The sequence below is a fragment of the Gorilla gorilla genome, chromosome 4, assembly GCF_029281585.2.
Source record: "Gorilla gorilla gorilla isolate KB3781 chromosome 4, NHGRI_mGorGor1-v2.1_pri, whole genome shotgun sequence".
NCBI classification, from domain to species: Eukaryota; Metazoa; Chordata; class Mammalia; order Primates; family Hominidae; genus Gorilla; species Gorilla gorilla.
The window spans coordinates 109,243,468-109,315,556 of record NC_073228.2 but is presented as its reverse complement, the minus strand read 5'-3'; positions in this window follow the sequence as shown (position 1 = coordinate 109,315,556).

Below are 72,089 nucleotides of genomic sequence, written 5' to 3'. Positions count from 1 at the left end.
TGTGAATATACTATTATTAGATATGGTAAATTTCAGTGCAGGAAGTAAAGTATATTACACAATAAATAGGCAATCGATTAGAGGTGTTCAGCACACACACATATGTACAATAGCTTACCTTCATAATGTAGAGAAACAGAATTTCATAAAACTAAAAAGAAAATGGACAAATGCATAATCATGAAAGGGAACATTAGTACATACGTCTTTACTCTCTTGCACTCAGGGGATCTAGATTTGATAATCTAGGGGAAGTGTAGCTATCAATATTTTCAAAGCTCAACAGATAATTTTATATGTGTTCCTTGTCTTTTGTAATAATTTCCATAGAATTATCACCATGGATAATCACCTTCCATGGTGATTATCATGAATTACTGGATTAAAAAGGCTTATTAGATATTAAATAACAAAATGCCCATTTTTTTAACATCACAGAGTTGAAATCTTAGGTTTCACTCCTTTCTCATCATATTCCTAATCTTTTCTGTCTATATCTTTTCATAGATAGCAGCAGATTGTAGCATTGAAAACAATCAGAGGTTAACTTCTGACTGCCTGGACAACGTGGAAACCAAAGTGGGCTTTAATAAAGAAATGTAGTTCTGCTATTGGATGTTTATTTCGTGTCTAAAGATTTACTGAGATAAGTGAGCCGAGGTTATATATTGAATTATTACATGGGGAATCACAGGCTATCTTTGTAAAAAAGTACGAGCAGCAACATAGAAAAAATTGTTTTCTAATACTATAAAGTTTACGTAAGTTTTTTTAATTATTTTTTATTATACTTTAAGTGTGTGTTTTTGTCTTTTTGGAACAAAGAACCAGAGAGAATCACATCAGGGTATGCCATGCTTTGTTTTTACTCTGATGATGACTGAACTGAAATCCAGACTCACTATTAGAATTTTCACAATCCCATTATTGTTACACCATGTAATATATTTACTTCACAGCCATAGAGATTATGTAGCTTAATTTATTTGAGTCATCAAAGTTAGAGTTTCAAACTAATTTTATGTCATAAGTTAATGAAAACACATTATGTAACTATCTCTGGCTCTGTCCAAATAAGGAAAGTGATGATATCTCCCCACTCCACCACCAAATATATATTTATATACATTTTAAAATGGTACTTTCTACAAACAAAATTTTTATCTACATGCTTGTAGCTAAATTGTCTTGAATTTAAACAAATTAGCTTGCATTTATGCTTTTAAATTTAAAATCAATTATTCAATTCAAAAGAAAGACAAAATGTTGGGTACCAGAATTGCACAAATGGAAGCTGTATAGGAAAAATATGGCAACATGGCACTAAAAATTCTTAGTAAATATGCTTTTTTTCTAAACTGTAAGAACTTATAATTCATTTACGGTTCTCTAGTTTGCAAATATATGCCCATAATATATTCTATAGGTGATTAATAATTGGTTAATTTGACAATCTCACATTTCTGATAAATTTCTCCAAAACTGAAGGCAAATAGAAAGTCTATACATTTTTTTCATAATAAATAATAAGAGCCAAATATATGACACAAAAGTTGTATGGAATTTCACTATATGAGTATCCTGAAGAAGTCATAATCTTCAATGGTAGAGAGGAAAGAAATTACCACAAATGATTTTACTCAGATCCTTAACAAAACCAATTATATTTGTGGATGTAAATGATTAACAGTGATTTATCTTGTAAATGCCTTTACCCACACACCCTGTCACAATTTAGCATCCTGGTGTGGGTAAAGCATGGGCTATGAAGAACAGAGACTTTATCCAAGCATAACATGCAGTATAAATGTGGATTTAGCTTTTCAATTGAATCACTTTAAGCAATGTTAGAAAAAGATATTCACTAACAAAGGAGTAATTTGCATTAGCAATATGTTTGGTTTTTTGGTATTTCTATGATTTTTACAGGTTTATTTCATTTAACAGAGATTCATGCAATTATGAAAATGTTATTTTTCAAATACTTATCAGTACCAGACAGTATGGCTAGTTTCAGGCTAGGGCAATTATCAGTTAATTTGGCATCTATCTAGCAGATTGGTTCCCAAATCACAAGGCTTTTCAAACTAAATAACATTTATTTTGTGAGTTGCTCACAAGTGCTCATCTGCATGTATGAAATTTCTCCTCTGATTCTGGTTTCTGAATGTGCATGTTAAGAAAAATTATAAGGTTGAAACTGTTTAATATATTTCAGGTTCTGACTAACTTATTGTCTTCTGAGGCCATTGTTATAGTTTTTAACTCATCCAATTAGGAACTAACTATTCTAGTAAGGATTTGTATCATTGACTTACTACACTGCCCTCAATTTGAAAGCCTGAACTATGAATGGAAATGTGGAAAGATTCTACTAAAAATCTGTTTCACTTGCACACAAACCCATGTGTAAAAAAATGAAAAACAAAAGGTGACAAAAACACAACAAAGCATACAGTTGATTTTTGCAAATTAGGAAAACTTATGTATAGTTTAGCTGTCGTAATTAATGTAATATACTAAAACTCACCGAGCAATCTAAAAACAGATATAACATCTATGAATATATATATATATATATATATATTTTTTTTTTTTTTTTTTTTTTTTTTGAGACGGAGTCTCCCTCTGACGCCCAGGCTGGAGTGCAGTGGCAAGATCTCGGCTCACTGCAAGCTCCGCCTCTCAGGTTCACGCCACTCTCCTGCCTCAGCCTCCAGAGTAGCTGGGACTATAGGCGCCCGTCACCACGCCCAGCTAATTTTTTTGTATTTTTAGTGGAGACAGGGTTTCACCGTGTTAGCCAGGATGGTCTCGATCTCCTGACCTCGTGATCCGTCTGCCTCGGATCCCAAAATGCTGGGATTACAGGCATGACCCACCGCGCCGGGCCTATGCATTTATATTTTTTGGTGTACTCTATTTCCTAAATTGTGTGTACAATAACAATTCACTCTAAGATTATATATAATATTTTGTCCTTCAGCATGCCTTGGAAAAGCACATTTATAATTTATGATATTAAAAATAATGTCGCTTTTAATTGTAACAAAGCAATTGGGTATGTTCGCATTTATATATTTCTTCTAGTTGCCCATTTTGTTTTTCTTTTCTTTTTTTTTTTTTTTTTTTGAGACGGAGTCTTCCTCTGCTGCCCAGGCTGGATTGCAGTGGTCCAATGTCAGCTCAATGAAACCTCTGCTTCCCTGGTTCAAGCGAATCTCCCGCCTCAGTTTCCCAAGTAGCTGGAATTACAGGCACACACCACCATGCCCTGCTAATTTTTGTATTTTTAGTAGAGATAGAGTTTCATCATGTCGGCCAGGCTGGTCTCAAACTCCTGACCTTAAATGATCCTCCTGCCTCTGTCTCCCAATAGTTCCCAAAGTTTAAAGAAAAATAATCAATTTTGATGTGTTTATATTGGTTTATTAGTTTTTGTTTGTTTAACATGAGATATACAATCTGTGCCATTGCATTCTTTTTTGTTGTTCTTGGTTTTTTTGTTTTGTGTTGTGTTGTTTTGTTTTTTTTCAAGAGACATAATGTCAGTCTGTTGCCCAGGTCGGAGTACAGTGATCTCTTAGGCTCAAGCCATTATTCTTCCTCAGCCTCCTGAGTAGCTGGAACTATAGGTGCATGCTACCACACCAAACAATTTTTTCAATTTTTTGTAGAGACAGGCACTCAGTATGTTGCCTAGAATGGTCTCAAACTCCTATCTTCAAGTGATGCTCTCATCTTGGCCTCCCAAAGTGTTGAGATTACAGGCATGAGCCACAGAGGCTGGCCTGCATTCTTTATATCAGTTTTACCTAAAGTAGGGAAAAATTTAGTTCAACAATATTTCATATGTTATTCTTCACCTTCATATGTTATTCTTCATTTATGTGTATATAATTTACACTTGGCATTTTCTGAAATGTTATAGTAATTTTATAATATCTTTTTAATCACAACACAATAAAGGAACTCAGCAATTCTTCCATTTTACCAATAATAACAGAAAAATTACTTTGAGTAATTTTATTTCATTTTTTGAGACAGTCTCACTGTCACCCAGGCTGGAGTACAATAGTGTGATCATGGCTCACTGCAGTCTTGACCTCCCCCAGCTCAGGTGATCCTCTCACCTCAGCCTCTTGAGTAGCTGGAACTACAGGTGTATGCCACCACACCCAGCTAATTGTTTGTTTGTTTGTTTGTTTGTTTTTTTTGTAGTGATGGAGTTTCACCATGTTGCTCAAGCTGGTCTTGAAATCCTCGGCACAAGTGATCTGCCCACCCCAAAGTGTTAGGATTACAGGTATGAGCTACTACACATGGCCTTATTCTTTTTATTCACATTTATAAAAGATTTAAGATGATTAATTCATTTAATTCTGTTTATTGACCACACAAATCAAAAGTGAATTTGGTATTTTGTAGAGTATTGAACAAGGGGGTAGAAGTATTTAGTCTGTTGTAGTGAAGCTAAAGACAAGTAATTTAACTATCTCGAATTCTTAACATTTGTTTGGCATTATTAGCCCAAGGCTCAAACTGTGCTAAGCCATGTAACTAACCATTATCTGAAAAGTTTATTTTGACTTTTGGCACACAATAAAGCTACAAAAATTTCTTTGTTGGGTCCAACTGTGCCGATAATCTGCTGATACACATGAGTGCAGTCATTCTGGTTGATTAGTTGTTTATGGTTAGTATCATAAACATATTGCTGTGTTATAATGACTGTAAAGTAACATAATTCTTGGTCTGATGTACTGTTCACACAGTTTAATATTCTTATGAAAAAGTTTTTCATACTGAAGTGTTTCAATTGACATTTTTTCAAGGTTTTGTGTTATCTTTAAGAATATGGCATTTACCACACAACTTCCCACTGTTTGATTCATTCATGTATTTATTGATTTATCAAACATTTAGTGAGTAACTATACTGGACACTGGGCTCTCACACACTAGTGGAAAAGAGAGAATGTGAGCAAATATTTTAAGTGCAAAGATATGTGATAATAAGACATGCATTATGCATATATAATTTTTTGCACTCAGGTAAGTACAAACATTTGGTGAACTATTTGATTTTTAGCTTACATAATTACTTTGCTGGAAATGATCACCATAAGTTTACTGACTATTTTGTGAAGTATCTCTTCATTTTATTTCTATTATATTCACTAATCACTGTTTGAACAGGTTCACACAAAGTTGAAGGTTTAAGCCATTTGTTGTATTCACTCAGTAACAATTCTTTTCTAGGTTAACTGCATTGTCATTAACCTCTTGTTTGAAGATTTGTTTCATTTGCTAATATACAAATAGGTTTTCTGAAGATCTTTTTATAGGTTATTACTATTCATGTGCTATTGCACTGACCCAAAAACCTGAGGGTTATCAGCAACTGAAAATTTTATTTGTTCACTTTATTTTTAATATTATGGCTATAGCTTGTGCGTATGTGTTTGTGCAGGCAATTTTATAATGTTTTCTAGAAAAATCTAATTAACTTCTATTAAGTTGTTTTAATGTATAAAAGACTATTCTTTTTTTTTTTTTAATGTCCAAATCAGTCTTGTTTTTATAAGAAGTACCTTTCCATTCCCCTACTTTGCCCAGTGTCCTGGTGATTTTCTTCTACTAAGCCAATTAACCTTGTTGTAGAGTTATTTTTCCCATATATCTAGCCCTCCTGAGTCTAGCAGATTACCGAGCCACATTTTCCATTACAGAAACCAAATTCCTTTCCATAGATGTGCAGATTACAAAATAATCTCTCTTCATTTAAATATACACATGGACAGCTAATACTCAAATATCTAATACATACAAGGAATTATGAAATCTTGTGCTGTCTCATAAAAAAAGGTACCAATAAACTTAGATTTTGAAGGAATTCTTGAGAAATCATCGTTTGTCCCACGTAGAGACAGATAGGAAAAATTAAATTATGGAGGAACTATTTACAATGGATTCTGAAGGTTGGCTATTTGACATTCAGAGATCATCAAAGACTAGATAAAGGACAATGTCATAAACAAAGACACTGAGGAAGGTATCCAGAGGAGGATTCTTGGGTACGGGGAAAATTTATTTTGGCATGAGTATAGAATAACACCAAAATTTCCAGTGGAGAGTAGCTTAATTAGGGGCATACTATAGAAAACCTTTTATGTAAAACTGGCAAAATCTTATTTTTTTAAAATCTGGTCAATTGGAAGACAATTAAAGTTTTGGATCATATTAATAAAACATTGTACAATTATCTGTATTTTCTAAGTTTATATGAAAAGAAAGTGCTATTTATTAAAAGGAGATACAATATCAATTATTAAATAATTTACATTTATGAAGTCAAATATAAATAAATATGAAGCAGTATTCTGAGACAAAACAAATGTTAGAGATAAAGGGTATGTATGTACATGGCTAAGAATTTAATAACAGAAGGAAAATGCATTGTCATAAAATATTATGCACAAAACCAAGAAAACAACAGCTTTTGGACTATTTCATACAGTGTGATAGAAAACCACAGAACACAAGGGAGAAGGAGATAATTGTAAATGAGAGAGGGATAAGGAAAGACAGATTGCAGGGATTTCATGAAAATAGATTTTGATGTGTTAAGCAATAGTGAATCTAGTTAGGTTTTTGAAGGCATAACAGAAGACCGAACTTCATTTCATATGTTGACTTGCTCAAATACATGTGTGAATTCAAATAGTTCTGACTTAGCATGGAAACTGCAAGTTGAAAACATTCCAAGCTGTCTGTAGTTTCATGGCTCCAGATTCACTCAGAAATAATAGTGGGGGTTATCTCATTGTAATAGAAAATGAAAGAAGATAGGTGGTACCGAGGTAACAAGAGATTCTTCATTATTCACTGAAGTTTGTAATTATGCTTGAAAAGAGATGCTTTTATTCTACAGACTCTCCTTTCTTGGCACAGCCATGCCCTTTTCTTGGATCTAAGGTACTTGAGATTAACAAAGATGAATGTGGTCTCATTTTGAAACTTCACTGATGTGCATTCTGCTCACAAATTTTTATGTAGTCTGATAAATCTCACTTCTGAAAATCTGAGTTATTTTAACATATATCATTTTATTTTATCTCCATTTGACAGATTTTTTTAAATGTTCATTCTTTTATTGGCATGTAGCCCAAATAAGTTGTATGAAAAAATAATAGAGAAGATTTTCAGAGTTTTTAATTAGGTCAAGTCAATTTTCTCTTCTTTTTCTTAAGCCAAGGGCATCATTATTAGAAAGTGCCTAATGTGATACAGGATTTCAAAAGCAGCACAATCAATGACTTTTCCATTGTCATGAAATAATAGGACTGAAGCTTAATTATATTTCAAAAATGAGAAGCAGAAAAATTTTAAGCCTTTTATGACAGGTTTTCTGAGGTTAAAATTTATAAAAGTAGAGATAACAATCAGTAGATTTTCTGTTTTGTGTACATTGTAGACTCATCAGCCCTTTGCTGTAAATGGTCTTAATGTTGTGATAGCTTGATACTGTGAAGTCATTATGACTTCAAATATGTAGATGTTATTTTATTTCAAATATTTTTTCTGTCTCTTTATACACACAGAAAGCTTAATTTACCTGAAATATTTTTCACTATACTGCTTTCAACATTGCATTTTGTTATATTTCCTTTACTGTAGAAAGTTGCAAACGATAGATACTGTAAAAGTTATATTTGTCTAAATTTCAGTTCATTAAAAATAATGTTCTGAATTTAGGTAATTTAAAGCTCTAGTGACAGGCTGTTGTCTTTCAACACTGGTAGAATCACTATAATAAAATCATGTATAGAGACTTGTTGTTTAAATGTACTCTTACCTACAGTATCTCATGTGTTCTCCTCACTATATATTACAGATTTTGGAGCCAATGTTACTTATTCCTGTTATATACATATATAGATATAGAAATTGGGACTGACAATATTAAATGCTATGCCATGACTATACAACATGATTAGTAAGTCCGTGTCTGTATGTATGCGTGTGTTTAACAGAAGTGGTGAAAAACACCGAATACCTTAAGACTTGAAACCAGTCCATATGATATTTGCCTGTGAACTTTTCAATCCAGATAGAGATCAATCGTTTTTGGGGGGAGAAATGAGAAGAGAAATCGAGACTCTGATCTAAAGAGAAAAGCCTGGTGAGAATTTTCTGTGTAGAACAAAGACAAGCCTATCTGCTAAACAGCACTGCAGCTAGAGCTAATTCTTTCAAAGGGTGACATTTCTCAAGAGGCAGAAAGAAAGCAGAAGTTTGCCCCTCTGCTTTATTACATAGATTAAGTGTAACTCCTCCCACAAGAAAAGGAAGAAAAGAGGAAATTCAGAAAGAAAGAAAAAGGAGAGAGAGAGAGAGAAGAAGGAAGGAAGGAAGGAAGGAAAGGAAGGAAAGGAAGGAAACGAAGGGGCATCAGATTCCATCTGCCTTGCCACTCCCACCTAACTTCCTCCTACCCTACTGTTTCCAACTCCTGTGAATTTCTCTAGCTTCTCTATAGACACAGGCAGCAGACAGTTCCTTCCTTCCATTTCTAGAATCACAAAGTAATATCTTAAAAGTGGACCGTAGTTTCCAAAAGGAAAGCTGTTATAATTAAAATAGCATTCCTTAAGATTTTGATAAAATATGAAAACAACTATAAGCGTCCATAATTTTAAATGTTGAAATAATGATTCAAACCCATGAAAATAAGAACATATAAATACATATCTATATTATAGATATGCATTTATTTTGAGAGGATCCAAAATAAAATCAAATGTTTAAAAATGTTTATTTATTTTGTATTATGTGTTTATTTTTTATGGTTCTATATACATAATTATTAACAATTAGACAAACAAAATTCAGAGAAATAAGCAAAAATGTCTTCATAAAAGTTGCCACTTTTATTATTAAATGAACCTCAAAATTCTGTGTTTGTTTAAAAGACATTAAACAAAACATGAATCAAAAGATAAAATAATAAAAATATTTCATTTTAGTCTCACATTGCCCCTTAAAATCCTAAGTGCTCAATAAATTCTTAACTTTAAATGATAACATGCACAAGCCTATTGAGTCTTTTGTTCACTCTAAGGTAATATCATATGGTTACTTTAAAAAGCAAAATTGTCCCAATTCAATAATTAAAAATGCCTACTGCTATGTAATAATCAAAATTTGAAAGTGATTTAACATTAAGTCATCTTGTCTGCACATGAGGCTGAAAGTTGGCTGCAGGCTCCTCTTTTGCAGAAGCTTCTTGATCAGAATCACATCACTTTTAAGTGACCCCAAGCTCCTATTTATCTGCTATCCTGGTTGCTCTAGTGAGTCTCTCCACTTTCAGTTTACTAAGAAGTGAGTCACATCTCACACTGTGTCTACTGGTTGTACAAAACAAATTTCCATAGAAACCCTGCTCAGCTGACTTGAGGTGAAGGACAGTTCACTCCCTCCTACCCTCCAAAGTAATCCTCAAGGTATTTCAAATAATTCCCCCTCAAAACCCCCAAACTCTCCCGGCTCAAAAATCCTATCCTTATATAATCTCCATGCTAGTGAGTTTTTTTTAACAGGTTTGTGGCCACTTTGTATAAAATTTTCCATTGTTATCTGTTTTACCATTCACTTTGAAATGTAGTGACATCTATTGCCTCCATAAGTTAGCTGAAATTGGGTTGGAAGAATTTCATGTGAACTTGTTATGTACATATACACAGATATAGAAATAATCATAGTAAAATAAAGTAGAGCATCTATTGGTTTTAAACAAAACATTTTTTAATGTTTATAAATAATTTTAAAAACATTAAAAGGCATTGAAATGTTAGAAAAAGAAATGTTATGCTTTGTAGGTTGATACTATATATCCCCTACATTTTCAAGAGCTCTAATTTTACTTTTGACATTTTCCTTTTTCAGAAATCATGTTTATTCTTAACTTTGATGTAAGGAACATTTCAAATAAATTTGGAGCATGTGCATGCATGTGTATCCTCCCTAGAGTCAACAATTGTTACTATTTTACTATACTTTATCTAACTTTTTTTTTTAACCATTTAAAAGTTAGTTGCAAATTTCTACCAGATCCAGGGTATGGAATACCCTAGAAGTCCTCATTCTCTCTTTCTCAAGCCTCAGCTCTTTGTCATATTTTCTTACCAGAACAGCCTTGCCAAAGGCTTATGTCACTTCCAGAATTGTAAAATTATGGACATTGGTGCTACTGCTGCCCCTATTACAGTTTGAAGATTCCCAATACACCAGTCCCTGCAGGTAGAGGCCCTGCAACTACTCCTTGGCCAAATGGGACTAAAAAGACTCTGGCTTCACCATATGCTACATGGTGGTCGGGTGTTACAACCTGGAAATTTGGCAGTTAAGATTCATAGGATTGACTTTGATAATGGGACACAGGAGTGGAAAGGAAGAAGCAAATGACAGATTGCTTTTCCTCCCTCTTTTCCCGCCTCACAGACAGAAGATGCAGTAGATTTGCAGCCTCTCTGGAAGAGGCTGTGAAGCGTAACGACCATTTGTGAAACTGTGGCCAGTTCAAGATCACAGCCTCTAGTAATTGTTCTCCCTCTTTCTCTGCCTTGCTTCCCCATTCCTCCCATGCTTGCTTCTCTCAAATTTTCCCCCACACCCTTTATTAAGTGTTAGCACACATACTTTTTTTCTCAGGCTCTGCTTTTTTAGAAGTTGGTACAGTTGGTACCAGGAATATCAGTCACTAGAAAATAGACCCTTGGAGCTGGATTTTGTAGTTGGGTTGCTTTTCAGTTTGAATGCAATTGAAATCACATTGTTCTTGGTAAAAGGAAGGTCATGATTCTGATATGCAGTGACATCATTATGATATAGATGTGAAAAATATGTAGTGAGAGATAAGTGGCTGCTACTTGTAACTTGCCTGGCAAAATTATAATTTCAAAGACATAGATGTAGAGTGACATTTTCTGATGGCAATGAAAGTCTGCAAAAGACAGTGACAGGTAAATGGCAGCTGCTGTCAACTTAAAGGCATACAGTGAAAGCTGGAGGGCTTCTGTGGCAGCTTAAAGGAGAGTCACATAAACGAGAGTCACATCTCGTTGCTGTCTCTGAGCGACTGTACTCCTGGAGTGCTACCAGGCCCTAACAGAGACGGAACAGCTGAACATGGTACACCTAGTGGCTGTGGGCAGGAGCAGCCAATGATCAGCTTGTTCTCAGATGAATTGAGTCAGATATTTTGCAGGAGTAGAAACAACAACAATCCATTAGAAAATAGAAATGGAACATGAGGGATCAGACTCAAGTCTGTCCAGATAGCATGAAAAAATTAGATGAATCAATGTCCTGGATTCTCTTGTCACCTACGTGTATTGCTCCCTGAACAAACACTGGCCTCTTAGGACATCCTCTATGATCAACTGCACTGGAGGAAGGGACTTGGGCCAGGCTCACAGATGAATAGATGCAATATGTTGGTGCCACCAAAGAAAAGGCTGCTGGTATATTAAGCTGCACTCATTGCCATGTAGGGTGGCAGTGAGAGAAAATCCTCCAAATTGCAGAGCTAGCAGCAGTACACTGGGTCACCCAGCTAATATGGAGAGAGGTGGCCTGAGGTAGAGATAAGGACTGACTCCTCCCCTGTGATGGATAACTGAGGAAATTTGTCAGAAGCATAGAAAAATAACACTAGAAGCTCAGGGAATGTATCCCTGATACATACACGTGTGGATAAACTTGAAAATGGGAACAACCTGTACTGATCTTTATGTCTTATTTTAGTGGCCACAAGTGAGCATTTGTGAAAACCTAAAAACCAGGTAGACAGGAAGACCCATCTAATGGACATCAAACATCCTTCCACCTTGGCTATCCATGAAGAAATATATGTATTATCCTACCAATAGAGTCCTCTTTGGCAAGATTGAGGTAGTTGTTTTCACTACTGAATTCCCAAGTAACTGGAATTGGAAACTAATTTTTCCCCCTTGAGGCTTTCTCAGCAACACCGGCTACTCATCTTGGGGCAGAACAGTTACTTTGAATCTCTTCCATTCTGGAGTATATTCTTATTGAAATAAATATCTACTCTAGTTTTGGGCTATTCTTCTGTGACTTTGAAACATTGAGCAGTATTACCATTGGAAGGTTTTACACCATGACAGACACATCCATATTATATCCCATAGAAAACTACCTCAGATCAAAGGGCTTGTTAATGGCAAAGGAGAAGCAATAGTTGACTCACAATATGAGATTTACTGATTTTACCACATTACACTAAATCCCAGAAACAGGTGGCTTGAACAAATGATGAAATGGCCTGTTGATGGTACAGCTAAGATTCCAACCTCAGGTAACACTTTGCCTTTTTAGAGTATAGTCATAGAGATTGTGTATGAACTCACTCAATAGCAAATGCATAGAGCTATGTGTTCTCAAAAGCAAGAAACACTAGCTTGATGATCAAGGAATAAAATTAGCATTGCCTCTTCCTATCATCACACTTTGTCACTTGGTCTCTTTGAAATGTAAGCTCTGCTAAATTAGAAGTTCTGATTCACAAGTGTGGGTAGTATATTTCTACTGCAAGACACAGTTAGAATTATACTAATTGGAAAATTTCACTGTTAACTGACTACTTTTGAAGTTTTTATCCTATTGAGTTATCGGACAATGATATGAGTAGTAGTACTGGCTAGATAAATCAATCCTCACTATCATGAGAAACTGGTTGCCCATGCAAAATTAATCAGAAAAGAGTGTTCCTGGAGTCCATTGGACTTACTTGGAATATGATCAGTGATTAATCTAAATAGGGAGCTATAAAAACTGTGTATCTTTAACAGAGTTAAGAGTTTGGAATATTTGGAGAAGGATCACTAGAACACTTGGCGAGTAAGCAACCTAGAACACATGAAAATCTGGAGAAATGTAATTAAACTCTAGAATAAGTGATAAAAATGGGAAGTGAAAAATATCAATTTTGCTTCACAGTCACCTGCAGCATGAGGATAATAGATTTGTTTGCTAACACTCCTTGAATGCAATTTTTGGTGATTGCAACTACCCTTCACCTTGAAAGATTGGATATTCATCTCCCTTCCAAAAAGAAGTGAGAGGGTCTTGATCGCATGGAATGTGTAGTCACTGCCAAATTATGTGAGACATTCTTAGTAGCATGAGCAGAGGATCATACCAGGCCCAAATTATGTACCACGCCATATCTGCTTGGCTCCTCCCACTATCCCCCCAACCACCTCCAGCCTGGCTGCTTGCCTTGCTTCCTAGTCAGAGTAAAGGTTACAAGTTTCCTGACTGTTTTAGTGGTAAGATTCCAGTTTATGTTGCTGGTATTGCTTCCATCAGATACCAGAGAACCCAATGTGTTCTACCTAGTGACAGAAGAAATCCATGACCAGGGCCTGGCTGGACTGGACAAACAAGAGTATTTTCCTTCAGGAAGAGCTGTCTGATGGGGCCATGAAACACAACATGAACAGAGTTAACTCCATATGGGTTGAATTTTGACCCATACGATATAAGAGATTAGAGATAGGAAGAAGTAATAGATAGATAGCTTGCCATCTAATACCCAAAGAGTCTATTCCAGGAAACTAGTTTCATACAGTCTCTCTGCACATTTCCTACAAAACAGACCAAACAGCCTTGTTTTTTTGTGTGTGTTTTGTTTTTGCAAAGCTGTGTTTCTAATATTTAATCTACTCTCTTAATTTTGCATGTCCTCCCTGCTAGCTTGCATTTATCCTCATGCTCATCAGCTTCTGTCTCAGCTTCTGTTTTCTAGGAAACATGGGCTAAGACAAGTACCATGACTCGTAAGCATACATCTCTAGAAATAAAGACATTCTTCGCATAACCATAGTACCATTATTACAGCATCAAAGATGAGTCATAATTCCATAATTTAATTGCATATCTCTTTGGATATCTTTTCAAGTATTCATTTTGAATCAGAATACAACCAGTGTTCGCACATTGCATTGGGTTATTGTGATGATTTAATTTTTCATCTAAAATACAACCTACATGTTTTTATGGAATTGAATGTTGAAATATCCAAGCTAGTATTTTTTATTGCTTCCTCAAATTGTCATTTAAGTTGTTCCTCTGTCAACACTTGAGTAAGATGAGCTAAATATACAAGAGGCTTCCTTAGAATACCAGAATATGGAGGTCTTTATTCTTAAGTAATGGTATACCTACAGTAGTTTGCACAATTTTTCAATATTCAATATCAAACTATTCAATAAATGTATTTAGAGAAGAATTCTTTAATTTTTACTTCTTGTTATTAAGCTCACTTTTAGAGAGCTGACAATCCTTTATACAATCATTATTTCCTGTTTTTCGACCACATTTGTCATTCCTGCTTTTTACAAATGTCTTCAAATCTAAAGCATTTTCTAGTTTACTTTTTAAATTTCTCTCTCTCTCTTTCTGTGCGTGTGTGTGTGTGTGTGTGTGTATGTGTGTATTGATGGCAAGTTCACTGTGTAACAGATAGTAACCTTTTACTGTAGTAAACATGGAGAATCTTCCAGTAGTAGATTTTTAGATGTACTCTATTTATTGTTAATATACTTTTATCTTTCTCAGATTGCAGAAACTTTTGATAAATTTTATGTTGCTGGATCAACTTCTATTCTCTTCATTGTTGTGGATTAATACATTGGTTTTGATTAATTTACTGTCATCTAATGACATCAAAAGGAAAGGTTAAAAATGTTGTTTATAAATATGTGGCCTCAAAACTGCATGTCACATTTGCTTGCACCCTTGGCACAAACATGCTCAATGGTCACACATCATTACAATGAATCCCAAGAATTGTCCAACTCCACCACACTGTGCAAGGAAAGCCAGGTTGTTCTATTCTAAGAAGGAAGAATAAAAGAATGAATCAGTAAGAATAAAAGAATGAATCAGTAAGAATAAAAGAATGATTAGTGCTTTCTTTAACACAGTTATTTCTTATTTTTAGAGAGCTTCTTGTCATGTCTAAAGATCCTACAGGAGGTTCCGTTTGTGGTTGTGTTCTATGTTTTTTACAGGACAATCATCCTATCACTGCATCATTTTGTTTGTATTCTCTATTATATTTTTTCTAGTTGCTTAAATCATATTATTTCTTATTTCCAACTTTACATTGAATTTCTTCATACTTTTCTTTAATGTCAGTAAAAATATTTTCAGAAATATTCTAATTTGCTTCTACTAATATATTTCTTAATTCTCTAATTTGTTATTTTGCAATCTATTTTTTTTTCTGAATTCAAACTCTCCTTTTTATCTTATTCTGTTGTTTTATCTTCTTATTCCAGGCTTCTAGATTTAATGAATACATTTTCTGTTTAAATTTTTCTAAGTGTACAACTTGTGGAAATTTAATTTCCCCCCCATGATTGTGCATTTTCTTTTACATTGGGCCTGTTTTCCAATTACTAAAACAGAAATTAATTAACTTTCAAATTTTAGTTTCATTTAATTAATGAAATTCTGTTACCTTAAAAATCGATCAAAGGGTACAAATCTTCAAAGTACTGGAGACATGATGTAAAGCATGGTGACTATAATAAGAATAGTCATTATATAATTAATAATAATGTATGGCATACCTGAATTTTACTAAGGGTGGATCTCAGGTATTCTCCCTACAAAAATAAAAAAATAATAAAAATAAAAGCAACCAACAAATGGTAACTATTGGGGTGATGGATATGTTCATATATGATTAGCTTAATTTTGGTAATCATTTTACAATATATAGAGAGATTAAAACGTCAGAATTGATGGTAGGAAGAAGCAATGTTACTTCTATTTCTTGATCCTTAAACTAGTGTTTCTAGTTCTTGAGAGCACATTTTATACATTCGCTATTGACTGAGTTTATATACTACAACCTGTAAGATTATACTCCAATAGGCAAAGTGTTACCTGGAGTTGGAACCTTAGCTATATTATCAACAGGCCATTTCATCACTTTTTCAAGCCAACTGTTTCTGGGATTTAGTGTAACATGATAAAATCAGTGAATCTCATGTTGTCAGTCAATTATTGTATCTCCTCTGTCATTAACAAACCCTTTGATCTGAGGCAGTGCTCCATGAGATATAACATGAACATGTCTATCACTGTGTAAAACCCTCTAATGGTAAAGCTGCTCAGTGTTTCAAAGTCACAGAAGGAAAGCCCAAAATTGGAGTAGATATTTATTTCAACAAGGATATATTCCAGAATGGAAGGGATTCCAAGTAACTGATTGAGCCCAGCAGGGCTGTGCTCTCTGCCGTGACAGGGCAACACCAAGTTAAATTTAAAGTCCCGGTAACTACACTCTCCCTCTCTCAAGGGCACACGCTCTCCCAGCTGCACAGCTGCTGCTAGGGAATGGAGGAGGGATGCTGTTGGTGATTCAAGACTGTCACTCCTGCCCTCTTCAATGTCTCTTTCAGTAATATAAGATTAAAAAGAGGTACTATGTTTGCTCACCTGATTTTTGGTTTTGTGATTGTGCTTTTTTGTGTGCAGATAATTGTTAAAATTTGGTGTTCCTGCAAGGGGTGGAGGGGCAGTGAATGCTGTAAGCTTCTATTGCAGCATGTTGCTTTGTCCTCACAGTACAAATTATTTAATCGGAATTTTAAGTTTCTTCGAAAAACATTTTCTCAAGTAAGCCAAATTAAATCACTTTAATGCATAGACACTTATACAAGTTAACAACAGGTAAAACATCAGAATTTTCACTCTAAATATATAAAACTTTTATTTGTCAATCATACCTTAATAAACCTGGAAAAAATCACTCTTGCACTTCACTATGCCACACATTTTAGTGTTCTCAAAATTAATAAGGTAAGCTTTGTTCAAATCTTTAAATTGCCTCAACTTAATATGTGTGTTCCAACATGATATACCTCACAGTATAACTGAGAACTCTGTCTTGCCCTCTGAGTGACAGTGGGAAGACTAGGTGTTGTGCTTTATATATTTTGCTGCTGTGAAGTAGCAAGGATGAAATGGGAGGTGAAAGACCAGCAGGTGTTTTGTATTGTCTTTCTAACACAGTACAGTACTGCTATGGGCTGAATAGGCAGTGGCCATCTACATGCCAATGAGAGAGACCTCAGAAGAAACCAACCTGCCTGACACCTTGATTTTGGATTTTTAGCCGCTGAAACTGTGAGAAAATAAAATTTTATTGTTAAGCCACCAGTCTGTGTACTTTACTATGTCAGCCCTAGCAAACAAATGCTTTCTGCTTTCTCTTTTGAGATTGTGTCAAATATCCTGTGCATTGTTTAATCAACCATATTGGATGTATTATCCTCCAATGAATGTGCACAGTCTTATGATTTAGAAATTCAGCTCAATTCACTGAGGATAAATGAAAAAGTGATTTTTCTTGTCTCTGCTAAAATGTTGAATCCTGTCATAGGAACATCTCTTACAAAGGTTTTTTTTTTTAATCGTTTTTGACAAGCCATCTATTCCTTTCTGTGTGCCTATGTTTATATTCAAAGGAATTTATTTTAATTTTCAGAATTTTGTGAATTAAATTGTGTTGCCTAATGCAACTCTTCTCAAACTTAAATATGTAGTGAGGACATAATTTTCTGTTCCCATCTTTTAAAAATTTCAAATTAGAAGCACAATGTATTACTTTGTTGATTGCTGCTTTTAAAAGTTTTCTTAATTTAATTATTATGCTCATATTTTACCTGTTAGAAGCAGATAGCAGATAGTAGAATTTAACCAGAAATAAGCTACACACAGCATTTAAATACAACTTTATGGCATCATAACCTTTACAGAAAATTATTAGTTATTTTTGCTACAGTTAATATTAAATATTAGTTTACTTTAATACAGCCTTCCTAGAAATTTGATATGAATGGAACATGATGGCGTACATATCATTTCTTTCAAATATCAACAGAGAGTGAACTAATATTTTTCCCACTTCAGAAAACAGATGTGTTCACAATCATTCTACTGACCTTAGAATTATATCTACACTAGTAAAGTTAATAAATCTTTCATTGTCAATATTGATGACAATGTTTATCCCAGTGAAAATCATTTATTTTTACAGTAAGGGTTGACCCAGGATCCTTTCTCTTTACCTCCTTTCAATTCCACAACGAATTCAAAGATACAGGTGCCACTTTTCAGTACAAGGCCAAAGCAGCTCCACTAGCAAACAGTACAACCTTTTAAATATTTTTCAGTCATTGCATCTGCAAGCTTCCTGCTCTTAAAGTGTTTGCAATTTCACTACAAAGACATAGAAAACCTGGTATGTGATTAGCATGGAATCTTTATGAGAAGAGCTTTGAATACCCTGCACAGGCTCCTCTTAATCAGTGAAGAGGAATATCTTCACTATGCATCTTTCTTCTGGTGATGTTCAGATATTGGTGAAACTTCCCTTGAAAAAGAATCCTCAAGTTTTGATGTAATCAGATTTTGATTCACTTTTGTGCAAATAGATGATTTCCCCTCTTACTACTTGGAGGCAAAATATTTCGATATATTTTGGTCAATAAAGTCTAGAATATTTGAAAGAAATTGCTCATACATTTTTATAGATTTAATATGAAATAAATTAAAACATTCCTATTTTTATCCAATATATATACTGGTACCTAAAACACCAATATCGATGTTAAATTACACACAAAAAGATCATTAGGTAGGCAACTTTAAAAACAGCAAAATTTGCCTTGGAAATATTAATAGGAATAATGGCTTTGATTCTTGGCAGTAATTCTGTTTACTATTATTTGAATTGGGCACACATATGAACAGTGATAGGTATCTTCACTGAAGTTTATAATAAAAATTATTCTTATTAAATAACTATAGTGGTATAAAATAGGAAAATTGAAAATATGTTTTAATTGTGTTGTTAAGTTGTATAAGTGTCTATGCATTAAAGTGATTTAATTTGGCTTACTTGAGAAAATGTTTTTCGAAGAAACTGAAAATTCCGATTAAATAATTTGTATTGCAAGGACAAAGCAACATGCTGCAATAGAAGCTTACAGCATTTATCCCCTCCCTACCCACTGCAGGAACATCAAATTTTAACAACTATCTGCACACAGAAAAGCACCATCACAGAACCAGAAATCAGGTGAGCAATCACAGTACCTGCTCTTAATCTTATATTGCTGCAAGAGACATTGAAGAGGGCAGGAGTGACAGTCTTGAATGGCTAACACCACCCCTCCTCCATCCCCTAGCAGCAGCTGTGTAGCTGGGAGACAGTCTGTGCACTTTGGGGAGGGAGAGTGTAGTTATGGGGAACTTTACATTGAACTCAGTGTTGCCCTGTCACAGCAGAGAGCACAGCCCTGCTGTGTTCAACCAGTGCCTGCACACAGAGGGAACATTTGGACCAGATGTAGCCAGAGGGGAATTGTCCATCCCGATGGTCGGAATCTGAATTTGTTGTTAAGCCTTACTGCCATATGCCAAAATGCTCTGATTTCCTGGTCAGACTTGAAAGGCAGTCTAGGACCCAAGGACTACAATTCTTAGGCAACTCTTAGTGCTGTGCTGGGCTCAGAACCAGTGGACTAGGGTGGCATGTGACCTAGTGAGACACGAGCTGGGGCAGCTAAAGGAGTGCTTGCGCCACCACTCCCCCCAAACTCGGAGGGAGCGCAGCTCTCAGCAACGTAAGTGACACCTTCCTTCTGCTTAAGGAGAGGAGAACAAAGGGTAAAGAGGGTTTTGTCTTGCATCTTGGGTACCAGCTCAGCCACAGTAGAATAGAGCACCGGGAAAAGTTGTAAGGTCCCCGTTCCAGGCTCCAGCTCATGGATGACGTTTCTAGACACACCTTGGGCCAAAAGGAAATCCACAACCTTGAAGGGAACCCACAGTCTTAATGAATCATTAATGAACATCTGCTCATTGTAAATTATATATAAGGAAAAACTGAATATATATATACTTAAATATATACATACTTAAAATAAGCCAGCTTTCACTTATTCAGTTATTTCCATGTGCAAAGTGTATTAGATATTATTATATAAGTAGGAAAGTTTTCCCAGTTTGCCACTTTTATCATTGCCTATATGAAAAACATTTAATAATTTTAAAAATCTCAATTGTGATAAAATACATCTAACATTAAATATACCATCTTAACTATTTTTAAGCGTACAGTTTTGTAGTATTAAGTACAATTGGCATTGTTGTACAGCCAATCTCCAAAACTCTTGCAAAACTGAAACTCTATATCCCATTAAACAAATATACTCTATTCCTCCTTACCAGACACTGGTAACTACCCTTCTACTTTCTGTCTTTATGAATTTGACTACTCTACAGTATTTGTGTTTTTGTGACTGGCTTATTTCATGTAGTCTTATGGCTTTAAGGTTCATCCATGTTATAGCATGCAATATAATTCTATTCATTTTTGAGCTTGAATAATATTGCATTGTATCTGTATGCCACATTTTTATGCATTATATCATTGACGCACTGTATCATGCATTTTGTTTATGCATTGAATCATTGGTGAACACTTGGGTGGCTTTCATCTTTTAGCTGTTTACAATAATAATGCTGTAAACATGGGTAAAACCCAGTTTTCTATTATTTTGAGTATCGAGCCAGAAATCGAATTGATAGATGATATGGTCATTTTATTTTTGATTTTTTGGGAACTCCCAAATTCCAGACAATAGAATTTATTTTTGATTTTTTGGGAACTCCCAAAAAATCATAGCTGCACCATTTTACACTTATACTAACAACACACAGGGGTTCCAATTTATCTACATCCTTATCAACACTTGTTGCTTTCTCTTTTATTAATTTACTTATTTGATAGTAGGCATAGTAATTGGTGGGAGGTCCTAGCTCATGGCATTTTGCATTTCTCTAATGGTTACTGGTGTTCAGCATCTCTTTGTGTGCTTGTTAACCAAGCTACTAAATTCATTTGTCCATTTTTAAACTCAGAGTTTTTGTTATTGTTGCTGTTGTTATTGAGTTGTAAGAATTTTTTATACTGAATCTTAACTTTTTATTGGATGTATGAATTACAAATATTTTCTCCCCTTCTCTATGTTACCTTTTCTCTGTATCATTTCCTTTAAGCACAAAAATTTGTAATTCTGATATTGATATTGTCCAATTTTATCTATTTTTACTTTTTTTCTTGTACTTTTTGTGTCATGTCCAAGGAATCATTGCTAAATCCATTGTCATATTTATTTTCCCTTAAGTTATTCTTCTGGGATTTTTATATTTTTAGCTCTTATGTTTAGGTCTTCCATCCAATTTGAGTTGATTTTTGTATAGAATTTAATGAAGGGTCTGCATTCATTCATTTGTATGTGACTATCCACTTTTCTGAGCACCATTTGTTTCACAGACTTTCTCATTTCTCCATTTAATGGTCTTGGCATCCTTATCAAAAATCATTTTACCGTATATGAAAGGGCTTATTTCTGAGCTCTTTTGTCTATTCCAATTGGTCTATTTGTTGGTCTTTATGCTGTTACCACACTGTTTTGATCACTGTACTTTGTAGTAAGTTTTGAAAGAAGAAAGTATGAGACTTCCAGCTCTTTTCTTTTTTCCATGACTGTTTTGTCTATTTGAAGGTACCTTGAAAATTTTATATGAGTTTTACTATGGATTTTTCTATTTTGTAAAAAATTCCATTGGGATTTTAATAGGGGTTGTATTAAATCTTTAGATTGCTTTGCATGGAATTGATATCTTAACAATATTAAACCTTCCAATCCACGAACGTGGCATGCATTTTCATTCATTTGTGTCTTCTGAAATTTCTTTTAGCAACATTTTAGTTTTTATTATACAAGTCTTTGACCTACTTGATTAAGTTTATTCCTAAGGATTTTATTCTTTTTGATGCTATTGTAAATGGAATTTTTAAAACAAATTTCCTTTTTGGGTTGTTCAGTGTTAGTGTATATAAATACAACTGATTTAGTATATTAATTTTGTACCTTACAACTTTGCAAATCCACTTTCTGATTTGAACAGTTAAATAAAGACATCCATTGAGTGGACATCTTTGTCTTCTTTGTAATCTTAGGTGAAAAGCTTTCAGTTTTTTACCATTGAGTATAATATTAGCTGTGGGATTTTCCTATATGGCTTTTTTATGTTGAGGCACCCTTCTATCCCAAATTTGTTCAGTGTTTTTATCATAAAAAGGTGTTGAAGTTTTTCAAATACTTTCAGATCAATAAAATGATTATGTGAGAGATTTTCAACCATTATATTAATGTGGCGAATTACACTGATTGATTTTTATATGTTGAGCCATCCTTGAGTTCCAGGAATAAATTCTACTTGGTCATAGTGTAAAAAGTCTTTTAATATGCTGTTTAATTATATTTTCTAATATTTTTTTGAGAATTTTTGCATCAATACTTCTAAGAGATATTGTTCTGTAGTTTCATTTCCTTGTAGTGTTTTTGTCTAGCTTTGCTATCAGGAAAATGCTAAACTTATTTAAGGATTTTTGGATAATGCTCCCTCCTCTTGAATTATTGAAGATTTTGAGGTGATTTTTGATAATATCTTTTTCAATGTTTGGTAGAATACACCAATGAAGTCATTTAAGACTGTATTTTTCTTTGTTGTGAGACTTTAAATTACTAACTTAGTCTCCTTACTTGCTTTAGTTCTCTTCAGATTTTCTGTTTATGATTCAGTCTTGTTAGGTTGTGTGTTTATAGGAAATTATAAATTTTATATAGGTTATCCAATTTGTTTTCAAGTAATTGCTCACAGTATTCTCTTAAAATTCCTTTTATTTCTATAAAATCAGCTGTGATGTCTTTTTTGTTCCTGAATATAGTTAGTTGTCTTCTCTTTTTCTTAGTCAATATACGAAAAGTTTTAGCAATTTTGTTGAGTTTTTTTTTGAATAAGCATCTCTTGGTTTTACTGAGGTTTAGCCATACACAGCATAGACTGAATCCTACTCTCAAGCTAAAAGGTGTATAACCAGGAAACACATCTGGTACTATTCCTTTCATCCCAGGAGTGTCTTCTGCCTCTTCCAGAATTTGTATACTTTTGATTTTTCTCCAATGCCTTTAGGTAGTGTGTGTGTATAGAAATTTGTCCAAAATGTTTAGCTGTTGTATGTGGGTGAATTGGTCCAATGGTATCTACTCAACTACAACAAAAAGGGAAAATTCACTTGTCAAATTTTACTGCTAATTGGATTTATCACGGAAAACTTCCTAAGGAATAGAAAATCCTATGCTTGTTTTTCACATACATCAGGCTTCTAGACTTTATAATATACTATATAATATAACCATTAAATTTGGGGATTTGGGATGTTTTGATTTAATGTGCATTTGATTGATGTCAATAAATTTACCCAGAGTGTAGTCACTATGCAGAAAAACTGAATTTTAAATTTTAGCTCTGCACCTCTAAAAAGATACCAGGAGGCATTCTTGATTGGATATTAGCCAATCATTGAAACTTTAGTATCTTTCTTTATGCATATGAGACATAGAACCCTAGAGTACAAAATTTCACAGCTGTTGAGACAATGCAGTAATGGAGTAATAAAAAATGTACTAGACAATAGAATTCATAAACAGAAGACTCACCAAAAAAACAAAGACAGTAAAGATCTCATGGTCAGGTAGTAGAATATCAAATAGAGTAAAGAAGGGACATTCTTATTCTCATAAGAATTTTCAGCCATTAGAGTTGTGATAGGAGCATTAGATTTAGTATGTTATGATTCTTGCTAGCAATTTTGGAGTCCTTGTGTTAGTAAATATACAGCTGATTTAACAAATATATCTATAACACCAGTTCAAAAGAAAACTGGGACAATTCTTAAACTAGATACAAATCATGAATCTGCTGACAAAATTGTTGAATAGCAAGAGGGTGAACTTATGTTAATCAGCATTGGTTATTTGTATATTCTACACGTTTACATGATTCTTACAGTTACAGACTACTTTGCTTATTATCTGACTTGTACCTATGGTATTTATTTGGCATGTTAGGCTTCTATGCTTAATGAGATTTTAACACCCAGGTACCAGCGCAAAATTACATCAGCTTGTTCAAATTTTCTTCTTTAGGTCAGACTAAATCTAAGTTTAGATATTTATCCATGAAATTTATCACTTGACTATTGAAAAATTTTGCAAGCTTTAACAAAGTAAAAATTTTCTTACTGACAATTTACTTAATGCCAACTAATATAGTATCATTTGAAAGAGCTTGTTCATTAAAAATTGAATAAATTATAATTACTTAAACAGCACTTAATACATTGCCTTAGAGTTAATAGTCAACAGAATGATCCTTGGGTTAAGTGAAGACTAATGGTTAAAATAAATGAAGTATAATTTGCAAGAATTTTTCATTCTGTTAATTCTTTCCATAGCAATTTCAGATACTGAAGTGTGAAAATTTGGACTTACAGTGATCAAGATTTTCTTTTAATGTCTATGACAATGACTAGCCTGAATTGTAATGATGTCCTACAGACATTTTGGTATAAACTGTAAGTCACTGCCTAAGGCTAATTTACTCAACTTTTTTTGGTATAATAGTTTCATTGTGTTCTATTCCAACTAAAATAAAATGAATAAATTATATTTTATTAGTCCAATGGTATTTTATTTTTTGTGAATTCATATAGGAAAGAGTACTAAAATGTTTGAGAAGCCAAGCAAACTATCACAAAGTATGCTGTTAAGGAAGGAGGAAATGATTGAAATGAAAATATGACAATTAGTCTGATCTAGTATTTTTTCCCATTAGGCTGGTACTAACACTAAATAAACTGCTGATGAAGTGTTATTGTTTAGAATATAATTAACAGTGAATAGTCCTGTTCTCTATATCAATAAATCATGTTAACTGGCATAGCTTTGGGAGATGGAAAACAAACAACTCTTCAAAACAAACATAGTTTTAATGAGCTGTATTGAATAAGGGTATTCAAATCCTTCTATCACATCTAATCCAACTCTACTTGGCTGCAAGAGATCTGAGCATAATTGATAAAAACATCAAGCAAATCTTAGGACATAATTTCTTAAAAAATTATGCTGATTTTTTTTCACTCAAGTATGCTTTATGTGTATTACCAACTATATGGGAAAAAGTAAACATATTGTTCTGGGTCCTCTGGGAAAAAGACACTAAGATAAAGATAAAGATAAATGTGCAAATAGTGGAAATACCTATGAGAAAAATGAGAAGGAGCCAGTAGGTTGGGAGAGCTGTTTGATGCAAGTAAGACCCAGAATGAAGAAAAGAAAAAGAAGGGAAGGTTAAACAGAAGCATTGTAGACTTTACAGATTGAGTGCAGATTTGTGAAATTTTCTGCTAGGCTGTCAGAGAGGAGTCAAGTTAAAGTCACATAACAGAGGATTCCTGTGTCTTCCAGAAATAGGCCTGCCTCACTTTCTTTGCTACGGTCTGTCATGGCTAGGAGGAATTCATGAGAAGCATGACCTTGTTGGAAATATAGCAATGGGTTTACAGGTGCTGCAGCTGGGGTACTCAGCCGATTATACTGCCTAAATTAAATCTGAGGGGCACCTGCATTATAAACATTAAAACATAGAGCACTGACTAAATAAATGATCTATAATCTACATAACAGACCATTCAATAGTAATTAAATCAATCTACATGTATTTTTATGGACTAAAAACAACATATTTATTGGTGAAAGAAACAGGATTTGGGAAAAAATTTAGAGTGTGATCCCATTTGTACAAAAAGAACACAACTTCCTTTAAAAATATCTATGTCTGTAACTGCATATGCACAAATAGTTTGTGGAAAGACAAATACAAAGTAATTAACATTGGTTATTTCTAAGGAAGTGGAAGAGTAAATAATGAGTATTTCATTTTTTATATCATTGTGTATTGTTGAGTATCATAAACCTACCCTAAATGAACAAACATTAAAAAACAAATTGTACTTTTGAGACTCCAGGCTGTAGTAGAAACATCACCAACTGAAAGTTATGAGGAATGATTTTCTAGTTTTCAATCTTACTGGTTGGGTGAATTACGTGAATGATTATCCTCTGTGTCTGTTTTATCACTAGTCAAAGGACAAGCTCCTACTGTATAATCTCTAAATTTTAAAAGGCCTGCACAAAACAAAGTTTTGAAGTTTTTTATATGATCTTCTAGTACTTACCTAAATGCAAATAGATTTCTGCATAATTCCAATTTTGGTGAAAAGAGCGTTTTATATTTTGCTTTTTAATTTAATAGTCATCAAAATGATTTTTGGGGTGAAAAAAATTTTTTTTAACTTTTTTTAATACACAAGTACCTCATGTATCATGAGATTTGGGAAAAATTCCCACCCCTGACACTTAGACATGTATCACTCACAAGAAAACTAAAGGGAGGCTTGAAGAGCTCCACATGTTCCCACTGAGATTACCACCCTCCAATCACACACAGGCCTTCAGGATTGCTTTCTGCCTTACCGCTACAAACTGCCTGGAAATTTGGTCACATAAGAAGCCACAGTTAGAATGAATAATCCATCTTTTCCTAATAGATCACGAGAAGTAGTAACCCCACATAACTCTATGCTCAGTACCTTCATCTTCTGTAGTTACTTATGCTTTTTAGGCAATCTCAGTTCCATGAAAACAAGCAAAAAATAAAACAAATCTTCAAAGATGAAATCACTTTCTCCACTGGGGTCTTAATTATATACTCAGATGTGGTTGCTGATATGCATGATCAGTTTGTTGTACTAAAATATATGCTCCCATGAGGACAAAAATTTCTCTTTCTAGTTATCAAACACTTTGTGGGTATTATTTTATTATCACTACTATGAATAGTATTACTATCAACATCATCAGCATTGCTTTGACTGCTCACTGGGCTTGGGTAGTCTAAACTCCAGCTGTCTGAGGGAACAACAATTATAAAGGGTAGAAATACCATTGTCTCTGCTGTAGGCCAGGTATGCAATATTAGGTGGGAGGGTGATTTCCTGACAGTGCAAAATCTTTCTGCTCTTCAGTCTCTTTGTATTTTTCTAGTGGTAGACTTGGAAAGGATTCAGCCAACATTTTTTTTTATTTCATTGACTTGAAGGTGTTTAAGAGTCCCCATACTCAATTACTGCACTCTTCTTCCAGAGATTCCACAAGTCTCAGTGGGTCAAATTCAACCAAGGATCTATATTTTTCTGCTTCTCACTGCAGGACTGTCAGGGAACCACAGGTTCTGATCGAACACAAAGGAACATTTTCACCAGCTTTCTTCTTCCTGTTTCCAGCAGCATCTGAGTTCTCACTTGTCTTTTAGACCCAGCACCTGATTAATTCAGGAAAGGTAGCTCAGGAGTTGGAAGTAAAAATAAACGAGATGAAATCATATTGTCATTTTCATGAAATTCTTTGTTAGTTTATTTATATTTTAAATAGTTTTAAATTTATATATTATTTAGTTTCTTTATTGTGTCTTTTTTGTTGGTTTGATTCCTTATTCCTCTCTTAAGCATTTAATGACATGTAATTAATTTTTAAAAATATTTTAATGAAATATAATAGGACATATTCAAATCTTACTCATTTATTAAACTTCATTATGTCCTATGACTAATATAGAGAGTGCTGTGACATATATTTTCATTAAGAAGCTACTTGATGTAGCTAACTTCCTCCAGATACTGTTGAAGTGAGCAATCAGAGCTCTGACCTTAACTTACCTGAATTCTGCCACCTTCATCATAGGCTCTGTTCTTGCCATCACAGATTTTCAAATATGCTTTAAATATATTTTAATAATACCTCATATTTTTATATTTCTTTACCACCTACAAATCACAGTAATAAAGCACAAGATTCTTTCCATTTTTCTTCTCTCATTCTTTTCCCCAGTCAAAAAACTTCAGATCAGTCAACCATGCTTGTCTAGCACACAATTGATATCCAGTTTAGAAAACACTTTTTTCTTTGCAAATAATAGAAGTCTTTTCAGCCTATTTGGCAAGGTAACAGTTGAGTCAATTTCCTAAAGTATACCTGTTATACTTTCCAATAAATTTCTTAGTTTCAACTCACTGATATTTTCCTTGCAGTATATATTTCTGCATAGTTTTCTTCTCTCTCTTCAAACTGGAATGTTGCTGCTCGTATTTTAGAAAGCCAAATTGATAGCAGTTTTGTTTATTTGTTTTCTTTTGTTTTAATTACTGACATTGGTTTTCAGGACTTTTTTTCCACTTCAGATTTCCTGATTTCTTCTTTTATCAAGAAGATATTTTGGAAACATGTAGAAAATTCTTTATATTTTCTCCTTTATTATTTCTTCTGACATTTGAAGTGTAATTACCTTGATAGTTTAAATTTATTCACTCCAGAATGCTTTGAAGAAAATCACTTCTACTTTTGCATTTACTGTGTGCTTATTTATCTCCTCCTTTTTGTCTTTTCCATTATATTACAGTTTAAATGCAGCAACAATAAAATTAAGAATACCTGCTATGTGTTCTTCCCAAAGTAAGCACTTAGGATAAAAAGTTAAGTAAAATATAATTTGTGTTCTTAGAATAAGCTCATCTATAAAGAGGAAAGATAGTGAACATTATAAAATACATAAAGTGCTTTAACTGCTGGATTTGCCAAAGTCAGAGAGAAGACTTAGGAAGATATGATAAATCTGCCTGAAGTAGATGGGGATATCATCACAGAGAAGGAATCATTTTGATATATACTTAAGAAGAAATAGCACAGAGCCTGGTAGAGATATAAACTAAAAAAGGAACTACCTGCAAATGTGGAGCTATTTTAAAGGACTAATGGCTCCTCAAATCTATTCTCTAAAAAGGAATAGAAGAATAAAATAACAAAATAGCAACAAAAGCGAATGATCATTCATGAGGTGCTTGCTTTCCTGTCTCTGAAGGATTGGACTAATAAAAGGGAAAACAGTAAATGTTTTCCTTTGAAGAAATTAAAGATTTTTACTTTTCCCACTGATTGTTACCATTTCTTAAAATGTGTCCTAAATATCTCCGTAGAACTGTTTCAGAACCAATTCATGAACATAATGAAACTTCTTTCATCATTTAATCAACTTATCTTATTTTAACTCAAAAAGTAGTATATAAGGCCGAGCTGGTGGCTCAGGCCTGTAATCCCAGCAATTTGGGAAGCCGAGGAGGTTGGATCACCAGTACAGGAGTTCGAGACCAGCATGAACAACATGGTGACACCTAGTCTTCACAAAAAAGACAAATATTAGCCAGGCATGGTGGTGCACACCTGTTATCCCAGTTATTCTGGTGGCAGAGGTGGGAGGATCAGCTGAGCCCGGGGAGGTTGAGGTTGCAGTGAGCTATGACTGTGCCACTGCACTCCAACCTGGGCAACAGAGTGAGACCCTGTATCCAAAAAAAAAAAAAAAAAAAAAAAGTATTACATAAGTTGATATAACTTACTCATTAAGATTTATTCCCATAAAATTTGACTATCTCAGGAATTTATATCTAAAAGTGAAACTGATTTCACCACGTAAAACACACCAGAATATTGTTCAGACTTAGGTCCATGAAAATGAACAAATGAAAAAAACACCAAAATGTATGGAAAGGTATGGAAAAAATGCTCAGAGTGGAATTTTAGAGAATGAGTAGGGCATGATTATCAAGATGGAAATCATGTCAAATTGGCAGGACCTTGCATGCATTTGGAAATATTTACTCAGTTTCCTAAAATGATGTAACTCATATCATCTTCATTGTTGTTGAATTTCTTTGAAAATAGAAATACACTTTGATTTAAAAAAAATTGTTGATATACGTGAAATTTTTCCAAAAATTTTAGAATGCTTAAATTCCAGTAGATAGAAGTATTTTAGTAGATATTTGATCAGTTTTGTATGCATGTGTGTGTGTACCTTACTTTGAAACAAAGTTTTTGCATATTCTTTAATGCCGTGCTAGAAATATGTTTTGGTCTGTTAAATAATCTAGAATATCTCAAATCATAAAAAACCGCTAGAGTTGAGGTCTTTGCATATTATTGACATTGATTGCCTGAGCTCTTGATACACATAAACCATCATCCTGTTGGTAGCTTACTAACAGAAGGCCTTTGATTGAGATAACAGCCACATTCTAAATTGAACTCTGTCAGAACACGTGTTTTATTAATGATTCAGATTACTTACAACTACACAAATTCAAACTTATTTAATACCCCTAAGACAGTTAGTATGCTTACTGAGGACAAAGAATCATCTACGTGTGCATTATTGTTTGGCTAACCAGCACAGATGTTGCTATTGTTTCTGTAATTTGAGCAGTTTATCTCCTATATCTGCTATAACTCTTTTCTTCCTGTAGGGTGATGGGGGATGTAAAAAATAAAGAAGATTTATCTTAATTTCTCTGCACTTTGATATCCTCAACAAAATCTCTGTCACCCATACTGAAGCCTGCCTTTGATCAAAAAGGGGCTTTACTTTTCCCTCTTTTGGTTCGTGCCTTGACTACCATTTTCTGCACATGAAGCATACACATGAAAGCCTAAAAAGAAGTTATTTACTTAAAATGTATTATTATATTGAGACCATACAGGAGAAGAAAAGTTGAAAGAAAAACACACAGACCATTTACACAGTCTCACATACAGACCCACACTCGTACATCCAACAGGCGTTATTTTCCCGAGTTTAGCTAACTTTGCTGTTTGATGTCTTGTGGCAATTTGGGAACTGACTGACCAAATTAACAAGTGTTCCTAGATGTTTTATATATGATATTGCTTCCCATTAGATCACCTCCATCATGCATTGAATTATGTCTTTATTATTCTAAAAGAAAATTTAAATCCTTCCCTATTTTGGATTACAGTCTAAAGTCTTATTCAATTAATTTGATGCCCAACAATATTAAGGATAGTCACTCATTTTGATTTTCTAACTGTACCCTCCTCCCAGTGAATGGATAGAGGGTGGGGCATAAGTAATGCCAGGGCCGTTATCCTTCCCCAAGTCAAACGGGTCCTGCCTCTTTGTAAAATACCTGTATGCCCTGTGCTCTGAATATTACAATATAGTAATAATGAATTCAATACTTTTGTGGCATAGTTTTGTTATAGTTTTATGTTTTAATGTAACCTACCCCCAAGTAGAAAAGCTGTATAATATAAGTAACTGACTAGGTATCCAATGGAATCCTTTATTTTGTTTTGATTTTTGTTGTTGTTGTTTTAGCAGTAACCTCAAAAAGGACTCTTAAAATAAATAGGCTTCCTGCTATTACAGTTCAGTCTACATTTTATGTTTGATAGCTCTAAGAGCTGCCTTTATTTATACTAGTGCTTTATACTCTTTCCCCTTAGGCCTCATTATCAACTGAATTTCGAATCTTTACAGTATAAACCTTTTCTTCATTTTACTGCAGCACGGATTTTGTTTGTTTTCATGCCATATCTGAAGTTATTAATGGACATTTTAATTAAATAACATGAATAGCATGGTCAGTGGGTTTGCAGTTCTCCCACTGTCTTTTTGCATTGGCCATTTATTCTTTACATCAGGAAGACTGCTGTAAAATAAAGTAGTCTCTACTACTTTATATGTACAATACATATCTTTATATGTACAATTACAATCTCTTTTGTCTAATTCAAACCAGTTTGCATATGGAAATCTTTCTATGGCCTTAGTTTATTTTTATACTTTCTATAGCCATTCTTGATGGCCTTCAAATCCCTGCTGCCAGGTTCTTTAAAGCATGCCCTTTATAACATATATTTTGAGTTACAAAAAATGACCTCATGCTATTCTTTCCTTTTAAAGTATATTAAGTTCTTAGTGTAGTCTCGTTTTTAGCCTATTGATGACTATTTCAAAATCTATAATTTAGAGACACTATGTATCACTATCTGTTTTCTCATAGGGTGAAAAGGCCCAAGTAGTGTAAATATCTGACTCAGTCTACCAAGCATTTATCACCACTTTTTCCTAGTAATCTTTTTCAACATGGCCATTAGTATAATCTGCACATAATTTATAAACTGTGTGTTAACTAAAACATGGAGAATACCATATGCATTTTCTTTACCAATGTCCATATACTTTATGATAGAAAACTAGGATATTCCTATTTTCTTCTTAAGGCAAAAAACAGTATTGCTTCTGTTTAATACAATGATACATAAAACAATTAAGGTTTTATAACTTACTAAGAAGTAAAACAATGATTTTTTTCTCTTCTTATTTTAAAATAATTTAGAAAATAAGCAATAAATATATCCAATGTTGAGGTAATGATTACAGATAAATTGGATACATCTACATTGTGTAGCATTCAGGGGAAAAAATCACATGGTTTTGAATGAAATGTTACAGAATTATTTTTCCTGCATAATGTGAATTAAATACAATTGAAGATCATTCCCACACGAAGCAGTTAACATTGTCTTTGTAAAATAGATGTGTATAAAATAACCAAATATACTGAAAAGATACACAACAGAATATTATTTTCATTATTGTTAAGGAGTAAGAATGATTAAAAGAAACTTTAATCTTATTTATAAAGTTCTTATATACTTAAATAATAATCTTTTACTACTTGTGTATTTTTTAAATTATATAGTTATTAATAACTAAATATGCCAATTTACCATATTTAAAATATTCATTTTATTTAATTCTTAAAATTGTCTATATGTTTTAAATGTGAAAAATAAAGTAAAATTAGCATAACTGTAGTATTTAAAAGCCAGGATCTTTTTATTGTTATGTATGTACTCACCTGAGCTATATGCAAACACAGTAAAATTGTTTACCTAATCAGTGTCTATATATAATTCACAATGAAATTAGGAAGCTATATCTAAACAAAAGTAAAATTGAAGCTTAAAGTAAAATTTGTAGATACAATTGAAATGTATGTTAAATGCAAATATGTAGATGTGCAAAGTTTAAATTTGAAAATACTGAAGATAAAATTTTATATTAAGGAAGTTTTATCCTGAATAACCTCAGTATGTGCTACATGAAGGTGAATAGCTGAACTTTTGCTAGGAAGGTAAAAGAGACAGTTTTATCAAAGAAAACCAAAGATACTTAAGGTTATTTTTAGAAAGAAATGAATTTAGAAGAAATACAAACAATCTGATTAAAAGATAAGACAGTACAAATGAAATGAAACCTTATTGTATTCCTATGCAAAACATTAAAGGAATGTGTGTGTGTGTATTTGTGAACTCTGATGTTTACTCATGCTCTTTCACAAATTATAAATTGTCTTCTTTGAGCATCTGCAAAATGTCACTGAATTTTTATTAAAATACCTAAAACTGTGAACAGCTATTGGTAAATTTAACCTTTGTAGATAATTTTGCCTTTATATTCACTAATATTACAATTAGTTTCTTGTTTTAATATTGCATATGTGTGCAGAAAAGGCTGAATTGCTGTAGCAATATTACATCTAAGCCCATAAATATTTGCTCACCTTTTATAGAACAAGACAATAATGATGTCAGAAAAAAATCAGTGAGATTATCAACTTTCTTTATTGGTAGAAAACCAGGAGTGACTTTCAGCAGATAGTAATTTTAACTTCATATTTTTACCCTGGCTGTGTCAAAGATTTTAAGTCTGATTTTACAATAAATCATAAACAACAACAAGAAGAAATAGTCCTAAAATAAAGCACTCGTGGATTATATGTTTCCCATTCACCAGTGAAACTAAACCTGGAAACTTAATTTATTCTTCTTGGGTTTCTTGAGATACTCGAAAAAAAATTTGTAGATAGGTTAGCATCTAGAATTTTTCATAATTAAAAAAATAATGATACAGGGAGAAACTTAACTAAGGAGAAGTGAAATATAACTATGAAAACAGAATGAAAATTCACACAAACAAAGCTTTGCTAAAATAATTAAGTGGATATTCTAATCTTTGCAGTTTTTCAAGGCAAGGCTAATGGCAGACTCTTCTAATATGAATCTTGTAGTTAGTTAGCCAATAACATACTTCACTGCTAATTAAAAATCTAAAGATTCAACTTTGCAAATACCTTCTCAAAATCAGTTAATACTTTGTTTTCAGAGGCATAAGGAATGCTAACTTCAACTTACTATAACTATAAGGTAAATAAACATATACTACAAATATTAAGAAAACATTTAAAGAGGCCTATAGGTGTTGAAACTACAAATATTATTAACAAAGACAACCACATGTAAATTTACAACAACAACAAATCTATTTACTATGACTTCTCTTTCTTAATACAGCCTTCGCTTCTGCCATTAAAATTCTCATTTATATCAGCTTCTAACAGGATTTAGGTCCCATCATTGCTGCTCTCTGTAGAGGCCTGACAATTAAGGGGAGTTCATGAGAGTGCTTGGTACATTCAATAACTTCTGTTAGTTAGGAATAAACGTTTGTCAGATTTTTGTTTAAAAAAAAGCAATTGGAATAAATTATACAATTATGTCTCACCAAGTAAAATGTTATCATTTACTCTTATAATAGAAAAGTATGCATAACATGAACAGAGTATTTTAAAAACATGTTTTAGTATACTTAATCTCCAGCACTCCCATTTTTCACATGGGAAAAATGAAATCGTGGTTTCAGTGATTTGCCTAAAGTCATGCGACAAATTAAGAATAGTATGAAAGTCAAAAATTATCCCTCTGGAAGTTCAAAATGAGACACATTAGCAATGGAAATAAAGGACAAGGACAGGTGAGTAATTATTTATCAAGTATAAATGTGAGTTGAAAAATTCTTACAAACTGGGAGAAGGAACTTGAAATTTGCTTTAAATGTTTTAATGTGGAGTGTGACAAGCACACCAGTAATAGACATATTTCAGGAGATAATTGAAAAATAAACATAGTTTTAGAAATCAGACTGCAGAAAGACTATGGATGACATGGACTTTTCTGCCAAAAAAGAAACATGAACACAACACAGAAAAGGATTAAAATGAAGGGGCATTTTTAGAAAGTATCAGAAAATATTACCATTTAATCTTAACTAAAATGGATTTCAGAACTCAGTATAAGCTATTTTGATAATTATTTCTTAATATATTAGTTTATAAATAAAATTTTGTTTCTAATTGTCTAATGTGTTAATACTAAATCTGGAAATTTCCCACAATTCTTCATAATATATATTTTTCTATAAGACAGTTTTCTTCAAAGTGCAATGTTTGTAGGAAATAACATGGAACTCTTACATTAGAAATTACCAAGAGGTGAATAAAAATGAAAGTAAAAGTCATTCATAGGAGACAACCAAAGTTTATTTGTGAAACTTTAATATTTATTAACATGATTGTTATGCAGTCACTTTATGTGAACGGTGAACCATTCAGCTTTCCCAATTTCCACAAGAATGAGAAAAATATATTCTGCTATACCAATTTTTAGTAATTCCCTAACAGTCTTGGTACAGTTTTATAAGTAGTAAGCAATAATTCTATTTTCCATGGAATACTTATATCCATTTTCAAGTACAAAAAAATTAAAAGGGAATTATTAATCCACAATAGGTAAATTAATGTATGATAGATTCAAAGTTTATGCTAATAATGACCATGATTATTTCCTAAGACAATTTGTAACATTTTAAATTGCATATTATTGGTATATTACCAACTTATAATTTATGAAGATTGTTTCCTACAAATAATGTTTTATATTATGGTGGATCATACGTATTCCTTGAAAATATTGTTTCCAAAATTAGTTTTTGTGTATTAATATTTTACTGCAAAATGTAAACATTTTTTGCTCATTATATGGCAAAATTCCAATTGTCAGGACCAAAGGTTAACCTGGTAACAGCATAAGCCCTTTAGAAATTAAGTTATTTTAGCGCTGTACTAGTACTATTGTTCTTAGAAGAACAATAACAGAGAAAACTAAAATAAGTGAAGTAATAAATTGTATAGTAAGGCTAATAACTTCTCAGAAGACTTAGTTTTACTTTTTTCAGCTCTATGGAGCTATAACTGACAAATAAATATTGTATATATTTAAGGTATAAGTGATAATTTTGTATATATATATGTATTGTGAAATTATTACCACAAATAAGCTAATGAACATATCCATCACCTCACATAGTTACTTTTGTGTGTGTGTGGTGAGTACACCTAAGGTTTACTCTCAGCAAATTTCTAGTATCTAATATATGATTATTAGCTATTGTCTTAATGCTGTACCCTAGATCTCCAGAGCTTATTTCTCTTATAATTCAGATTTGTACCTTGTGACTCAATTCTCCGAATTACACCCATCGCCAGGCCCTGGCAACCACTGTTCTACTCTCTGTTTCTGAGTTCAACTTTTTGAGATTTGCATATAAATAGTATTATGCAGTGTTGTTCTTTCCATATCTGGCTTATTTCACTCAGCATAATGTCCTCCAGGTTTATCCATATTGTCACAAATGGTAATTTTTAAAGACAAATAATAATCTATTATTTTTATATATATGCACATATACACACATATATATTTCATTTTTAAATTTATTCATTCGTCAATTTACACAGGTAGTTTCTACATATTTGCTATTGTGAATTCTGCTCCAGTGAACAAGAGTGCAGATATAACTTCAAGATAGTGATTTTATTTCCTTTGCATATATATCCAGTCATAGGACTGCCAGATCATTTGGTAGCTCTATCTTTAATTTTTTTGAAAAAGCTTCATGTGTTTTCCATAATGGCTGTACCAATTTATACTCCCACCAACAGCGTGTAAGATTTCTTTTCTCCACCACATTGCCAAGGCTTGTCTTTTGAATTTTTGATAAGAGCCATCCTAATGGAGTGAAGTGTTATCTCATGGTAGTTTAAATTTTATTTCCCTGATGATTAGTGATGGTGAGCACTCATATACCTCTTGGCTATTTGTATGACTTCTTTGGGAAAATGTCTATTCAGGCCCTCTACCCATTTTAAAGTCAGGTTATTCATATTTGTGCTATTGGGTTGTATGTTTCTTATATGTTTTGTATGTAGACTGCTTACTGAATATATAAGTTCCAAATATTTTCTTCTCGTACTGTCAGTTGTCTTTTAGTTTGTTGATAATTTCCCTTACAGTGCAGAAGATTTTTAGTTTAATATAATCCCTTTTGCCTGTTTTTGCTTTTGTTGCCTGTATTTTTGGTATCGTATCTAAAAAATAATTACCAAGACTGTGTCAAAGAAATTTTTCTTAATGTATTTTTCTTGGACTTTTTGGTTTCAGGTCTTATGTGTAAGTCTTTAATCCATTTCGAGGTTATTTTCATGTACGGTGTAAGATACAGGTGCAATCCTTTGCATTTGGATATCCAGTCTTCCCTACATCTTTTACTGAAGAGACTATTCTTTCCTAGCACCTTTGTCAAAGATTAGTTGCCAGTATATGTGTTGGTTTCTTTCTGGGCTCTGTATTCTGTTCCATTTGTCTGTATGTCTGGTTTTTGTGCTCATACCATATTGATTCAGTTACTATAACTTTGTAATAAAATATGAAATACAAAGGTATGATGCTATGTTCTTCTTTCTCAAGATTGCTTTAGCTATTTATGGTATTTTGTGGTTTCATGAAAATTAGGACATTGTTTTCTCTATATCTGGGGAAAATACTATAGGAATTTTGATAGGTATTAGATTGAATCTGTAGATGACTTTGGGTAGTATGAACATTTTAACATATTCTTCTAGATTATGAACATGGTTTATTTTTCTTTTTATTTCTGTCTTTATTTTTTTCAACAATGTTTTAGATTTTAGTTACAGATCTTTCATCTCCTTGATAAAATTTATTCCAAAGTATTTTTGAGGCTATGATAAATGGGAATACTTTCTCAAGTTATTTTTAGATAGTCTGCGTTATTGTTTATAAATGCAACTGATTTTTGCATGTTGATTTTGTATACTGCAACTTTAATGATGTTCATTTATCCATTCTAACAGTTTTTGGGTGGAGGTTTAGGCTTTTCCATATAGGATCATGTCATCTGCAAACAGACACAATTTTACTTCTTCCTTTCCAATTTGGGTATCTGTTATTTCTTTTCCTTGCATAAATAGTCTGGCTAGGATGTTCAGTAATATGTTGAATAGAAGTGGTGGGAATGTCTGTTTCTGATCTTAGATGAAAAGCTAACACCTTTTCCCTAGTGCATACGAAGTTATCCGTAAGCTTGTCATATGTGGTTTTGATTGTGTTGAGAGACATTCCTCATGTACCTTATTCATTGAGTTTTTTATCGTAAAGAGATATTAAATTTTGTCAAATATTTTTATGCAGTTATTGAGATGATTATGTGATTTTTATTCTTCACTCTGTTAATGTAGTTTAAAACACATTTATTGATTTTTTGTGTTGAACCATCTTTGAATCTCAGGGATAAATCCCACTTGATCTTGATGTACAATTCTTTAAAAGTTCTATTGAATTTGGTTTCCTCATATTTTGTTGAGGATTTTTGAATTTATGGTTATCATGGATATTGGCCTGTAAATTTCTTTGCAGTGTCTTTTCTTGCTTTGATGCCAGAGTTATTATAGCCTTTAAAATGAGTTTGAAATGTTTCCTTCTCTTTAGTTTTTTTTGGAAGCATTTGAGAAGGATTGGTATTAATTCTTTTTTAAATGTTTGTTTGACTACAGTAGTGATGCCACCTGGTCTTGGGCTTTTCTTTGTTTTGAAGATTTTTGAATACTGGTTCAATCTCCTTACTTGCTGTAGGTCTGTTAACATTTTAAATTTCTTCTTTATTTAACCTTGTTGGGTTGTATGTTTATAGGAATTTACCCTTTTTTTTCCTGCAGTATCCACTTTGTTGGTGTATAATTTTTCTGAGAAGTCTCTTATGATCCTGTGTATTTCTGTGGCATCAGTTATAATGCCTCCTCTTTCATTTCTGATTTTATTTGAGTCACCTCTCTTACTTTCTTACTTACCAGTTAAATATTTATCAATTTAGATTACTTTTTAAAAAATTAACTCAGTTTCATTTACCTTTCTACTGTTTTTCTAGTCTCTATTGCATTTGTTTCTGCTCCAGTCTTCATTATTTATTTCCTCCTACTAACTTTGGATATAGCTTCTCCTTTTTGCCCTAGTTTCTTGAGGTGTAAAGTATTAGTGTTTATTTCAGATGTTTATTTTTTTAATGTAGTTGTTTTTTACTGTGTACTTTTCTCTTAAAATTGCTTTTACTGTATCCTATAAGATATGGTACACTGTATTTCTATTGTTGTTTTCTCAAGATATTTTTAAATTTTCCTTTTGATTTCCTCTTCGAGTCATTGGTTGTTTAGGACTCTGTTGTTTAATTTCCACATATTATTAATTTTCTCGTTTTTGTCCTATAATGATATTTAGTCTCATACCTTGTGATTGGCACAAACAATACTTAATGATTTCAAATTTGTTAAATGTTTTGACTTGTTTTGTGGTATAACTTATACTATATTATAGAGAATGTAGTGTGCACACTTTAGAAGAATATGTATTTTGTTGCTGTTGAAATGTTTTGTATATGTCCATTAAGTCCATTTGGTCTAAAATATAGTCAATGTTCAATGTTTTCTTACTGGTTTTCTGTCAGGACAAATAATCCGTTGTTGAAAGTGAAGTATTGAAGTTGCCTAGTGTTATTGCATTGCTTTTTACTTCTCCCTTCAGTTCTGTTAATATTTGCTTCAGGCTGGGTGTGGTGGCTCATGCCTGTAATCCCAGCACTTCGGGAGGCTGAGGTGGGCGGACCACTTGAGGCCAGGAGTTCGAGACCAAACTGGCCAATGGCGAAACCCTGTTTCTACTAAAGACAAAAATGTTACCTGGGTGTGTTGGCACATGCCTGCAATCCCAGCTACTCTGGAGGCTGAGGCACTAGAATCACTTGAACCCAGGAGATGGAGATTGCAGTGAGCCAAGATAGCCCTACTGCACTCCAGTCTGTGTGACAGAGTGAGAATCTGTCTCAAAAAATAAAAATTAAAAAAAAAAGCAAATTGCTTTATATATTTATATGCTCCAATGTTAGGTGCATGTCATTTTCAATTATTATATCTTCTTCATGTATTGACCCCTTTATCCTCCTCTAATTATCCTCTTTACATCTTATAATAGGTTTTATAAAGTCTACTTTTTTTCTTATATAAGTATGAATATTCCTACTTTCCTTTAGTTTTCATTTTCACAGAATATAGGTTTTCATTCCTTTAAGTTCAGCCTATATATATCCTTAAAGCTAAATGAGCCTGTTTTAGGCAGCATACAGTTGGATCTTAGTTTTTTTATGCATTCAACCACTCTATATCTTCTGATTGCAGAATTTAGTACGTTTACTTTAAAATAACTATTGATGTGTAAGACCTACTATGTTACTTTGTTTATTGCTTTCTGTCTGTTTTCTTTTTTTGCATTTTGATGATTTTTCTGTAATGGTATACTTTAATTCCTTTCTCTTTATCTTTTGTGTATCAACTATAGGTTTTGCTCTTTGGTTACCATGGGGCTTACATAAAATATCTTATAGTAATAGTAGTCTATTTAAGCTGGTAACATCTTAAGTATGATAGCATAAAAAAACTCTGCAAATTTGCTCTCTCACACACATTTTATGTCAGTTTCATGATTTATGTATTTTATATTATGTATAAATTAACAAATTATTGTAGCTATAGTTATTTTTAATACTTTTGTCTAACCTTTATGCTAGAGTTAAAAGTGATTTATACACCACAATTATAGTGTTAGAGTATTCTTAGTTTGACTGTGTATTTACCTTTACCAGTGAGTTTTATATTTTCATATGTTTTCATGTTACTAGTTAGCATCTTCTTATTTTAGCTTAAATAACTCCCTTTAGCATTTTTATAAGACAAATCTAATAGTGATGAATTATCTTAGCTTTTGTTTGTCCAGGAAAATCTTTACTCTCCTTCATCGCTGAAGGACAACTTACCAAGTAAACTATCCTTGGTTGGCAAGCTTTTTCCTTTAGCACTTTGAGTATATCATCCTCATCTTTCTTGACCTGCAAGGTATCTGCTGAGAAATCTGTGATATTCTGATGTGGATTTCCTTATTTGTGATGCTCTTTACTCTTATTGATTTAAAAATTCTCGATTTGCCTTTTATTTTTAACTGTTTGATTATAACATATCTCAGGAAAGTCTTCTTTGGGTTTTATCTTATTGGAGACCTGTGAGCTTCATATTTCTGGATATCTGTATCTCTCTCAAGATTTGATAAGTTTTTAGCCATTGTTTCCTCAAATGGGTCTTATTTTTTTTCTCCCTCTTCTGCTTCTGAGGCTATTCTAATGTGAAAGTTCTCTTGACAATGTCTTAAAATTCTCATAGACTTTATTCATTATCATTATTTATTTTTCTTCTATGATTAGGCAATTTCAAATAACTTGTGTTCGATTTCACAAATTATTTCTTCTGCTTGATCAAAACTGCTTTGAAGCTCTCTGTTGAATTTTTCATTTTATTCATTGTATTATTGTGCTTCAGAATGTTTGTTTCTATTTTATGATTTTTATTTTTTTTTGTTGAATTTCTATTTTTGTTGATGTATTGTTTTCCTGACCCAAGTTGTCTATCTACTTTATCTTGTAGCCTGCTAAGATTCCTTAACATAATTATTTTGAATTATTTGTCAGGCAATTAACAGATATTCTTTCTGTGGATAGGTTGCTGGAAAGTTATTGTGTTCCTTTGGTGATGTTATGTTTCCTTGTTTTCTTATGTGTTTTTTGGTTCCTTGTATTGTTGTCATCACATTTGAAGAAGCAATCACTTCCTCCAGTCTTTACTCACTGACTTAAGGAAAGAAACACTTTCACCAGTCAAGCTCGTTAGAAATTGAGAGGTCCCTTCAAACCTTTTCTATGGATGTGCCCATTCCACCCTTATTCTTGCCTCATGGGGCCAGGGGGAATTCTCGGGATAATTTTCTCAATTCCACAAAGCCAGGCTGGGTGCTAAAAGTCTCCTGTTTGTTGTCTCTAGAGTGGTGCCCTGAAATACTGAAGTTTGTGTGCCTTCTCCCAAACACGCAGAGTACAGTGTCTGTCTGTACTCAAAAGTGATCTTCAAATGCTCACAATTATCATCTGGGAAACGCACGCTGAGAGTTGGCTGTGGGGTTCAAGGTAAGGTACAAGGAGCATTGAGGTGCCTTTGTGCCAGTTGGAGGATTAACAGTTAAAACAGCCCATGTGGCTTGTGGATGGACTTCCTAATGGAATCCATAAAGTAATGAGTAGAATATGCATCCCTTTGTTAAAATTTGAGTCCTAATTACTGGGAATCCCTACTCCTAGGCTCTCCCAGACTCTCGGCCCCGTTGATTTTCTCATATCTGTTTGGAGTGACAAAGAGGTGAGCCTTTGGGCAGTGCCTCACATGCTGGGAAAGCTGGAAGCTTACTTAGTGTGTTCCCACTCTCTCCGTGGGAGAAATTGTAGGCTGAGGGGGCTTTCTTGGCACTGTGCCAAGTGCGCTGCCTGGAAAACCAATGAGGCTGGTAAAGTTAATTTTTCTTCATACCCTCTTCAATGTGCTCCAACAGTGTCCTGGAACCTCTCCAATGTACCCCCAGACTTCCACTTTTATTTTTTAAAGTGTTATTTGTTATTATTATTGATTTAACTCTAAAGATACTCATTAGTAAATGCTTTATTATACATAGATTTAACGTTTTCAAAAGACTTACTTAATTTATGTAAAATGCAAATATGGCATCAATACTTTATTTTCCTTGAAAATGTCTAACATCATTGATAGGACCTTTTTACTTCTTTAATTCATTCAACATACTTTATTCAGGATATTTTCTATTGCTATTAAATTTTGCTCTCTGGATGATTTCACATTGGAATGAAAGGTATATGTCTCTAGTAATTTGCATAAACATTTTATGGTTGGGTGTTGGATATGCTGACAAAAATATATATGCATGTAAAAGAAATCTTAGCATGCTTAACTCTGAATCGTAGGATATGCTGTACACTAAAATTAAACAACTATTCTCATAGTTGATTCCTCTTGTCTTCCTTCAGATCTCAGCTTAAGTACTGTCTTCTTGTTTAAAAACTTTATTAATTTTAAATAAATACAGACCATCTGTCCTATCATTTTTTTACCCAGTCATATTTTATTTTTCTTCATAGAACTTATAGCACATATACTTATTATATTAAATATATCTTTATTACTATCCAACAAATTTGTTTTATCATGGACACCCAATGACTTGTATAATTCTTAATAAATATTCCTGAATAAAACAATTAATAGATGAGTATAAGTTCACTCTGACATTTATAGAATTATACTATGTTTGAAAGGGATTTATACCAGAGATCTGTTTAATCACCTCTGTGATTATTGATTTGGCTCTGAAACATCTCTAACATATAAGGGTTCAACTAGTCTCTGAACATCTCCCATAATTGAACATGTATTAACCCTAACTACAACTCAGGGCATTATTATACAGATTTCATAGTACAGTCTTTCCTATTTTAGACTTAATCCATCTTTATTTAATGTCCATACATTTGCCTAAACTATAAATTTTAACTACTCAGGAAAATGCACTCTGTTTTTCAAATGAAAACTTTCAAATATTTGAAGACTTCTATGATGTTTCCCCTAAGTATTATCATATCTAGTCCTAACATTTGCGTTCCTTCAACCATTTCCTTTAAAATTTGGTCCATGGTTTTCCATATACAGGTTACTTTTCTTGAATGAATTCGACTTTGAATGAATCACTATTAATCAGTCAGTCTAAGTGACTTAGATGGCTAAGATGTTAATCATGTCTTGAATGAATAGTATACAAATCAATGAAAAAAGATAAGTTTAATAGATACTTGTGACACAACAGTCTTATTCCCCTAAGCCTCTTCATTTAGTACAGGTATGGTGGAAAATTCCTGGTATCCTTTTCGGATTCCCACACTAAATGAATGCAGCAAATTCCCTCTGTTCTGCCTTATCAGAGGCTCAAGGCCAGCCCCGCTGCATGAAACTGCAACCCAGAAGTTCAAGGAGTTAACAAATAGGAAATGAATGTTTGTGGATAACTATTTCATCCTTCTCTTTCTGATGGAAAAAACTTGAGGGTCTACTTATTGTTCACTATTGTAACCCGATCATTATTATACTTTGGTGGGCTTTTCTTACCTTGTTCTCAAATTCTTAATTTTCTTACTTCTGATTTCTTGGATGACCTGCCAAATAAACAATAACATCTAAGTCATTGACTCATGGTGTGTTTTCAAAGAAATCCATCCTAAGAGCTATGAAATCCTATATCATCCTATTTGTATTATTACCACTTGATATACTGTAATTTTTTAACGAAAGCAAAAAAAGTACTAAAACTGGCTTACTCTAAAGGCATTTAAGTTGATTTTATATATTTTTATTAAGCTGTTATATGCTAACATTTACTTTTTCAATATATATTTTCTTCCTGAATGGACTGTATCTTTATATTTATCTCTTTTAAATATATCATATTTGCATGCAGTCTATACCATCCCTTAATATGTCAAGATATTTTAAGGCATCCTTTTGCTATCAAACACATTACCTGTCATTCTACTTTGGTGTACACCTCAGATAATCTAAACACTGCTATTATGGTTGGTTGTACCAAGTGACTGAATAATACATTGAATAAAAACAGCCAAGGGCAGAAAATATTTTTGTTCTTCAGCTATGATTTTTCTAATTTTAATCCACTTAATGTTTTTCTGTAGCAATACATTATCTTGTTGGTTTCTTATTATATGACATATAATATCTTCATTTTAGAGATCAGTGGTTCTTAGATAATCTAACTTTAATTAACTGCATATCCAAACCTATATACTAATATATAGCGTAACTGAGACTTGTTTTCAGATCTTTCTGGCTCCCAAAACAGTGCTCTTGAAATGCACTTTTATTAGAACACTAAAATGCTCAGAATTATATCTTTATTCCAAATAATTAGTTTTTTAACCTTTGTTTAACTTTTTTACTCTGCTGAAATGCGAACTATTTCTGGAACACTTACCAAAACATCCACTTAAAAGGGGGTGGATATCACAAGGTAATATCTTTCAACTTAAAGATTTCATGTTAAAGATTCTCTTTTTAAAAACATACACAACTTCTGCACTTGCATCCACAGAAAAAAATGACTTTTGGAAATAAATTTTAAAAGAAGTTCTTGTTTAAAAATGCAATTGTTCCACTAGCTGTTTGGGTATAATAAAGAGTGGTAATTTATTATATTCCCTATTCTACCGACACCACTAGTTAAAAGAGTGAAAATATCTGCTAATTTCTTCTCTCAAATTATTCTTATATCTGAGAATTACTGTGGTGACCCTTAGTCTCTCAGCCTAGTAGCATTATTTTAATGATACATTATACAAAGTTACAATTTTAACTGGAAGTGTCCTTAACATTTTTGGGTGGCCATTGAGATTTATTTAAAAGTGGATTATCAGGGCTAACATTTAAAAAATATTACCGTGTTGTGAGGAAGCCGGGGGGCTTTGGGTTTATAGTTTGTATTTGCTGTTGTTATTCTTGTGACTTTCTCTTTCAAAAGTTTGAAAAGAGGAGGTACCTTTCCTGAATTCTTTGTTACTTCAAAATGATTTATGTAGCCCATTCTGTGAGCTTACCTTCTGCTTTATATATTCTATTTACAGATAGTTGATATGTAATCTAATGGGGAAATAAAAACAGGATTAATTTACTGTGTTGCTAGACAAACCTTTTTCCACCAAGTCCCCAATAGTCTTGAATAGTCATCAGTCAGCTATTGAGAATTTCTTCCGTTGCCTTGACTTTTGTATTTCTTTACTTCTTTATTCATATTCATATCTAAATGGAAATTAACTTACAGTCAAGCTCCTAGTATTGCGAGGAGTGATTCAGATTACATATTTTACTTAACTTTTTGTCATGTTACTTTTGAATGTTATTTAGAAACTATTTGCCACTTGCGTTTTTCTTATTTTCTTTCCCTTGAGTCACTTTAGCTATGAAAAGTCCTGTTCGTTTGGTTCTCTCACCTATGTCAATGATTACATGCAGGACATGCACAAATAAAATGTTATATAAAGTACTAAAATTTTAGGTTGTCCATTTATTCAACATGGCCTCATGATGCTACAAAAACTTTTAATACAATATTTTCTTTTAGCATAGAACTAAATGGAATGAGTGGCACAAAAGATAATGTGTATATTTTAATCCACTTTTTGAGTTTTTATTATAATTTTTGTTGGGATTTCTGAGTAAATGAATATAAAAGGGCAGCCATATTTTCAAGAAGATTAAATGAGTTTATATCTTACTGCTATTTTTTATAAATTCTAAGACAATTCAAATCCTCACAAAAACTTAATGATTTTAATTTTTTTTAATTTAAGCCATTAATAATGCTTACAAAATGCCCATAAACGCACAATTACATAGTTTCTCCTTTTACACAAGGGTGACATAACTTAAATACTTTTCCAAAATTTGCTTATTTCTCTTAACAATATATTTGCTAATATAATTTTGTATCACTACTTAACTAATGTCCTCATTTTTTAAATAGCCACACAGATTTGTACAGAAAAACAGCAATATAGTGCATCACCCCTTACTGATTAACATTTAGGGTATGTCCCAGTGCTATTTCTAGCAATACTTACTAAGTAATTTTGCACATACATTGTATTTCCAATTTCTGAACGTATCATAGGTTAAATTAGTTGATCAAAGGATCAAAGCACATACATACTTTGACCTTACTGCTAAATATTACCAAATTGCATTCTGTCGGATTTCCAAACTCAGTATTCTGCCTTCAAGGCATACCGGTTTCTGGATTCCTTTGCATTACTTTATTTATTTTCCCAGGGCTCACAATATCTATCCTTAACTTCTCTAAGTATATTTTGATTAAGTATGGTCCTCATTCATTTGATTTACATGTCATCTTTCACTACAGAAACGATACTCACACTTTGTCCTTCACACTTAATACTTCTTACTTTACACAAAATAATTCACACTTTTACATTGCAGTTTACTCTTCCAAATCCTAACATCAAATTATCTTTGTCTAGTCATACTACTAAAATCTTAGATTCTGTTTACATGTCCCTAACATGCTTTAAAATATTGTTGTTATATTTTACACACACACATACACATAGAAAGTATGTTTCCTTTTCTCCCTTATGGATTAACATTTCTATCTGCTATAGTTTCCCTTCAGTCAGACACACACACACGCACACACACACACACATATACAATCAAACAAACCATTTTTGGCATTTCCTGCAGAGCAAGTTTGCCAAAGATAAATTCTTACAGCTTTTCTCTATCTTCACATTTCTTTATTTCACTCTCACTTGTGAAGAGAATTTTCACTGGGTATAAAATTCTGGGTCAATATTTGTATTTCAAGGATGCCATTCTATTATCTTCTGCACTGTATTGTTTTTAATGAGACATGAGCTGTAATTTGTATTGCTTCTCTTCTGTATATGGAATGTCCTTTATGTCTGATTGCATTGATTTTTTCCACTTTTTTCATTATAAGTTTTCAGAAATTTAAACTTTGACATACCTAGTGTGACCATGGTATTTGATAACTTTAAAAAGTCATATCTGAAAAAAATCCTTCTCCCTTGCAATGTTTATTATGGAATCCCTCTTTAACTCCCTGAGTGTCTCTAATTCTTTTCTTCATCCTTTTCATTTGCTGTTATTCAAATGAGGAATTTCTAATGTTCTATTGTAAAGATTACTGACTTTTTCTATTATTTCTAATTTGCTTTTAAGACCAGTTATTTTTAAACTTTCAGATACTTTTCTAGAAATTCCAATGTATTCCTTTAAATCTTCCATTTATTTCCCCAAATTCCCTATTAATTCCTTACAATTACAGTTTTCTTCAATTCCTTGAATATGAGTCCCTTTAATTCTCAGAACACATTTATGTTACCTACAAATTTTTGCCTGTTGCGTCTAAAATTTGCATCATCTCATGTGTAGCTTCTTTTGGAGTCCTTTTGTTTTCTCTGTTTTTTCATATATCAAGATTTACTTGTTTATCTTCACATCTTATAATCAGACATCCTGAAGAATACATTGTAGAAGATCTTAATTTTGTTATATTCCTCTGAAAAGGTAATTTTCATTCTAACATGCATTAGATTGCAGGCTGATCACACTTGAACTTGTGGAGACTTGGTTTTATGCTTCGGTAAAGCAGATCTTATAATCTTAATGCGTTTCCCAAGCCCATCTTACTTGGTGGGACTCAAACTTCAAACTCTGGTTTTAGATTTTGTTTGGAGATGTCTAGCATAGGATTACTTCTAACATACGACCTTCTTTGTGTCTCCACCAAAGTGTTAACAAGATATTTATAAAGACTTCACACTGATTGAATTAGTTTTCCAGTGTCCTCATTATTACCTAATTTCTGGTATCCCTGTTCTGTTCTTAAATCTATAGAAACTGCTCTCTGGTAAGTCTTGGACAGTCTTGCCCTGAAAATGTATAGTCTACGCTTCATCCAAGGACTGCTGAGAACCTCCACCTAGCTGTTGCTCTCTCTCTCACACAGATTCTGCATAACTTCCTTCAGTGGAAAATGGGCTGTACTCGGGCTCTAGCACACTTCTTAATGTTTGAATAATTATCAACAGGCAGAGAAATGGACAGCTATGATGTTTCCTTTATGATTTGCTTTTTAGTGGATATAATGCATTGTCTGAGGTCTAATTCTTAAAATAAGTTACCGAATAGATATTACTCCACTGTATTGTTTATTGTAGGAGTGCTAGCTGAATACTACCTACTGGATTATAGTCAGATTTTAGGCCAAAACATTAATTTAGGAAAAGAGGGCTTTTAAAAATCAGAGTGTACTTTTTAATGCATCCATTGTAAGTTATATCCTTTAGTTTAAAAGTGTAGCAACAGCATTTATTTTTTAAAAAGTAGATTTTACATAATTTTCATTGACTGTTAGTGATGAAGTTAGAGGCAGCAATAACAAACTATAAGTTGAATACTATTAATGCAAATATGGGATATTTAAATAATATAATTTAAAAGTTACATTAATTGATAATGAATTTTAAAAGCTTGACACCGAGAATTCTCATCAAATATATGTTAATTTTAAACCTCAATAAATGTACGAAGATAAAACATATGAATTATATAAAAATTTTCTGATCACACTGCCTGAAACCAGAAACTGATAAGAAACTCATAAATCAAAAGGCTCTACTACATGAAAACTGGAAGGAGTAGTTAATATATTATTAAGTCAAAATGAAAATTCCCCATAAATGGCATGTGATGCTTATAAAAACTATATGTATTAAAATCTACTTTATACAAATTAATTACACAGAAAAACATATATAATCTTAAATACTTGTTAACTTATTTAATACTGCTTTCTACAAGATACGCTGCTGTTTTTTTTTTTTTGTTTTTTGTTTTTGTTTTTGTTTTTTGAGACTGTCTTGCTTTGTCGTCCAGGCTGGAGTGCAGTGGTGCAGTCTCGGTTCACTGCAACCCCCACCTTCCAGGCTCAAGCGATCCTCCCACGTCAGCCTTCCAAGTAGCTGGGAATAAAGTCACGCACCACCATCCCCGGCTTTTTTTTTTTTTTTTTTTTTTTTTTTTAGTGGAGACAGAGTTTCACCATGTTGCACAGGCTGGTCTCCAACTGCTGACCTCAAGTGATCTGCCCACCTAGGCCTCCCGTAGTGCTGGAATTACAGGCGTGAGCCACTGCACCCTGCCTATATCACGTGTTGAGTTCCACCACATTTCAGGTCCCTTTACTTCATCATTCCTTCTGTTGGTTTCCTCACCAACGTTTTCCCTTTATATTGCTTCTGGACATATTGTAGAGTGTGTCTTGAAACATACACTGTACAATCCTTTTGCACTCCCCCATACTACTTTCTACTGCTGCATTGCATGATGCTATTAAGTCTCTATCATAAACACTGGGCAGCACTTAATCTCATTTTGGCACTTTTGAAATCTCTATTTTATGTTTCCACTGAAGATGATTTTTGCAGTATTTTTTTTTTTAATTTCATCCTTTGAATGATTTCCAGGACAAGGGGGAGTTACAGATCTAAGCTTTCTCCAGGTTAATACAGAAAATCTCTGCTTTCAGTATGACAATCAGATTTCAGTAACTGATTTATTTAATTAGAACTTTTCTCCATTCATCGTTTTTTTCTTAAAGAATATTGTTAATTTGTATGATTACTTTGTTTTTTCTATATACTATTCTACATTTAATATTTTATCAGTAATCATTTAAACTTGTTTACTTGTATCCATTTCATGTTATTTTATTATTTATGTCCTCTGTGTTTCTTTCTGTTTCTCTCTGTTGTGTTTCTCTCTTTTGTGTTTCTTTAAATTTTCCTATCATGCTACGTGATCATTTTTTGTTTTTTTCTTCAATTTTTAAAGTTGAGCACTGCCAGCTAATACTTTCTCTTTTTCTGTTTTTTCACCATCCCTTTTCTGAGCTTTTGTACATGTATCCTCAATAATGCCTCTGATTTTACTTGATAGAAGTAATTGCTTAAATAAGGGTTTTTTTTTTTCAAATCATTTTGAATGATTAGGCACAATTGTCATTTATACTGTTATACCAGTTTTCTGATGAGCATTTTTACCTGCTATATAGGTTTTACTTCTCAGAGTGAGCCCTTTTCCTTGGAGAAATGAAGTTGGTTGACTCTGTTCTGAGACCTTCAATGGTGTTACTTTCTCTCCATGTTTTCCCACAGTCTTCCTGCTTCATTCTTATACTTCAGATAGTCTTTTCCACATTATATTTGTTTTTCAAGTTTTTGTTAATAGTTTTGTTGAAGACAGAGTTTGTCTGTTTCACATTCTCTTTTCTGTTTCTGATTGATTTCCTCAAGGGAATTTGTTATTTCTGCTATATTCAAACTGGTATGCATGCTCTACTAACTTAGACCTGTAAGTGATCATCTTGTGTAGTTACTTACAGTAGTGTTTTTCATTAAATAATGTGATATTTACTAGCCTAATGATGTAAATCTATGAAGAACCTTCATCAATTGGACTATCTCATACCCTGTGGAGACATCAGACCCTAATCTCATTTCTATTTTCACATATTGTTAAAACTCTTTAATTTGAAATTTTATTATTTTAAAATAATTTATATTGTATAGTTTTTATTGACATTCTCTAGCCATTCCAGCAATAATTTTTTAAATCATTTTTATGTTGTGTTTTTGCTAATTCCTTCCTCTTCCTGAAACTCATATTGCAATATTGATTTATTTTACTTGATATGATTTGTTAAAGGATGGTGTATTACATTTTCATATTCATAGATCTGAGTGAATCTTCCTGGACCATAGAAATCACTTAACATATACTCGGTAAACTGATCATGTATGAAAATTACACTAATTAATTGTTAATATGATATATCAAATAATAGATTATATTTTATGATAAGCTATTAGTTGAGAATTTTTTCAAGATATTTCTAAAATAATCAGCTTGTACTTTTTTGTCTTTTAGGACAGAGATACTTATAAACTTATTTTAATCTTATTATTTTATCTTATTTTAATCTTATTATTTCTTAATTACTGAATTTGAATATAATATGTATTCTTACCCAAAGTTTTGGCTGATATTATTTAATAGAGTTACCTCATGATACTTTATGTATACTGTCACATTATTCAAATACATCAAAAGTAAATTATGAGTCAAAAAAATTAAACATTTCAAATACATCTCTAGATGCTTTCATATATTTTATTTTATTCCAACTTACCTTCATTTAATCTCTGATGAAATTAAAATATTTTCATCATAAAACCTACACATAATTATAGAAAATATGGGACTCCTCTGTACTCTAAAATAGAAAATAAAAAATTATAAGTATCTATGGCAACCACCCATATATTGCTGGACTTTCTGCCAGTTTTTTCTTCAGATAAAAACCAATTTATTATTTACATAAATAAGAAAATATAAAACTTCACATGTTATAATAATTTTTCCATAGTATAATATTACACAGGAAATGCTCTTCATGAAATAAACTCTTTTGTTAAAACAGAAATTATCTTTGTGCCTTTTAATCTTATGAATATATTATAAAATAAAAAATACATTATGTTTATTTATTGGATATTTATATAAAATGTTACTTATGCAATCAAAATAATAAAAGATATATATTTAAAGAGATATATTACATTTTAAATTAATTCCCTAATACTATATATATGTTTTTATATATATATATTTATATATATATATATAGACACACACACATTATTTGTTGTTTTTCACTATTGGGAAATTATCTATGATGATACTCTATATATATATATTTTCCCCAGTTTATCCTAAGAGGGATTCCTAAAAGGATAAATTATTGATCAAAGAATATAAACATTTTAAGGAATTTGATACAATTGTATTGAACGAAGACTCAAAATGATTCTTTTAAATATTACTTAATATTTTACCACTTTGATTCTCTGAGGAAACCAGAAACTAAACTATGAAATGTGGTGCTCTTGATGAATGAAACTTTGGCTGCCAGTGTACTTATTTACAAAGCAGTCTTTTCCACAGCAGTTTTACAGACATGCAGTCAGCCACACGTATTTTTGCCTTCAAATAGCTGGTTGAGAATTTCTTTTTTATTTACTTCAGCATAAGCAATTTATAAATTATTATGTCTTCATCAAATAACTTCACTGTAAAAAATGAAATAAAATCAAATAAACGGTCAAGAAAATAATGTTCATGCTGTTATCCAACTCTTAAGCAAATGGCTACATCTTAATCTTTCAATTTTTCCAAAGTACTCTTTGAACATTCAAAAATTCACTTATTGAATATGTCTGAAAAAGGCATTTTTTGGTCAGATTATTTGCATCTTTTGGAATCAAACTGTGTTCAACCATCACTAGAGTGAGAATTTACCAAATATTCTCCATTATCAAAAGCTTCACCATATAAAGGGAATCTGAATACGATTACAAAGAAATGGGAAATGTCCAAGCAAATATGTGTGTGTATGTATGTAATATATATAGTATATATGTAATATATATTTATTTGTGTGTGTATATAAAGATATATATATATATATATGTATATCACTTAATATTTTACCAGTTTGATTCTCTGAGGAAACCAGAAACTAAACTATGAAATGTGGTGCTCTTGATGAATGAAACTTTGGCTGCTGGTGTACTTATTTACAAAGCATCATATATATATATGAAGGAGAGACCACGGTGTGAATGTAAAAATGCCACCTCAGTCTCATTGAGGAAGACCTGTGGGTGAAGGAAGAGAGTCATGACTGGCCTTCCTCATGTGCATCTCTCTAATAGGATGAGGAGCCCCTTACTCACCATGCCTATGCCTAGGGTGCCCATCCTCCAATATTCCATTTATTCATCTGTAGCAGGAGCTAGGGCTGCTACGCCAGCTCCAAGACAAGAACAAATCTGGCTGTGCCAGTCATTTTGTATTTTTCTTCTTCTTTTTTTTTCCATATTGTCAGAGATGGGACCTAAAGATCCCAATCCCCACCACACCCCCACCTCTTCTGTATGTATAAATTCTTTCATTAGCAGTTGATGCAGGTTGGATAGGTTCAAGTCAAATTGTACTTTGCTCAATTGTCAATTGAGAAACTGTTTCAATAAAGTATTCTTTTCTAAAAAAAAAAAAAGTGTAGATTTTATGCACCATAATAGAGACAAGTCATTCTTGGCTAAGAGCAAGACATTTAAAAATACACTTATAACCTATATATAAAAATATTTTTATGTACATGAATATAAATATAAATGTAAATATACATATAAATGTATTTATATGTATATGTTTTATATCATACATATATATTTTAAATTATAAAAATATATGTTTGTATGTCTATAAATATATATTTATAATGTTATATATAAATATGTACATAAATATATGTTTTTAAATCTCTTGCTCTTAGCCAAGACTGACTTGTCTCTTTTATGGTACATAAAATCTAAAATTTTGGTTACTCACTTCCAGAAGGATATTTATTGCTCAAATTACTCTTAAAACATCTGTGTTTAGGCTTAGTTGCATGTGCACAATTCTAAAATTTGAATTTTAAATAAGCATAGGTGTGTCATGCAAGTTTTAGATTGATTTTTGATGTTTACTACTTATTTTCTAGATCCAGCTGGTGCTAAAACAAATTATGCTGGTAAGAGAAATTAGAATAATCACCTTTCACAACAGCAAATACTCCCCTCTCTTTAATATGATATAGATTTTCCTCCTCTCACAGAGGGAAGATATTTTTAAATAACATACATCACATACACACAAAAATATTTATTTTCTCCCCTAAGATTATCTGACATAGAAAATCAAGATTCAAGATATTTTCTTAAATTATTGAATAAAATCTAGAAGAAAGCACAATATTTCTTCTGTGCCTTCATTATACCTGAAAGCTAATTACTAGTTCTTATCAGGTGTGGGGGAGTGTTATTATGTTATTATATGGGGAACAGCTATACCTTATATTACATGGTACCTCATGTTTGATTGAATATTTCCATTGTGTACTCCAATACACTTTCTTTCTAAAATGTAACAGAGGAATTGACATTGTTAGCTGGGTAATCTATAATGTTTATAAATTACAACATTATTATTAATTAAATCTTTATGGCATTATTAACTGTCCATTTAAAAATTTTCTAGTACAAATGAGACTTTTATAATAGAATTTATGTGTTTTATTCTGTAATCTTTTTAAAGAAAGAACAAGGCACTTTAAAAACCTTTGAACATTTGAATTTACATTTTTATAGTTTTGGGGACTTACATAACTCCAGTTTAGAAAGGTTGGTGCTAAAATCCCAGAACACTTTTCTAGCATACAGGAATATTTGAAAGCATGTGCAGCATTTAGTTAATTCATTAACCCAGGTCTAGACCCCTGTCCAGCTTTCCATTTGGGGCTGCCCTAGCAGAAATTGAATGTGTCTTCACCATGCCTGGTTATTGGTACAAGCTACTGGCTTTGCTAAAGATACAGGGATCATCTGTGATAACAATTCCTGGCCTTTAGGTCACGTGTGAGCCTAAACCAATGCTGCCTTTCTTCAGTTCCATGTGTCACGGCATTCTTCTACAAAGCTTCCTGGACGCCACTGAATTTCTAAAATCTGCAGGGTCTACTCAGACTCCAAGCATGTGGAACCAAGAAAGTTGGAATAGGGGTGGGAAAATAACACTATTTAATGTTTTGGAGGCAAACTTAAACCATTTGAAATGAAAGTCTATAGACAAACAATTCTCCCTTTGTGTTGCCTTTTTATGGTATCTGTCCACTCCATAACAGCTTCATAAACCCTCCATAAGAGTCCTCTGTCATGATGCTTTAGCCATCTTGGTAATACACTTCCTCATACTTGTTCTTCTTCCTTCTCTTCCTCCATTTCCTTTTCCTACACGCTACTTCCCTGGCAATGCACTCTCTGAGCATTTGCTCAGGCTCTGCATTCTAAAAAGCAAAAGTTAAGATAGGGACACAGCAGCAGAATGGAATCAAATGCAGGTACTATTTCTTATCAGTCATCTTAAAGGAATAGTCATAGACTCTAGCAGATTTTGTAAGTGAACAATATATGAGATATTGGTGAGCTTTAAGCAGATAAAATGTTTCTGCCTATTTTAAAAATGTTTCTCTTATTGGTAGGTGTTGAGGGAGGGATGTTAAATAACAAGTAGAGTGATATGGTTTGGATTTGTGTCCCCACCCAAATCTCATGTAGAATTGGACGAGAGGCCTGGTGAGAGGTGACTGCATCATGGGGGCAGATTTCTCCCTTGCTGTTCTCAGGACAATGAGTGAGTTCTCACAAGATCTGATGGTTTAAAAGTGTGTGGCACTTCCTGTTTTGCTCTCTTTCCTGCCACCATAGGAAGAATGTGATTGCTTCCCCTTCACCTTCTGTCATGAGGCCTTCCAGTCATGTTTCCTGTTAAGCCTATGAAACTGTGAGTCAGTTAAATTTGTTTTCTTCATAAATCACCCAGTTTCAGGTATTTCTTTATAGTATGTGGGAATTGACTAACACAGAAAATTGGCACCAGGAGTAGGGTACTGTTGTAAAGATACCTGAAAATGTGGAAGCAACTATGGAACTCGGTAACAAGCAGAGTTTGGGACATTTTGGAGGGCTCAGAAGAAGACAGGAAGATGTGGGAAAGTTTGGAAATTCCTTGAGAATTGTTGAATGGTTTTGACCAAAATGCTGATAATGAAATGGACAATGAAGTGCAGGTGGAGGAGTTCTCAGATGGACATAAGGAACTTATTGGGAACTTGAGCAAAGGTCACTCTTGCTATGCCTTAGCAAAGAGACTGGCAGGTGGCATTGTTCCCCTACTCTAGAGATCTGTGGAACTTTGAACTTGAGAGAGATGATTTAGGGTATCTGCTAAAAGAAATAATCTAAGCAGTAAAGTACTCAAGGTGTGGCATGGTTGCTTCTAAAAGCCTATGTTCATTGCATAAACGAGGAGAACTTATATTTAAAAGGGAAGCAGAGCATAAAAGTTTGGAAAATTGGTAGTCTGACCACGCGTTAGAAAAGAAAAACCCATTTTCTGGGGAGAAATACAAGCTGCAAAAATGTGCATAAGAAGAGCCAAATGTTATTCACCAAGACAATGGGGAAAATGTCACCAGAATATTTCAGAGAGTTTTGTGGCATCTCCTCCCATCACAAGCCTGGAGGCATAGGAGAGAAAAATGGTTTCCAGGGCCCCACTGCTCTGTGCAGCCTTGGGACATGGCACCCTGTGTCCTAGCCACTCCAGCTCCAGCCATGGCTAAAAGGGGCCAAGGTACAGCACAGGCCATGGCTTCCAATGGTGCAAGCTCCAAGCCTTGATTGGCTTCCCTGTGGTGTTGGGCCTGGGGGCGTGTAGAAGGCAAGAGTTAAGATTTGGAAAACTTCACCTAGATTTCAGAGAATGTATGGAAATGCTGGGATGTTCAGGCAGAAGTCTGTTGCAGGGACGGAGCCCTCATGGAGAACCTCTACTAGTGCAGTATAAAGGAGAAATTTAGGGTTAGAACCCATACACAGAGTTTTTACTGGGGCACTGCCTAGTGGAGCTGTGAGAAGAGGGCCACCATCCTTCAGACCACAGAATGGTAGATCTGCCAACCTCTTTCACCATGCACCTAAAAAAGCTGCAGGCACTCAATGCCAGCCCATGAAAGCAGCCAAAGGGGCTGTGCCCTGCAGAGCTACAGGAATGGAGCTGTCCAAGGCCTCAGGAGCCCACCCTTTGCATCAGTGTGCCCTGGATATGAGACATCGAGTCAAAGGAGATTATTTGGGACGTTTAAGATTTAATGAGTGCCCTGCTGAATTTCGGACTTGCATGGGGACAGTAACCCCTTTGTTTTGGCGAATTTCTCCCATTTGAAATGGGAGCTTTTACCCAATGCCTGTACCCCATTATATCTTGGAAGAAACTAACTTGTTTTTGATTTTACAGGCTTATTGGTGGAAGGGACTTTCCTTTGTCTCAGATGAGACTTTGGACTGTGGGCTTTTGAGTTCATGCAGAAATAAGTTAAGACTGAGAGTCTGATGAGAAGGGATAATTGTATTTTGTAATGTGAGAAGGATATGATCTTTGAGAGGGACCAGGGGTAGAATTATATGGTTTGAATTTGTGTCCCCACCCAAATTTCATGTCTAATTGGCCTGGTGGGAGGTGACTGGATCATGAGGGCAGATTGCTTTGTTGCTGTTCCCATGATAGTGAGTAAGTTCTCATGAGATCTGGTGGTTTAAAAGTGGGTGGCACTTCCTCCTTTGTTCTCTCTCTCCTGCCACTATGGGAAGAAGGTGCTTACTTCACCTTCACCTTCCATCATAATTGTAAGTTTCCTCCCAGTCATGCTTTCTGTTAAGCCTTGTGGAAATGCGAGTCAATCAAACTTCTTTTCTTCATCAATTATCCAGTCTCAGTTAGTCCTTTCCAGAACATGTGAAAACAAACTAATACATAGAATTTACTATGAAAGGCTGCCAAATGTACCCTTATAGAATACTAGTTAGTTATTAAAAATTTGCAAGGCAATAGGTTTCTAAAATATTTTTAAAACCAATATCCAAATATAAATTTACTTGTTAGTTTGCCATATATTTAATAAGTACCTGCTGCATGCCTACTACATACTATATGATCTAGGGAACCAGTGAAAAAGGGAAAAATCTGTTTTTTTTATATCAACCATTCTAACAAAAAGAGAAAGAAAACATGAAATACAGTTAATAAGTGATATGAAGGTAAATAAAGAAGGAGAAGGAGGTTAGAGGAAAGGAGAAAAGAAAAGCAAGGTCTTGCTGGTGAGGAAATATTTGAGGACAGAGACCTCAGGACTTCCCTGAGAGACCCTCTGTCTTCAAGTTGCCTAATAGATCTGTTAGAGGAGACAATGATGTACCTGTACCTGATAAGAACAGTAATGCAATTCACAAGAATTCATACCATGCTGGAGACCTCCAAAAAGAAGTTAGAGGAAACCAGATGGGTAGGAAGGTTTGATGACTCTTCTCTTCTCCTGACAACAATAAAATGAACACAGTCATGACCACTGTTAATCACTCTCCATGCATTTGGGTCATTGAACCTTCCCTAAAACCCTTTGTGGTAGTTACTATTATTGTCACAATTCTGCTGAGGAGGAAAAAGAGGTTTTAATACCTTAAGGTAACTATCTTAAAGCCAAAGATAACCTTCACAGAAAGAAAGCTGAATTTTGAACCAAGACTATCTGAATACAGAGGCCCAGACCTACCCGTTATCTTATGCTGTGTAAGGCAATTATGTTTAGAAAACCAGTGAGTAAAACCCTCTTGCAATTTAAAAGACAAATAAATAAAATTAGTGAGAAAGCAAGAAATTGTCTCAGTTTTAGTCTGAGATTTCAGATAAGGCCTAGGGAAAAGGAAAGTGAAATAAGTTTTAACATTACAGATTGAATAAAATAAACATTAACTGCTCACTTCAATCAAAATTGGCGCATTTTAAAATTATTGTGTTGGGTCTTCAAATCCTAATTACTTTCTATATTCTTTTTTCATTTCGGGGTTTTGCTCTAGCAACAATCTTAAAGTGAAAAATATCTGTTATGTTTTTAATGGAAATGGGTCATTAATTAAAGCAACACTTCTTTAAGCAAACATCAACAAAGTTTGATCTATATTTTATATTTTTCTTTACTTATAAAATATTAATTTTCCCATTTAACATAATAAAGGTTTGATAACAAATTATTCTAAATAAAAACAGGATTAGAAGATTGCTTTTAAAACCTTAGTTTTCAAAGCAAAAAAAAGTTTGTATTTGAAAACCTACCACTAAAATAATATCCAGAGTCAGTTATAAAAGCTTTGATGAATATTAAGTATGACTCTCATTTCTTACATTTACATGAAGCTTTGTGCAAAAAGCAGATTTTTTAAACTTTCTGAAAAGCATAATTATATTGAATATTTGAAAGATAATACTTATTTTTGTCAATTGTTAAACTGAATAGAGGCAGATAAACCTTGATTAACCTCTGTGTAGCAGTTTCTTTGAGTTAGCAGGTCAGCTATTTTTCTCATTAATGGCATTCTAATTCAAATGAAATTAAAATTGAATACACTACTGAAAACATGTGCATTAGGCAAAGAAGACAGAATCTTTTTCTGATATTCTCTAAATAAAATTTCCTCCAGGAAAAGGAAAAAAAAATATTTGTAATTCGCTCTCTTCCTCACTTATTCTGACATGGACAAGCATACTGAAGAGAATTTTGCATGACATTTCTCTAAATGAAACTGCAAATATTCTGTTTTATCATTAGGCCAGAAAATTCTGATCTTTTGTTATTTCCACGGGAAATTGAGAAAGGCAGAGAGAAATAGCTTAGAGTATTTTAATGTTTCTGTTTTTCCCCTAAATTTAAATAAATTACTCTCCAGAAGCTTTAAGGAAGTCTGTTTATTTTAAAAGTAAAGAGTCAAACATCTAAATTAAAAATTATAATTCAAGTGAGCCTACAAATTATTCCAACTGAATTTGACAAAAAATTCTTTTCATAAAGTAATATTACCATTATTCAAGGAGATTTTCAACAACCAAAATATTTAAAAATGTAACTTTTATTCTTATATAGCATTTGACATTCTATTTTAAAGCAAGAGCCAAGAAGATATATGAACTTTCTCAGAGAAGTGAATGCACCTTCAGATTTCACTAGAAAACCTACATAAAATCGCATAGTAAATTTAAGACATTTGGCATCCTTTATAAATGGGTAAATAATTTCAAATCTTTAAAGGAAACTGGAAAGAATTAGAAATTGCTGTTTATAATCCAAATACTAGTCAATCACAGCAATTTAAACTGTGTTTAGAGCACCAAATATTAATAATAAATTTTTACAAAAAGATCATAAAAGATACAAATTTCTATTCTGTAGAAAATCAATAGTTTTTGCAAATGGTACCAAATAACTAAAATACTTATACATATATGAATCTATATTCTAGACAAAATATTTATTAACGTTTGTTAGTTTATCTTATATGGATTTTGGTGACATGAGTTTGGTTTTTCACTGCCCCATGAGTTTCATGCAGAATAACTTTAATTAGTGTTAGTTTATGACCAAAGCTTCCTTGAACTTGGTGAAAATGCATTAAATTTTTAAATGTTCCCTCAGATATTAGGAGTTTTATGTGGAAGACTAAAATTTTCTATCTCAACTCAATCTGATAATATACATAGACTCAGCCAGCATATAATATTTTGTTTAAATTCAAAATTTACTCTGGGGCTGCTGTGGTTTTTATAATAAATGAAATTATAAAAGTGTAGTGATATGTGAGATAATGGAATTTAAAATCTAGTCCTTTGTGATAGAGATACAAACAAGTTGTTCCCAAGCTTTACGTTTATTTCCTGTCCCTAGAATTATGTATGATTTATTATTCATAAAAATTGCTTTAAAGAAGAATAAGAATGCCTGTGATGTGATCTTCATGTCTCTCTGGGATAGTTATAAGAGTACCGTACATTTTATTTACTGGGGTTGTACAGCAAAAGGGTACTTAGAAATCTCATCTCTCCTTGGAGCTGAAGGAATAGTGCATGTGCATAAAACAATATTTACTACAGTGCTAGGAGGTATATAAATATTACTGCTAGGATGGCTGATTAGGTTGTCTCACTGCACTTTCCGTGGCTTTATGTATTTGTGTTTGATGCTATTTTTTGCTTACTTCATTTTGGCTTTTGATTTCAGAGACTTTCCATATTATGACAGCTGTACATTAAAGGTTACCTTAGTGATATGAGAAAGTTAATTTGATTGCAACTGTGTTTAAATTATTTCCAGAGAATAAATGTAGGTTTGTGAAGAGTAAATCCAACTTTGGAGACACTACCATCTAAGGTATGGGGTAAAATTTTCAACTCTTGAAAAGTAATGAGCAATGGGATATGACCTTGCGAAAAATGAACAAGGAAGATTTTCCAGTTCCAAGTTCCCTTCACACTGACCTATTACTCTAGTTTGAAATGACACTCTTATAGAACTCATTCCCCATGAATGAAAGAATTATCCCCTATTAAAATGTAAATGCCCCGGAAAAGACAGAACAAGAATCAATCAATCATTTATACCTTAATGAGAAGAAGTCACTCAAACCATCCCAACATAATAGTCATTTGAAATTGAACATTGATAGGATGGAGATGAGACAGAAATACTTTGGGAATCAGGAGTAGGAAGGAGGAAAAACTAAAAGGGAAATGAGAAAGTTTTGGGAATAAATTTTGTACGATTTCAATGTTACAGACGTTGAATCACAGGTGACAATTACTGGAGATGGTGAGTCTGAGTTCACAAAAAGACTGTGCTATTATAAAGTCTTGAATTTGAGAAAAAGAAATAATAATAATTACTTTTCATCATTATTATTTTCTCCTCTTCCTTGCCTAGAAAAAATTACTTAATAAAAAGAGTGCTGATGTATCCTCTCAATAATGGGAAAGGGAGATGGTTAATATTGAGTCTCAGCTTGACTGGAATGAAGGATGCAAAGTATTTTTCCTGGGTGTGTCTGTGAGGGTGTTGCCAAAGAAGATTAACATTTGAGTCAGTGGACTGGGAAAGGCAGGCCCACCCTTTCTCTGGGTGGGCACAATCTAATCAGCTGCCACTGTGACCAGAAAAAGGAGCAGGCAGAAGCACATGGAAAGACTAGACTGGCTGAGTCTTCTGGCCTGCATCTTTCCCCTGTGCTGGATGCTACCTGCCCTGCAACATCGAACTCCAAGTCCTTCAGCTTTGGAACTCTTGGACCTTTGGCCTCAGACTGAAGTTTGCACTGTCGGCTTCCTTATTTTCGAGGTTTTGGAACTGGGACTGGCTTCCTTGCTCCTCAGTTTACAGATGGCCTATTGTGGAACCTCAACTTGTGATCACGTGAGTCAGTACTCGTTAACAAACACCTCTTTATATGTATGTCTATCCTATTACTTCTGTCCCCCTAGAGAACCGTAAATAATACAGAAGTGATCTGTGTTTATGCAGTAAGTTTAGTTGTACCTACTTTAAGAATATAAACATAAATGTAAATACATGTATTTTGAATTTGTCAGACTAACTCAGAAGGAAATAAAAATAGCCTTCACTTTTGAAAAGTGTTTTTTACATTGTGTAAAATTATTCTTTAGATAATGTAAAATGTCTGTGATTTACCATTGTTTGGTTCAAACAACTTTTTGGGAAAATGTCTATTTTGCAAGGCAACATAACTTCTAAATCTGCATTTAGACTTCCTTACACAAATTGAATAAGATAATGTGTTTTGCATAGCAGTTAATCTATTTTAGCTATCACTGTCACGTTCATCATTATTTGTGTTTTTGTGTGTGTGTGTGTATATATGTATTTGTCCCGTTATTCAAGACAGAGTCATACATGAGCAAACAGGTGATTATCCGGCTTGAAGGGTAATCTTGAAGGGCCTTTTAGAAGAATCAGCTCGTTCACAATAATCTGTTGTCTTCCTATACAATGTTGAAAGGCAAACCAACAATTATATTTTGATTATTAAGTATATGTAATACATAATATGTAAAACATGATGTACTGTATATATTACATATAAATATATGTAAAATCCATACATACGTAACTATACATACAGACATTATGCATATATCATTGAACTAATAGCAGTTATACAAATTATTTAAAAATGAGTACGTATCATATGAGAATAGCTTAATCTATTGTTAAAAAATCTATCGTAGGTGAGGCATCACTAATATGAATTTAATGTCAGAGCATGATAAAAATCATCTACTGACTTAACTTGAAGAAATTTGATTTGCTTGTTTTTCTCCCACAAATAATTTTTTAAAAATTATAACTAGTGTGACTTCCAGGATGGTAATATACAGTATATGGCTCACATACCTTAATGATGAAGAGTAAGATCTTATCTCTCTCTTGTTATATCTGAAAAGGCTATTTTCAAATACATTTTTCAGACTAAAGACAGCCATTTGTTAACTCCACTTAGAATTATTTTTATAGATACTGTTATATTATAATCTCATAATTAGTCATTTGTTGACATGTTAGTGAACTTTGTGTTATTTTTATTCATTGTACATGTCTGATTATAAATGTATAAGATGATAGGGCTCCTAGGTTAAATTAATTGTATTTATTTGTTGGTAAGAAAACAATTATACTTCTCATGTTATTTTTAAGTATATATTTAAAATAAAAACCTTATTGGCTAGATCTAAAACATCAAATCAGATTTAAATTAAAAATTTAGAGAAGATAATACATTATAGAGTCACACTCTTCTGTTTCTATTTGTAATTTATCATTTATTGCTTTATGCCTTTACTCTGAAACACAAAAATAATATCATGAATTTATAGTTTTATTACAGTTGACATTTTATTTAACTTTAAATCTGAAAAATTCTTCTCTGAAAAATTCTTGCTGATCTACTTATATAATTTTCTACTTTATCTTTAATAAAGTTATAATTTTGTTACTGAAAAAAATCAAAAGAAAACCTGAACAAATTGCAACTGTCCAAATTTTATAAAATTTTTCTTTTTACAACAGTCAGCATCAAAACTCTGAAGTAAATTGCCTTTGAATACTTCTGTACCAGATGTCAGCCATCTTGCTTATCACTGAACAAGCCACATTTGAACTAAACAGCTCAGTATCGCATTGAGGGATGTGGTGGCTGATTGAACACAGGTGTAATAGTTGATATACTGTCACACAGTCTGACGTTAACCTAAGATCTTTGTTGAAATAGTTATTACTGATGGCACGAAATGTAATTGCTAATTTTCTGCCTGAGTGGTTACATATTTTCTCTAAATCTTGAGAGTTATTCATCCTTTTTCCACTGCCCATTCCTCAGAGTTTAAGGCAGATGTGTCAGTGGCCCATGGACCAGTAATTGAACCTGTCACTTGCAATCTACAGACTTCATTCTTCAGAAATGTGACTACTGCTTTATTCACTCTCCTGCTTATTTTTCTCTGGGTATCAAATGCCCTACTTGAACAAAGCTAACTAATATTCATTGTTTACCTTTAAGGAGTTCTTTCATCACAAAGCAAATGAACTGGGGGTGAGTCAAGTCTGATTATTTTTTAGTATTTCTCATGGATTCTGGTTTTCAAATGAATTGGTTCTCTAGGAGCCTAATTATACTAAATCAATCAATTGCATTGTGGGTGTAGAAAGTGTGGAGGTTTAGTGGAGAAAGGGTTGGGAGGTTGGGATAGATTTGCTCTTTTTTGTATGAATGTAAACCTTCTTAGAATGACTTAACATAACTCAAGCTGCTCATATACCTTTCCTGAATTTCACTGAGTAGCACTGCATACTAGTGCTTAGTGTCCAATGATCAACCAGTGCTTAGTAGTTTTGCTAATAAATATGTTGCAATAGATTAAGTTCCAGTAAACTTTTTACCCCCAATTTTTATTTTTACTGAAATAATCCAATTAAGTTATAGTACACATTAAAAATCAAGGTGCTAATATACCCCAAATTTGGAGGATTTTTAAATAAAATTATTTTAATTTTGTATTTTGCCAAAACCCTTTCAAAGTTAACCAAGTCTCCAAGAAACTATATAGTTTATTATTGTGATATTAATTTTGTTTGCAAAAGATAAGAAAATTCTTTCTACAACTGTACTCAATTAATAAATAGATGGGACTATAAAACTATTGGTTGAAATTTAAGATGGTGGAGCATGTGTCTTTCGGTGAAAAAAAAAGACAAAATTAATCATTTTGGCTTAGTGGAAAAATTAAAGCCCTGCTTTAAAATTCTGCCTCAAGGCAGATCTTGTGATCTAAGACAGGTCATCAGCATCTCAGTGTTTTTATCTTCAAGAGGGGAACAATAACCCCTGATTTACTAGTTGATATCAATATTGCAGATATGTAGAAAAATCACCTTGGGCAACATCTGGCGTATAACAGAGACTTGATGCTTGGTACCTATTGTAGAAAGACCTTGTATTAGTCCATTCTCACACTGCTGATAAAGACATACCCAAGCCTGGGCAATTTACGAAAGAAAAAGTTTTAATGGACTTACAGTCCCACGTGGCTGAGGAGGCCTCACAATCATGGCAGAAGGTGAAAGTCATGTCTCACATAGTGGCTGACAAGAGGAGAGAGCTTGTGCAGGGAAACTCCCATTTATAAAACCATCAGATCTCATAAGTCTTATTCACTATCACAAGAACAGAACAGGAAAGATCTGCCCCCATGATTCAATTACCTCCCACAACACATGGGAATTCAAGATGAGATTTAGGTGAGGACACAGCCAACCATATCATTCTGCCCCTGGCCCCTCCCAAATCTTATGTCCTCACATTTCAAAACCAACCATGCCTTCCCAACAGTCCCCCAAAGGCTTCACTCATTTCAGCATTAACTCAAAAGTCCACAGTCCAAAATCTCAGTCTCAGTCCATCTGAGACAAGGCAAGTCCCTTCTGCCTATGAGCCTATAAAATCAAAAGCAAGTTATTTACTCCCTAGATGCAATGGGGGTACAGGCCCCCATTTACAGGTAAATACAGCCATTCCAAATTGGAGAAATCGGCCAAAACAAAGGGTCTACAAGCCCCATGCAAGTCTGAAATCCAGCAGAGCAGTCAAATCTTAAAGCTCTAAAATGATCTCCTTTGACTCTATATTTCACATCCAGGTTACACTGATGCAAGAGGTGGATTCCCATGGCCTTGGGCAGCTCCGCCCTCGTGGCTTTGCAGGTTATAGCCTCCCTCTTGACTACTTTCACAGGCTGGCATTGAGTGTCTGTGGCTTTTCCAGGAACATGGTGCAAGCTGTCGGTGGATCCACCATTCTGGTGTCTAGAGGATGGTGGCCCTCTTCTCACAGCTCCACTAGGCAGAGCCCCAGTAGGGACTCTGTGTGAGGGCTCTGATCCCATGTTTCCTTTCTGCACTGCCCTAGCAGAGGTTCTCCATGAGAGCCCCACCCATGCAGCGAACTTCTGTCTAGGCGTCCGGGTATTTCTACACATCCTCTGAGATCCAGGCAGAGGTTCCCAAAACTCAATTCTTGACTTCTGTGTACCTGCAGGCTCAACACCACGTGGAAGCTGCCAGGGTTTGGGGCTTCCATCTTCTGAAGCAACAGCCTGAGCTGTACCTTGGCTCCTTTTAGTCACGGCTGGAGCGGCTGAGTTGCAAGGCACCAAGTCCCTGTACTGCACACAGCAGAGGGACCCTGGGCCCGGCCCACAGAATAATTTTTTCCTCCTAAACCTCTGGAGATGTGATGGGAAGGGCTGCCACAAAGGTCTCTAACATGCCCTCATGACATTTTTCCCATTGACTAGGTGATTAACATTTGGCTTCTTATTTTTAATGCAAATTTCTGCAGCCAGCTTGAATTTCTCCTCAGAAAATGGGGTTTTCCTTTCTATGGCATTGTCAGGCTGTAAATTTTCCAAACTTTTATGCTCTGTTTCCTTTATAAAACTGAATGCCTTAACAGCACCCAAGTCATATCTTGTGTGCTTTGCTGCTTAGAAATTTCTTCTTCCCAATACCCTACATCATCTCTCTCATGTTCAAAATTCCACACATCTTTAGGGCAGGGACAAAATGCCTCCAGTCTCTTTGTTAAAACGTAACAAGTGTCACCTTTGCTCCAGTTCCCAAGTAGTTCCTCCTCTCCATCTGAGACCACCTCAGCCTTGATTTCACTGTCCATATCATTATAAACATTTTGGTCAAAGCCATTCAAAAAGTCTCTAGGGAGTTCCACACTTTCCCACCTTTTTCTGTCTTCTTCTGAGCCCTCCAAACTGTTCCAACCTCTGCCTATTACCCAGTTCCAAAATTGCTTCCACATTTTCAGGGGCAGTGCCCCACTCTACCAGTACTAATTAGTCCATTTTCATGCTGCTGATAAAGACATACCCGAAACTGGGCTATGTACAAAAGCAAAAGGTTTAATGGACTGACAGTTCCACATGGCTGGGGAGGCCTCACAATCATGGCAGAAGGTGGAAGGCATGTCTCACATGGCAGCAGACAAGAGAAGAGAGCTTGTTCAGGGATACTTCCTTGTTTTAAACCATCAGATCTCATGAGACTTATTCACTATCAAGAGAGTAGCACAGGAAAGACCTGCCCCCATGATTCAAGTACCTTCCGCTAAGTCTCTCCCATAGCACATGGGAATTCAAGATGAGATTTGGGTGGGGACACAGCCAACCCATATCAGATCTATTATGGATCCTGAAGTTCTAATAATAATGAGACAATTTACCAATGGAAGAGTCAGCTAGCCACATTAGGATCTGGAGAGAATGTTTTCAAGTTTAGGTGAACACAGAAATACAGACTTCTGAGGTTTAAATCTGATTGAGGAAAGGAAAAACCAGGTATGCTGCTGCTTCTAGGTGCAGTTGTCTGGGGTCTCATTAATGGTGGAAGGAGGTACTGTGCATATACATCAGAGCTGCACTAAAATGCAATGTTTTGTGCATATGTTGCTATGCTCATAGACTGATTTATACAGATACTGCATTATAAACTAGAGTTATTATATGGTGCCACACTAAAAGGGAAAGTAGTATGCCTTAAGTTATATTCCACTTTAGTATTTCGAAGTGACATATTTATAAGGTAAAATTTCTAAGTTTAAAACTATAATTACTGTGTGTTTTCGTTACATATGATTTATGAACCACTTTTTTCTGGCCTCCATATGTTCATTTCTGGGTTGTAGAAGCAAAAGATGTACAATGAATGTAAACTTTGAGAAGAGATGAATATTAGGGAACTGAATCTGAGGAATGGAATCTCATTAAGATTAAGAAGTAGGAATAATGAGCATTTGGAATAGATAAGTCAGAGGGCACACTATAGGACCAGGGGTGTGATATAGTTGTTTGTTTAGTTATTTTAATGCTGTCTTGACCCAGTTTCGAGGCATGGTTAGAAACTGGTCGGTTCTCATTTTTCAGCAGCTGATTAAGTCCACACCCCAACCACTTCTTTATCAGACTTTCACACCCTTAGACCTACCTGTAACCTGCCCTAATTTTCCTGAGGGCCAAGTATCAGAGAACTTGGTCCCGGATATTCAAATTAGCCAACCTGCAAGAAATGCACCAAAGCTAGCCAAACTTTACACTTGTCATACAAAAGCTGCCTGGTACCTCTCCATCTTGCTATTATCTTGGCCCCTGGCTGCAATTTTCTCTGTGGCCTCACCTGGTAGAGTTTTGTAATTTGAAGCTGGGAAGTTATTTTATTTTTGTATATATTTAAGGTTTACTGAATGATACCTTGATTTATAAGTCTAGAGATCTATTTGGAGCTTTGCTTTTCATCTATCCAAATGTCATTGTGTTGTGTCCTGCCCCAAAAGAATTTTTAAATCATATAATTCCAGGTAATCATCCAGGAGATAACAGATACCAAAGGTCAAGATACCAAAAATCCATCAGTTAAATCAAAAGCAAAGGAAAACAGTTTCCAGAGTTTGGTTTCCAGGAGAAAGTTATGGTCCTACTTATGTAGATCATGCGACAAGGTCTTATTTCTATGCTCAGTAGAGTAACACATGATTGGCATTGCCACATGCATTTTTACCACAGCTCAGAAACTACTAACCTTATCTTCCCATTTGGCGAAGGCAAAACAAGCATCATTCTTTTTTTTCCCCTTAAGATTATACTTAATATACAATAAACTGTGCATATATAAAGTGAACCATTTAGCAAGTGTTGACACATGAATATACCTGAAAAACCATCACTGGAATCAGATAAACACATATATCACTCCCATAGTCTCCATCTGCCCTTTCATAATGACCTTCTCCTACCCTCCCCACTCCTCTCCCTCAACCTTTGCTTTCTGTCTCTAGTCAACTATTGATCTGCTTCCTGTCATTATAAATTACTTTGCTTTTTCCAGAATTTTATGTAAGTCGAATCATGCAGTAAGCACTGTTTTATGTCAAGGCTTCTTTCATTATTTTGAAACTTAGCTGTATTGTTACATATATCAATGGTTCATTTTTTATAAGTAATATTAAATTATGTGAATATGGCACAATTTTTTGATGAATATTTGGTTTGCTTCCATTTTAGGACTATTACCAAAAAAACAGCTATGAACATTTGTATGCATGTCTTTGTATGAACATAAAGTTTTATCCATTCATTTTCTGGAGTAATACCTAAGAGTGTAATAGTTGCATCATATGGAAGAACCTCTGATGGGCCTGCTGGTGGGAATGAAAAACATCAGAACACTTTGGAAACCAGTTTTGTAGTTTCTTAAAAGGTTAAATATACAGCTTCCATATGATCCAACTACTTCACTCTTAGGTATTATTCCAGAAAATGAATGGATAAAACTTTATGTCCATACAAAGACATGCATACAAATGTTCATAGCTGTTTTTTTGGTAATAGTCATAAAATGGAAACAACCCAAATATTTATCAGCAAATTGTGCTATGTTCACATAATATAATATCACTTATAAAACAGTGAACTCTTGATATATGCAACAATACAGCTATTCAAAATAATAAAAAATGCCTGACATAAAAGAGTGCTTACTGCATGATTCCAATTACTTAAAAATCTAGAAAATGGAAAGTAATTTATAATGACAGGAAGCAGATCAATAGTTGACTAGAGACAGGGAGTGAAGGTTGGGGGAGAAGACTTGGGGAAGGTAGAAGGTCACTATGAAGGGGCAGATGGAGACTTGTGAGAGTGACAGCTATGTTTGTTATCTGATTCCAGTGATGGTTTTGCAACTATATTTATATGTCAATGCTTGTGAAATGGTGCAATTTATATATGCACAGTTTATTGTATATTAAGTACACAAGGTTCTTTTCCTCTGTGTCCTTGCTAGCACTTGATATTGTCAGGCTTTTTAATATTAATCAATTTTATAAATATGTAGTGCTATCTCATTGTTGCAGGACATGTCCTTAGTTCTGCTAAACACAGTGTTCTTGTCCATTCCACGGCCAAAAAATTTGGGCTCGCAGACAGTTTAAAGGTCAATGAAGCAGGGTTTCATTGGGTGAAAAGGTAAAAAAAGCAGGGGGGAACAGGGATGGTCCACAAGGCCAGAGTCCCCTGCTAGAGCAATTCCCACTTGCCACTGGAATCCCAGGTTCCTGACAGGAAGAGGAGGGGCCAGGCTCCTCCCTGCTGTAAACTGGAGAACTTCCCGAGGCTCTGCCCCAGTGTACATTCCTCCCAGGGCCCAGGCTGATTGGTGAGTCTCTGGGGACCCCCCCTCCCACGTGGCTGTCTCATCATCATGATTTTATACTTTTCTAATAACTAATGATATTTGGCATCTTTTTATGTGCATATTTATGATTCATGCATTTTCTATATTTAAGTCACTAAACTCTTTAATACGTGGATTAATTTAAATTATATTTACTTTTACTTATTCACTTGAATAAACAAAATTTTTTTTTTTCTTTGGAGACAGGATCTCCCTCTGTTTCTCAGGCCTGAATGCAGTGGGGTGAGCATGACTCAGGTGATCCGCCTGTCTTAGCCTTCTAAGTAGCTGGAACTGCAAGTGCATGACACCGTGCCTAGATAATTTTTCATATTATTTATAGAAATGAGCTTTCTCCATGTTGCCCAAGCTGGTTTTGAACTCCTGGATTCAATCCTCATCCTCCCAAAGTGCTGAGATAATAGGCATGAACCACCGTGCCTGGCCTTGTTTTTTTTGAGACAGAGTCTCACTCTGTCACCCAGACTGGAGTGCAATGGCACAATCTTGTCTCACTGCAATTCCTGCGGTATACTGGGTTCCAGTGATTCTCATGTCTCAGCCTCCCAAGTAACTGGGGTTACAGAGGTGTGCCACCACACCGGGCTAATTTTTGTATTTTTAGTAAAGATGGGGTTTCACCATGTTGGCCAGGCTGGTCTGGAATCCCTGACCTCAAGTGATCCGCCTGCCTCAGCCTCCCAAAGTTCTGGGATTACAAGCATGAGCCACCATGCCCACCGGTCTTTTCTTATTAAGTTTTGACTGTTAAGTATTTCAACACAAGTTCCTTATCAAATATATAATTTTCAAGTGGTTTTCTTTTCATTATTTCAGTAGTATTTTGGTGCTTTCTTTTTTTAAGATTTGAGGTCTCACTATGTTGCCCAACCTAAAGTGCAGTGGCTTTTCACAGGCATAATCACAGCAAACC